General features: G+C 41.3%; 4 protein-coding genes across 6 annotated transcripts; 1 reads left to right on the top strand and 3 right to left on the bottom strand.

The window, feature by feature from the left end:
* Positions 1-1,703: 1,703 nt before the first annotated feature.
* On the bottom strand, positions 1,704-14,466 carry fem1c (fem-1 homolog c). Its single transcript, XM_080044642.1, has 6 exons — positions 13,126-14,466; positions 8,764-8,933; positions 6,533-6,721; positions 5,587-6,098; positions 4,714-4,890; positions 1,704-4,432 (listed from the first exon to the last, which is right to left on the bottom strand). Exons 1-6 carry the CDS (start codon positions 13,667-13,669, stop codon positions 4,168-4,170), a joined length of 1,857 nt encoding a protein of 618 aa, XP_079900768.1. The 5' UTR covers positions 13,670-14,466; the 3' UTR covers positions 1,704-4,167.
* A 419-nt stretch (positions 14,467-14,885) lies between these two features.
* On the bottom strand, positions 14,886-20,927 carry tmed7 (transmembrane p24 trafficking protein 7). The gene is made up of 4 exons (XM_080038847.1): positions 20,903-20,927; positions 20,395-20,598; positions 19,306-19,551; positions 14,886-16,737 (listed from the first exon to the last, which is right to left on the bottom strand). Exons 2-4 carry the CDS (start codon positions 20,551-20,553, stop codon positions 16,501-16,503), a joined length of 642 nt encoding a protein of 213 aa, XP_079894973.1. The 5' UTR covers positions 20,554-20,598; positions 20,903-20,927; the 3' UTR covers positions 14,886-16,500.
* A 1,523-nt stretch (positions 20,928-22,450) lies between these two features.
* Positions 22,451-33,212, top strand: LOC307262101 (RNA-binding protein MEX3B-like). Its single transcript, XM_080042855.1, has 5 exons — positions 22,451-23,205; positions 24,349-24,587; positions 25,917-25,962; positions 27,573-28,312; positions 28,944-33,212. The coding sequence occupies exons 1-5, from the start codon at positions 22,557-22,559 to the stop codon at positions 29,355-29,357; spliced, it is 2,088 nt and encodes a 695-aa protein (XP_079898981.1). The 5' UTR covers positions 22,451-22,556; the 3' UTR covers positions 29,358-33,212.
* Positions 33,213-37,235: 4,023 nt separating this feature from the next.
* LOC307268168 (mothers against decapentaplegic homolog 4-like) lies at positions 37,236-44,842 on the bottom strand. 3 transcript variants are annotated; one of them, XM_080050705.1, is made up of 11 exons: positions 44,601-44,842; positions 42,576-42,842; positions 41,633-41,807; positions 41,265-41,537; positions 40,237-40,344; positions 40,070-40,120; positions 39,767-39,950; positions 39,391-39,420; positions 39,252-39,351; positions 38,469-38,607; positions 37,236-38,218 (listed from the first exon to the last, which is right to left on the bottom strand). In XM_080050705.1, the coding sequence occupies exons 2-11, from the start codon at positions 42,813-42,815 to the stop codon at positions 38,007-38,009; spliced, it is 1,512 nt and encodes a 503-aa protein (XP_079906831.1). In that variant the 5' UTR covers positions 42,816-42,842; positions 44,601-44,842; the 3' UTR covers positions 37,236-38,006. The 3 variants fall into 3 exon arrangements, with proteins under 3 accessions (XP_079906831.1, XP_079906832.1, XP_079906830.1); XM_080050706.1 differs by having other exon boundaries at positions 39,252-39,420; XM_080050704.1 differs by having other exon boundaries at positions 39,252-39,420; positions 41,265-41,519.
* Between the last annotated feature and the right edge of the window lie 16,106 nt (positions 44,843-60,948).

The raw sequence follows: 60,948 nt of genomic DNA, 5'->3' as shown, positions 1-60,948 counted from the left end.
CAGTGGCACTGCCGGTAAACCACACAGACTTCAAATACATCTTGTCTGCACCTTGTGTCTCTGTTGCTTACTCATTCCAACTGGTTTTCTGAGGTTGGCTAAGTTCACAGTGAGCAGTAGTCCTGTTTACGCAAGACATAATATCTGCCCAAACCTGCTCTGTTCTACTTAAGCAGCCCAGTAGCCTACACACACATGTACCTAGGGTGACTCATTCATAAATTCCCACCCCCAGCTTTGCTAGAGATCCTGGCAGTGACTCATCAGAGAACACTGGGGATAGGTGTGCTATCTGGAGGAAACAGGTGGTGAGAGTGGAAGGGGGGTTGGGAACACACACCCCAAATTCATTTTGTTTCCATGATCAAGACATATTTCTGTTGTGACTTTTATCTTATGCAATGTGTCATTAAGAAGGTGATTGAATCCTTTATATAGCTACACCGTCAAGCTGCTAGATGGCAGTTATTTTGTTGTCATCCTCTCACACTCCAACTATTGAGAATGAACCAGGACAGACACAGTATTTCGAACACCGGAACAGATTTCTTCAAAACAAAACTACCATAATGACGAGACACTTTTGGATGGAGGTCTTTGGCAAGACTATGTTTGTATGTAGGATATCACCAACCTTACCATGAAACCATTTGATCTTTTAGCATTTGCGGTGAAAGATTTAACAAGAGCCCATTGACCATGTATCAGCTACTCTGCCAGATAGAAAGAGTTATTGTGATGTCTGGACTGAACAACTAAAAAGCTGTTTTTAATTTCTTGTACTATGGGCAAAGTCGAACATATTTGGTAAGTCGCCATGACTGTGTGGGTAAATAACGTCAGTCAAGTCTATCGAAAAAAGAAAAAAGCCATCTCTGCAGAGCTTCTCATCGGCCACTGTTGTTCCTTTTACCGCTTTGACCAACGAGCATGGAACAAACAAGCCCCCAACAACATGTTTATTTTATTTGGGACAGTTCTCGGAAAGTGACTGTTCACTCAACATGAGCAACCCCTCCTGTAGTGTCAAAAGGTTTCTCTGGAAACATTCCAATTCAGAGGGGTCGTCTCTATAGCCGCTCCCGGCTCAAGTATCAGGAATACTTGATTCTACCGCCCAGTGACTCTGCAGTTAAAATAGCAGGAGCATGGCCTTGGTCTGAAAGTCCAACTTATACCTACAGGAAAATCCAAATATATCTAACAAATTATTCCATAGTGCTTGACTGTATTTGCCATGCTCTTAAGTAACATGCAGGTATTTCTTTATTAGAATGAACCTTTCAAAGTACATGTTCTGTACATGTTGATCAAACTTTTAAGAACCTTTACATCAATTTTAGTCAGGCCTGAAATCAGCCCTTTTCCATATTAAATACCATATACCTGAAAGGAAGGATACAAGTAGTTTGAGAGGCACCTATTTGCAGACCCATGGGGAAAGTGGAGCTCCACCGGAAGCCACGCCCCGAACTCATTTCATTGGTCAGAATTGTAACCTACTCTGAATTTGTTTTCTTCTTTTTGTTTTACTGCCGTAATAATACACAGTTTCCACCGGTTATGGTGCTAGTACACAGTAAAATACGTCAGTTTGTTAAGGGTCCCAAGTGGCCAGGACGGTGGTAAAAAGTAGATGTTGAGGTAGAAGATGAATGAAGCAACGAAGCTTTGTGTACATCTTCCGAAATCCGTCTGTTTAATTCACAATTATCACGAGTAGGTCAATCACATACAAATATAAACTCTTGTAAATGAAACACAAAAAGTGCCACCACATTAAAATAAATAACTCATTTTAAAAAGTGCAAAAACTATCACAATTAGGTCTATTTCTAGTAGGCCTATCTGTCTAACAAACAATTAGGCATATCTGTGTAACAAATATATAATTATCCTGACTTCCAAAAGCTGCTTGTCTGAGTCATGGTCTGAGTGTGTGTCTTTTCCTGGCTGAGGACAGAAAGCCATTCTGATACTTGTACTTTACAGTACAATCATTGAATGAAGCTGTCAAATGTACCGGCACTTATAGCTGTCAAATTTACAAATCGTCTTCTAAACCAATGAAATTGAGAGTTCATGGTTTTCCACCAATGAAATGACGTTCGGGGAGGGACAACGCTTTTGACCAATGAACGAATGAACGAGTTTGGGGCGTACAATTCTGACCAATGAAATCAGTTCGGGGCGTGGCCCCATCCTATTTCCGGTGGAGCTCCGTTTTCAATGGTTTCCCCCATGGGTCTGCAAATAGGTACTCTTGGGTAGTTTGACTGCCTTTCCTTTTCTGTAAGGGTCATGGGAAATTGGCAACAATCAACCCTGAAATGTAAACCTAAACAAGGCTAGATGAACTCTAAACTCAACATTTGTTGAAATTCCCATCTGCTAAAGAGCATAAATAAAAGTCAATAAATTAAGACATTTGGACATGAAGAGTGCAACATGGATTTATTGTCAAACTGGTTATTAAGACATGAACTTGATTAATGCCATATCAAATCTTAAACTCCGCTGTAGTAAAGTGCAGATTCAAATCAAGTTGCCCTGGGAGTCCTCATACATTTTCTATGTCTGTTTTTTAACTGTCAGGTTTTACTAGTCTGCAATATGAAGTCCTACGGTTTATGAAAAGCCCTTTTTCTCAACCCTCACATCTAAAAGCTAATGTGCAAACAAGATAATTCACAAAGCTTCACTATTCCGTTTGTCATACCGTTCATTTGTATCTTCAGTTCTCATACAATTTGACAACAGTTGTAAAAAATTTAGCAGAACTGTCCCAGTCGTAGTCTAGTTTGGAGTTCTCATGAAAGGTTTCCTGCAGTGATTGGTTGATATGCTGCTGCTGCTGCACATGCACAATGGGCCAATGTTGGTAAACTACCCAGACTTTTCTTTTTGATCATGATTATTAAAGAACGATGGCATTTTAAAAAGGTCAGCCACGTATGAACGTTAAGAGGTCACTTCTGTGTAGAAGCCTGCACACACCAGCGGTTAATTTGGCCGCTGTGGTTTCCAGTGGCAGTCAATGTGCATATGGAATCTCCATGAGTGCCACTTTGTCAAACTCCTGCCCTCGAAAATGTGTAAGTAAAAAAAAACACACACTCTGCATACAAGAAACACACTATGTGGCACACACACTCATTCATTCTCTCTCTCACACACACACTCACACGCCTTACAACAATCAGAACAATGCTTTTGCATCCCCTCCTTCTCGGAGTGAAGTACGGGTAAGCTAAAAGAAACGGCAGCAATGAGGTAAACACAAAAACTCATGAGAGATAATGCACAGACAATTGCCGGCACAATACAACAGTCTCTTTCCAAACAGCATAGCCTGTGCATAGGAAGAATAAAGCACTTATGGTGTTCGCAGACATTAAACCCTTCTCGTAAAGCTTTGTTTAACACTAAAGTAGGAACAAGAAATGGGTCTAAAGATATCCAGAATTGCATGATAATGACTAAATGTATTGGAAAAGTAGAAAAAAAAATAGAAAAACTAATGATGACTGAGGAAGGGTCCATGACTGTTGGCAACAGTGATGGGACAAAAATGAGAAGAAAACAAAACCTGAAGTCCCAGCATATGTAGAAATGCCTCAACCCTTGCTTTGAGGAAGAGAGAAGCAGGCAAAGTTGAGGCTATGTTGGAGCCAGCATGGAGAAAAATCTCTCAAATTTCATTCAATAAATAGCATAGTGGAATATGCAAATAAAAATTGATTTTTTTTTTCTAATGCTAAAATGCGGAAACCCCCTAGCACAGTTCATTCAGAGATACAACTGTAGAACTGTGTCCATGTTGCATTCGATCAACTCCCAATATAATCCCCACAGATCCGAGATGAAAACTCCATGAAAGAGAAAACGAAGGAAGGAAATGGCCACTCATTCCTCCCTTAACTCCAATCATTGTTCAGTTTATATCCGTTGAAGAGGGACATTTTTGTTCACACAAATCTTCAAGTTTATACTAAATAGTTTGAATTTGCAAAACCTAGCCCTCAAATCTTTCAGCTCCTCAAACAGCCTTGTGGGACAGGCTTTCGAACTGTAGTCCTCCTCAGTCCACTCAATGTTAAAATCAAAAAACACACTCCGCTCTTTTTCATCCATTCATTCATTTCACTTTACTCCTTTTAAGGATCACTATCTGTGGAGCAAGACGAAGGCCTCTAGTTTCTCTGGGATGTTCCCCCGGTAGTGGAGACTGTGCTTGATGATGCTCCTGGCGGCTAGGCACTGCAGCGTGGTGTGGTTTATGGGCTGAATGACATTCCTGGACAGCTCCTTCTCGTCCAGGAGATCGCAGGCCGTCTGTTGGAAGGCGTTGGTGCTGTCAAAGTGAGTGCCGCATGAGATCAGCAGGTTCATGATGTCGGGGTGACCGTTGGATGCGGCTATGTGCAAGGGGCTGGAAAAAAAGACAACAGATCCGCTATGAGATTATACCACAGAACATGTTATCATTGGTCTGGTCAGACAGATGCTCATGAAAAGCTTTATAGGAAAATCTCTCAGTAAAATTCCTTTGCCTTAGCTTTGCCCTACCTCAGTTCACAGACAGAAGAAAGAAAAACAATTGTTCTGTTTATTAACATAATAACGGGTGAGCCTCAAAACCATGCAAGGGAAAGAACAGCACATTTTTGGAGCTGCAACTAGACAAGAAAAACTAAAAAACAAAAACCAGACCTGTTGTCATCTTCATCCCGACAGTTCATGTCCGCCCCACACTCGAGAAGGATGGAAGCGACTGTGAGGGAGGGGAACTTGCAGACGGGATAGCGTCCCACACAGGTGGTGTTGCGGTCCACTGCCAGGTGTAGTGGACTGTAGCCGTTCTTACCACACGGCTGGAGTTTCAGGAATCTGTGAAGATGTGGAAAGGTAAGGATGCACATGTTGGTTAAACGTTTAAATGTCTGCTGCCTCACTAGTCTGCACCAGAAATATTAACAAAAAAACTTTATAATGACACCCTTAAAATAACAATATCTGCCCATAAAAAAAGCTTTGACATGGATAACTTGACGGAGCGATAGATGTGTGTAAATCCATCCGGTAGGCCTACATGTGTGTGTTGATGGGCCATTATATTAATAAAAACAGCGCACTGCATATTACAATAGCATTCATATTACTAGCTTGGTAATTGTCTAGAAGAACGTTAAGGCTGAAGGGCTCCTAAAGCATTTAAAGTGTGCTTGGTTTTCTAATTATATTAAATAGACTGGTAGAAAATAAAAAGTTCTGTTAAATGTTGGGGAAATTAGTTGCAACGTGCATCCCAATGGAAAAGGTGTAAACTTTTCAGTCGAGGAATAGCAACAATGAACAATCATGGTGATATGTACAAGATAACTGACAATGAGGACTTCAGCACTGATTTAACTTTAGACAGAGATTTTTAATCTAATATAGGAACATCATTTATTGACACAATGTACCAAACAAACATGCATTTTGTGCCAAACTACAATCATGTCAACTCTCTTTTTACATCTGAATTTTACCAATTTCTCCAAGACCAAGACTTTACCAAAACTAGTAATAACAGAAACCCACCTATATATAGTTTCCTTCTTGAAGTGGTCCTGCTCTGCAGTACACTGCACTTTCTCTAAAAGACAAACTAGGTGCAGGATGATTGACAGGGCCTTGCTGAGCTGTGCAGGGTCGGGGGGCATCGGCCCAGTTTGTTTAACTGCCCGCTCAATTTCCAACACGCTTTTGGAAAGAATCCCCATTAAGTCCTCAAATGACACAGATGTCCCCAGGAGCCCCTTGGCCCTGTCCTGCAGCATGAAGGAGAAGAGCTCAGCGAAGGACAGCAGACTGGAGGCCGTCATAGGGCTGAGAGGGTCCAGGTTGCTCTGCTGCATGTCCAGCGCATACTTCCACAGATTAATGCAGCGCTCAAAGTTTCCAGAGTCGGCATAGACGGCACCTCGGTAACGGATGTAGTAAGAGGTGTCTGGATGCTGTGGGCCGAGGATCCTCTCACGAATGAGCAGTGCCTGCATGCGCATCTCGTCCGGGTCAGATATCAGCCCATCTAGCTCTTCTCCGTTTGTTACCTAGGGAAGGATTACAATGTCAGACAAGTGCAGGGCGGAGCATTTTTCGGGGCAGTTTAAAGGTTTCCAAGTGCATGCAATGAGGTAAGGCTTTTCTTTATAGAAGCAAATCCCCTGACACTCAGCTGGCTGCAGTGAGTCATGTGTTCTTTACAGAATTTGTATTATTTATGGTGGTTCTCTGGTTCAATTTGTTCCATTCTTTTAAAGCAAATGCAAAAGTGTGTAGCCATTGTCACCAATACTTGGACAAGTATGCAAATTTCCAAGGTTTTTCCATTAATTAAAATAAGCAGTCCTTGTGCTAATGCCCGTGGTGCTTTTCCCAAGCCCGACCACTTCAGCCAAAGTAACGCCTATTTCAAGAGCTTTCAACGCTCTGTGATATCAATCTTTCAACTAGGTGGAGAGACCGACTCAAAATAATAACTCACCTCCCGGGCGTAGTCGTATGCCATGATCAGCTGCTTGGGTTCTGGTTTGTGGACAACGTTGTTACTCTCCATGTATCGCAGGTCCATGGCTCTCTTCCAGTACTTCAAAGCTCCGAGCAGATCTCTCTTCTTGTCGACAAACGTGGCTCCCAAGAGCTCCAGGGCATCAATGCGATCCTTGTGGCTCGTCTGCAAAAGGAAAAGACCATAATTTTTTTTTTTCATTCTTTATTCCTCCAAGATAAATACACACATTGAATTAGAGATGCACCGACCCACTATTTTTCAGTACAATCCGATTCCGATATCTGGGTCTTGGATATCGGCTGATACCGATACTGTCCGATATCATAATTATTATTTTAAAAAAAAATAGTTGGTGGTGATGTTTCATGTAAGGTTAGGAAGGCTAAAGAAACACAGCAATTCTAATTTAAAGAGCAACAAATTTACACTGAATTGAAAAAATGTAATATACCTGCGTTTTATATCACATAGCTATGGTCTTAAAATTTAAATTTCTTTCAGTTGAAGGAGAAGCGATATTTTTTTGATAATATAAGTGTCAAATCTCTATATTCATACTGCAATCACTTAAACAGTATGTGCAGTTCATAATATGGGTCTCCCAGTCATTCAGCTTTGCAGTTCAAATTTTGAGTATCCCACTCGTTTTTATCCAATCGGGAGACAGACACTAAAAAGAGGCGGGTCTCTGTGCCCATGAACGATAAGTCGCTGCTCTCCATCGCGGGACTATTTGACGAAGAAGGCTGTGCGTTTGTGTGATGGTGACGTTGGGGTGAGGGAGGGGACTGCTAACTGACGTCACTGACAAGAGGTTAGCTAAAAAGGACCATATCACTCACTCCTCCTTTAAAATAATTTAGATTTCGGAGTCGTCCGCCCGATATTTCAGATACTTAGATTGCAGCCATATCGGACCCGATACCGGCCATACCTAACATTGATACACGCAGCGGGCAAACTTCTTGGTTGTCAGAGAGACAGGAACACTTTTTTATTTATTTATTATTTTATTAACCTTTATTTTTCCAGGAATATACTCATTGAGATTCAAAATCTCTTTTTCAAGAGAGTCCTGGCCAAGAAGGCAGCATAAAAACATAAAAGTGTCACATTAAAAAACAAAATTTCACACTTAAAACAAGACACAAAACACAATAAAAAGTAAATAAAAATAAAATAAAAAGTCACAAAGCATCAATCTCATTGGCAGTAAGTCAGTGTTCAGTAACCGGGCATGTACAGTTTGCGGTTAAATAGTCCTTAATCCTGCTTTTGTAATTGTTCATGGTGATAAGGGATTCAAGTTTAAGGTGTTCCTGTAGCTTACACCATGATGAGGGGGCAAAAGATTTAAAGGCACTTTCACCAAACGCAGTGCGAGTCCGAGGAACGTTATACATAATCAAACTGCTAGACCGAGTGATACGACCACTGTTTTTAGGAACCATTAGAGAACACAAATAAGGAGGCAGATCGTACAAAATTGCCTTATAAAGGAACATATACCAGTGTTCCATCCTACGGGTGTATAAGGAAGACAGACCAACTTTCTCATACAATTTACAATGGTGCGTTCGGAATCCAGAGTTTGAGACAAACCGTAATGCTGCATGGTACACAGAATCTAGCAATTTCAGAGATGATGAGTTTGCGTGCATATATAAAATATCACCGTAATCAATAACAGATAAAAAAATGGCTTGGACAATTTTCTTCCTGGCACAAAAAGAAAAACAACATTTATTTCTGTACAAGAAACCCAGTTTCATTCTTAGCTTTTTAGTAAGACACTCAATATGATGTTTGAAAGAGAGATTTTCTTCTAGAAAAAAGCCCAGGTATTTGTAAGTTGCGACTCTCTCGATCACTTTGTTGTTTAGAGTAACAATCTGGTTGTCATCCATATCAGATGTTTTCTTACTTCTTGTAAAGCAGATCATTTTGGTTTTGTCAATATTTAGTACAAGTCTTAATCCATGTAGGTTTTCCTGAACAACATTAAAAGCCGATTGGAGTCCTTAGTTGCACTTGCTAAGGATGAAGCAGAGCTATACATAATGGTGTCATCTGCGTAAAAATGGAATTTTGTATTTGTAACATTGCAACACAAATTATTAATATAAACTGTAAATAAAATAGGACCCAAAATGGATCCTTGCGGGACACCATAGTGTATATTCTTACAGCTAGACAACACTAACCTGCTGGTGTGCGGTCAGGTCATCGACGATGTTAGTGTGGCCTGTGACGCTGGCAGAGAGCAGGGGGGTCATGCCGTAGCCATCCTGCTCCATGGACGCTCCAAACTGCAGCAACATCCGCATGATCTCTAGACTGCCCGACTCTGCACAGTCATGGAGCGCTGTGTTGCCTGTAAAGAGAAGGGGGGACAGAGAGAGAGACAGTTATTTACATACATTGAGAAAGCAAAAAAAAAAGACATGTCTTCATACAGAAACTCAAGTTTGAAATTGTAGTCAAGATTTACTTGAAAAATTTATATCTAAGAATGCTTGGCAAATGACTGTTTGTGACTTTTCAGAATAGATTTTTATTTAATTTTTTTTTTAAGCTAGAAGATCTGCTGAAACATTTCATTGAAAATTGTAGCTCCATCCGGCAAGAAGAAGCTGTACTTTTTTTTTCTCTGCGACCCCCATTCAGAGCCACAACATTTTTGATAATGCAGAAATGGTTTTAGTGATACAGACTGGTTTGCACAACGGCGATTATCAACTTAAATGTTATCATAGCGTTAGTACAACACAAATAAACTTGACAAAATGTTTCACTAGTCATCACAGACAACCGTTTAACCTGCACACACTGTCCTCTCTCTACTGCAATGTACTGTATTCAAAATGGCTGCTGAGCATCCTATACCAGGATGATTGTTGAAGATGCCATCCAGCAATTTGTTACACCCATTCAGGTGCGATATGTCATGCTCACAGTGGCCCTCATTTATCAATCTTGCGTAGACCAGAAAAATGGGTGTACGTACATTTCCACGCAAATCTCGGCATTTATCAATATGGACGTGAGCGTAGGATACGCTCAAATCCCACGCCAGCTCTCAGCTCGTGTACGCAATTTTGTAAACAGCATGGACTCGCAGTGCAGGCTGTGCCGGGTAGCCGATGACTTTGTTGGACAATTATAAGAAGATAATACAAATGCAGTGTTTGCTCAGACCGAAATAAAGACATTAATCACTTAAAATTGTGCAGCTTATGGTGCGCAACTGAGTAGGAGCACTGATTCAATAGTGCACACACCGGCCACTTAGGAGCATGGGACTGCGGCAGTTATCTCCGTCTGGAGCAGCTGGGGGGACACTGAGGCACGGGGGCTGCATTCATTCAAAATGTTAGCCTAAGTATTAAATATGTAGTAGGCCTACACTGCTCTTTATGATACAAAAAATACACGGCACAACATTCAGCTTAACATTTTATTTATTTGACGCACTTTGTAGATGTTAGTTCCTCTTTTAATGTGTCATTGATGCTAAAGCGAGCGATTAATTTCCACCGTTAACCGGCACGTTGTTCCTATCTGCTGGTGGAGCAGGACGGTGGGCGCTCTCACAGCTGATCGCTGCCGGGTCGGCTTGTGCAGCTGACGGCCGGGCTGACCACTCGTGCCAAGCGCATGCTGTCATACAAACGCAAAATGTGTTATTTTTAGTTTTTAAAACCCTTTTGAATAGTGCTATCTAAAAGGGCCAATACATTCTAATCATTCAAATCTCTGCAGACGTGTATTTATTTTATGGGGACCATTATCGGACAGTTGGTGCGTCTTTTTCTCCTCCACCACTTATATTATGCCCGCAGCCCCGCACCCCCAGTTGGTTGCATTTCAGAACAGCAACACGCTTTTTTTAGTGGCGATTTTGAGTCAACACCAACGCTGTTGACCGCAGCAGTTATTTCCTTCCTAACTGCTGCCTTCTGTCGTTCTTTGATGCTGCTTGTAGGCTAATGCTCCGAAATGAAACTCTTTTTTTTCTACTTTCGCTGTTATTCTGTCAATTTCTACTTCAGGGAAGTGCCGTATTGCGCATATCCATGTCGTAAAACCTCTGGGCGAGGCCTCTAAACTGAGAAAATATAGGGGCGTGATACGCTAGTTTTCATCCGCCGCATTTATCAATAATGGCCTGGCGTACGCTGAGATTGGCGAGATACGCTTGTTTGATAAATCCCACGCGACACCTGGCGTAGGGAGGTATTTGCGCCAGAATCTGCACCAGTTTCCACGCAAAATTGATAAATGAGGGCCAGTGTGTGCATGTAATTCTAAACACCACTCAATCAGGATAGAAAATAGCAGGAAAATAGCAGGTTTTGCTTGCTTTTACTTTTTGGGTGTGTCATATCATAGGTTAAACTTGCCTATGCCTAGTGATACACTGTGGTATTCTTAATCAGCCAACAATATACATAATGGAGAACATTTTGAACTTAACCACATTGTTCACGTTCTAATAATTCCACACTGAGAACATGCAAAATGCAAATCCCAGTTTCTGTTAGTACAACGGGGACTGACACTAAACGCAAACCTTGTCTGAGTGGGAAAACTGACGTAACATTATTTTTTCTAGGGAGCTAAAAAAAACTGAATATTTGAATACAGCAACTCTTAACGCTAGATTCCTGTAGAAGGGTCTGTTTAATAGTGTACACGCGTTCCCCACTGACATCTTTAAGTGGCTCAAAGACTTACATAATTGCAAATGTGTGGCGGTAGAATACTTTTAAGGCTATGTACGTTCCGTCTACCCTTGTCCTGCAAACATTACTTTCAATTTCACTATTTGTCCTCAAGAAAAACTGTTAAAAAAGAAAAAAATATGTCTACAGCTGGTTCTTACTGGAGCTAAACATGGTTTGTCATTGTTCTGGGTGACCACTTATGAATGCTACAAAGTTGACACACACACACACACACACTCTAATGTGTCCCCTCGTTATACTCCATGATTGTGTACTTACCCGCCTATCGTTCCAATATTACTTTTTGTAATGATGCAAAATTACACCTTTCATATTTTTTTCCCCAACTTCTCTTGAGAACGAAATCACGGGGGTCAGCATCCATTTGGATGGCTAAATGCTGCACACTTCCCTCTAGTTAATTGGAGATGGATAACAGGCACCGGCCACTGAGCAGAATAGTTTAAAGGCCAGGACACACCAGCCCGATAATCGCCGTCGTCAAAAAAAAAGACGAATCTGTTTGGTGTGTGCCGTGACGTCGGCCGACGTAGAGGTCGTCGGGCTTGTTTTGAGCCTGTCGGCCGCCGATTGAACATGTTCAATCGGCGGCCGACCGTCTTTCATTTGGAGCAATTTGATTGGTGGAGGGCTAGCGAATCAGTGAAGCCCGGAAGTGAGGCGGGTAGCACAAACAGCTAGCAACAGCTAGCCATCGTTTTTAATGTGTTTGTTCGTTTCGTTTTGAGAGTACTCACATGCATCAACCCTTGTTGACTGCTCGACACCATGCTCGACACTCTCTGCTAAAAATTGTGCTCTTATGGTCCATAAATATAAATACGCATTTCTATCTATGTTTATGCTCTAGAGAGATGTCCAATCATTTCCGGCTTTCGTATTTTTTCGGGCCACAATACAGATTAGCGCCGCCTGCTGTTGTGGAGATATTACGTCCCGCGAGCGTACGGAAAATAAACAGTCGTCTCGGTGTGTTCTTTGGCCGCGACGGGAAGACTGGAGCTTCCTGAAACGGCCGACTCCATTTTTTGCGTAGTCGGAACATGTCGGACTGGTGTGTCCTGGCCTTAAACCTTACTTAACAGTCTGGTTTCTTAAACTTTCTCCAAGGAGCAAAAATCTGCCTTTAAACTTGAAAGCGTCATAATGATCAGATCATTTCACTCTGATGATATCTTTGGCCATATTGCCCAGGCTTAAATGTAATGATGAATTCAAGCCAAAACAAAACAAAACAAAACAAATGGAACAGCTGATTAACTCCATGAAGAAGGTATGATGCACATATTCCAGCCTTCTGACAAACATCTATAGTTGTCGAGAATTGAATATACAAGATCATTTAATGCAGGATGCGAGTTTAGTGATTTTCTTATCAAGCAGTCATGTCATAAGAGGCAAAACCATAAAAGAAACGATAGACAAGGGTTTTTTAAAATGGAGAAAGAAAAAAATATCTCTTAGACACACCCAGAGATTCAGTCATAGTTTTCCATTGTGAAACCAGACGTTCAATTTAATCTGTAGTCATTTTATTTGGAAACATGTAAATGCTTTAATAGAAACCAATTATCATAATCTCATATTGGTCTTTGATGTCTATCTATTTTACTTTGGTTTATTCTAACAACTTGATATTCAAAATACCTTTATCATTAGTATATCCAGTTATCATACATGCAAACGATAAAACACTCTGAAATGTACGAATCTGCTGTTATTTCGGTGTCAGAGATCATGTGAGATAAAAAGGAGGCCACCAACGATGGGAGTGTGCTACCCAACACCATGGACCTACAAAGAAAGCCCATCACTCACCTTTTACACTTTTCCTGTTGACATCTGCGCCCTTCTCCAGCAGGAACTGCGCTATGTCCTTATGTCCCTTGTAGCAGGAAATCATGAGACACGTGTGGCCGTGTCTGTTGGCCACCTCCAGGTCAGCTTTGTGCTCCACCAGGTATTTCACAATGTCCAGGTGGCCGTCGAAGCAGGCTGCCCTCAGCGGGGTTGAGTTGGTTAGGGTCGTGCTGTTGACAGAAGCTCCGTGTCCCAGCAGGGACTGGACCACCTTCAGGTGACCCGCCGCCGATGCAGCCCAGAGAGGGGGCGCTCCCTCGATAGTCTCCCCGTCAAAGTTCACCGACCCCCCGACCTCTACAGGAGCGCTGCAGCACTCTAGCAGATACTCTACCAGGTCCAGGTGGCCGTACCGGGAGGCCATAAGCAGCGGGGTGGCCCCGTTTGTCTTCTCGCCCATCATCTTGGTCACCTCGTGTCCATCTTTGTTCTCCAACAGTTTCTGAAGCAGACGAAGCTTACCGTCCCTGGCTGCGTTAAAAACAGCCGTCTTTAAATCCATTTCTGACCGTTGGTTTCACTGTTAAATAACAAGGCGATGTTTTCTGTCAAACAGTCGCTCGACGGTAACCGCAGGTGAAACGTTGCCTTGGATTGGCGGAGCTGGGGAACCCTTTGTTTACAACTAACTCCCACTGTCTAGCTAATGGGAAAGCACTTAGCTAGCGTTTTGGGTTTAAAGCCCCGCGGCAGTTCGTGACTTTTAAAATTTTAGCTTCAAATAAAAAAATGCAACGCCAGCCTGTTACGTGAAAGTATATTTATATTAATAAGTCGGGTGTTTGAGACGAGCCTTGGTCCAATGGTACATTTGTCGCCGAGTAAGCAAGGTGGATAGTCAACTTCCTTGACCTATTGAGCTAACAGACTAGCTTCGCCTAGCTGAAATACTTTTACACCTCTTTATGTATCAGTCGGCCGATACTCTGACATGTCTTCCCCTCCATTAGCTCCGCTTCCAAACGCGTGCCATTGTTCCTCGACATACTCCTCCCGAGTCCGAGACGTAATTTATGTTCGCTTTCGGAGGGCCGGGATATACCGAAATCCACCCCCACCCTTCACACCGTGCTGCTGCTAGCTTAGCCTGGGAAAACGAAACGTTCACGCTTAACTAGCGGGGGATATCCCCGGTACCCTAGCCGTTTTTCAGTCACACACACACGTCGAGACAAACGAGAGACGTTACCCCCTAAGTGGCGAATGATAATGGTCCATGTAGCCACTCAGCAAGATGGCACGACAATAATCTCAGGGTAGGGGAAGGTAAATAGGGAAGACTATCCACCCACGGCTCGACCGGATGATCACGACTCAGTTTCTGTCAAATAGCTAACCCAACGCAGTCTTTTCTCCGTTGGTGCAAATGATTGACGTGCGAACGGCCAATCACAGAGCAGGCGCACAGTTACATAGCCAATTAGCCTACAAAATAAATGAATTAAATAAGAAAACGCTGCTCTTTAACAAACGTCACGAAGAAATTAATTTAGTGGAAAGAAAAAATCAACGTCAAAAGAAAGCTTAAAATAGCTTTGTGTCTACCGGGTTAAGAAATATTTTAAAATATTGAGCAAAGCTGACTGTGATGGCCCGTGATGGCCTTGATTATACCACTCCCTGCAGGATAAAAGAGGCATAGCTTAACCAAGAGGCTGTACCCAGAAACTCTCTCAATGAAAACAGTTTAAGAATATAAAATAAAATCATACCCGACATTTTAACTGAAAGTTTTATTCAGCTATACCAATAACTTAATAAGTTCCCAAAGCACGACAGACAGAGCTGAATTTTTTTGGTTGTTTTCCACGTCTATGAAAACATGACAGTACAACAAGACCAAGCTATGAAGTCAAAAAAGCATTGAGTTTTCCTATCTCTCTCAGCAGGTTTAAGTGTAAAAGTGTATCATTAAATCTTAGTTATTTTTTAGACAAAAATCTCATGACAGTGATGTCTTCTAGCTTTGCCAGACTAGATCTGATACCAGTCATATTCGTTGATAAAAAATACTTCTATGTTTTAAGTTTCAGCTATGCCTGTGTCTAAAAGCTAAATTTGACATCAGAATTTGTTTCATCAGTATGAATCAGAGAATACTAAATAGTGAGTGAACAAATGACCCACTGACTTTTAGTTCCTGGCTTAACTTCACCTGCAACTACAACAGTAATTCTCCCTGCAGGCTCACATGTTAAGTGAATGCTAATTAAATCAGATAGAGAAAAAAACAAAACCAATCATATGAGAATTACATTTTTGAAATTGATTGAGAATAATTTGCCATTACAACTAGAACTCAAATTTACTAGAATTCTTATATTCAAGCAGTTATTTCGCAAAACATGAATTTTACAACAGTGCTGTATAAAACCACGAGGATAATAAGCCCAAAGATAAATAAGTTGTAACACCTCAATCAGCAGAGGCAGAATTAGGTGTAACATTGCAAGGGAACCATTGAAAGTAAAAGTTCAATATAACAAGTTGGTACACTTTAAATTGGTGGCATTTCCACTTTCCATTTAAAAAAACAAAAGGATAATATTCGTTTACACAAGGTATATTCGTGCAAATGGAATCTTAATTGCAAAAACCTATTTTGGAAGTTCTGCAGCCACCCAAGGGCGATCATCTCCTTTTTACATTCAATCCAAATACAAACTGCTTCAAATATTAGACTAAAGGATGGCTTAAATCTGCACAATATTCCCCCTTCTAATTCATCTAAAATGACAAAGTGGATAAAATCAAACACAATACCTAGTGAGATTTAATAAAGAAAAAATGCAACATTTTTCAAAACCAAATACAACCTTTGCATCGGGGTGGTTTTACCGACTCAATGTTCTGTAGAAAGGAGAGAAATCCTCAGCTCCCTCTATTACGAGAACATTTAGCCACAACTTCCGCCCTGTGGTTATTTCAGTGCACAGTTTGGGCTGAAAAATGGAAGAGATCAGGGAGCGAGGGATATGAGATGATGGGGGTAGAAAAGGACACAAATAAAATAAAATAAAATAAAAGCACATTTAGAAATTATTTCAAATATTTAAAGTATGTATGGGCTGCTACAACACAAGCAAGCCTTTCACAAGGTGTTTACCTTTTACCCCTCAAAAACATTTTAAAGACCTTTTTGCTCAAGAAAAATTTACATAAAGTTAGTAAGAATACCAGTTCTGAATGAGAATGACATGTCAGACTACACGATCTGGCTGTTTGATATGATCCAATTTCAGATCAGCACTGATATTCTAACGTACTCTATGCACACGAGCCCAGGTGCGGATAAACAAAGCGATGAATCAGAATCCGGGGGCTCAGAGACTGTTACGATCCGACACGTGTTGTAGTGGTCTTCTTGTCAGAGAAGAAGCTCCTCAGCAGGACCACCTGACTGATGCTGACCACCAGAAGGATAATGGCTTCTCCGATGGACCAGAATGCAACACGGGTGTTGAGGTCCTCTGCCCGACTCCGCCCCTGAGCCTCACGGAGGCGGAAGTGAGTTTGGTAGTCGATGACAGACTTCAGCGCCTCATGAATGGAAACGCAGGCTGATTCCATCTGAAAATGGTAGAATAAATGGAAGCAAAGACCAATATAAGATATTTAGACTGTGGCTGTACGATTGACTAAGGTGCTGTTTATACGAAAACACAAAACGGTGTTTTTGAGATCAACTCCCAGGGAGGAAATTTTGGAAAACACAACTGTTTTGGTTTCTTGTAAACACCGAAACCATTTTCCCTGGTAATGCTGACGTCACGGCTCTACCTCACACATGCGCATTGCGTTTGGAGATAAATACAAACAAAACATTTGCTGTCAAAATACCCACACGCAAGTTATAAAGTTAGAAGACAACATAACATGCACGGTGTCTCCGCTGCACCATCACTGTGATCAGCGAAGAGTGTCGTGCATGGCTCAAATATAACACTCGCCAATTTAGTGTAAGCGATTAGTAAGTTATTGAGACCACCTGCCACTTTGGCTGGGGAGAGATTTGTGCTCTGCCGGTTTTTCTAGCAAAATAAACGTGTGTCACCACCTGTAATGCCAGGGACACTGCTCTCTCTACATTAAAAAACACTATCTATAGATCAGCGTGGTAAGTTAAGTTACTAACAAAAGGAGCATTAAGGCTACGGCTTCACAGTAAAAGCATTTCACTGGATAAACGTGAGTTGACATATTTTGAAGTACGCCTAACAGGAAGGTAGCCGCTCACAAAGCCCCTTCACTATCAGCATGTCTTCTGTTTTCACGAGTTCCATGCGGTAGAATAAGAGGACAGGAAGCTTGTCATTTACAATACTTGTAACCCTAAGCTTACACCAACCGCTTTATGAACGTTAATGGCATTAATTTTCGGTTACAGTAAGGTTTTATGGATCAAATTGTACCGGAAGAGCTATCTACTAGGCTAAGTGTCACCGCTGACTATTGGCTTGGCATGCCTACTACAGCGATTTCGGTCCGTTTCCTCTGAAATCATGTGTACGAGTGAAGATTTAAAATAAATTGCGTCTGAACGGGTTAACTTTAGAAACCAAAAATGGGAAAACTGTCACGTTTTCACCGTGTTAAAGGGCCCCTAAAAAATGGCAATTTCAACTGCGTTACACAAACTGGAGCAAACTGCAATGTTAAAATATCCTCCAACTAGTCAAATTAAAAAGGCATACATTTATGTGGTCATCAGATTTTTTGACCTGAAGCTAGGTTATGGCTATAACATAGTAAGTTTACTGGTAAAGGTAGTTGCCTGTCCACAACTGGGTTTGATAGATACTGCAAAAGCCTGCAAAAATATGATAAAAAATTCAGTTTGGTTTGGTCACTCATTCTGCTAGCAAAAAACAAATTTCTGGATAAAAAACACCAAAATGGGCATACACTATTGTAGACTTTAACTGCATTACAATTTTCAACAACTGCAGGTAAGGAACTTTGACAGATGTGGACTCAACATGTGACTGCCAGTGCTAAATAAAAACATGTCCATCCTTGTTAAAACTCTACATCAGGGGTCCCCAAACTACGGCCCGTGGGCCAAATGCGGCCGGCGGCCCGCTTTTTATTGGGCCGCGGCCGATTTTAAAAAGATAATGTAATATGGCCCTTTGATTTTTTTTTTTTTTTTTTTTTGCATTTCTTAGTTAACCCACTGGTGCAGGGGTGTCAAACACTGATTGATTGGCCCGTGGCCCATTTTAAAAATATAATGTATGGCGCTTTTAATTTTTAAATAATTTAAATGCACTCATTATATTACAGAGAAATATGTCCCATAAAAGAAAATTAGCAACAAGCCCATCCCAGAGGACCCTGCATAATATTTTATTTTAAATTAATATTATTATGGAAAATCTATGCGTCCTTCTCCAATAGCTTCTAATTCATCTGACACAGTGTCTCCATTTTTTTTTCATATAAAATTCTTCAGATTTAGCCTCTTAATTTCCCTCTCAAAGTGCACCCGATTCATGCATTTCGCTTTAAAAACTTTAAAAAATCTCCCGGGGGGGCATACCCCCGGAACCCCTAGGAGGGTCGGGACCTCGGCTGGATACTATTTTCACCCTGCTGGACATTGGACGCAAAGGCAGAAAACACTGGGTGTATCAATGGCATATAAACAAGAGGGGAAATGTGTCTGTTTAATGTGCAAGGAAAGTGTTGCCGTGAAGAAGGATTACAATTTACGAAGACACTATGAAACTAAACATCAGAGCAGCTACATGTCCTGATAAATGTGTTATTTTTGCAAAGTGGCCCGGCCCTTCGTAGATTTTTCTGTATGTGGCTCTCAGTGAAAAAAGTTTGGGGACCCCTGCTCTACATGCTCTCATCAGTGACAGAGGTTCAGTAACTGCACACCCACACAGGTATTTCAGTCAATACGACAGTCTCTTTTCAGGTTATAACTGAGTGGAGCTCGGCTGGGAATTTTCAGAGGTCACAAACCTAGATATACTAATAGGAACTGCAAATGTGTTAGTTGTACCACCCTAAGCCCCTAGTTTCTTAGTCAGAGTTATACCAAGCAAAACACTGTATATTCACACACAAAACTTGTGTGTATATTTATAATACATAGGATTGTGAATCCCTAAACTAAAAGCTCACCTGTGTAAGGGCAGTGACTCTGTTCTCGTTGGGGAAGAGTGGAGGGTCATCGCCGACCTGGAAGTCAAAGTAAACCGTCTTGTGTGTGAAGGTTGAGAACTCGTTACTGAAGCAGAACTTGTAGGTGCCATTTTTGGTTGCAGTGAAGGTAAAGCTGTCATATTGCTTCTTCATCTCCTTGTAGAGTGTAGTGCCTTGCGGGTCCTCTAAACGACAGTCCACGTCATAATGGCCACCGGTCACCACCTGAAAAAGGGAAGGACAAAAAGAAGAAACGGATTTAGTTTTACTATGACACAATATTTTTCTTTATCGATTGTTTTCTTCTTCAAGTATTTCATATCTCACATTGACATGGTCTGCCCTGGTTTATAAAGTAATGAAAAAACAAAAGCTTACTAAAATAACCAAGAGATATAGAAAGTTTAGAAACAATCCTTGTGAGGACAAACCCTGTTTTTGAGCCGAAAGCACATCGTCTAATGAGCATCCATGCACCATTAAACAATGCTATGGAGAAAAAAAACTATTGTCTCAAACAAAAACATGTTTCTATTGTTTTAGAAAGTTTACATGAATTTACATGTATTCATCGGTAAGATTTCTACTGATATAAAGCTGCTCTGCTAGGACTCGCGTGTACACCCAGGTTTTGTAATGCCAGCTCAGAGAAATAAATTAAAGACCAATTTTACATTAACAATAATACAATAAGCAATTACTTTGGGTTGTGGACAGATTTGCAAATAGAGTTATTTGGTACAGTGAAAAATTAGAAGATCTACTTCAAATTTGAATGGTATGGGATTTTTATTTTGGTATTTGATTTTATAACATTCAAAACACACAACCAAAATGAATATACTCATAATAACAATAATAATTAAATGTCTATTGTCTGAGCATTTCAACGCTTTTGAAAGATTGATTTTTTACTGTAGATTAATTAATGAAATGCCTTATAAGACTGTTGAGTTCTGCAGGAACCCTGTGTTCATCTGAGAGATCACCTCTTGAATGATAAATTCCCACCAGGACTATTATTACGACTGGAGATCTGAGCTTTGGGCCGAAAGAAGGCTCACACACCTGAAACTCCAAAGTGCACTTGGTACCGCTGATGATGTCCTCGTAGAAACACTGCTTGGCGTTGTCTGGCAGCTCAAACGTCAGCTCGGAGCCCAGCACCCACCCACATAAAAGCTGGGCCCACAGCACCTGAAACAGCACCCGAAACGATCCGTACATCCTGACGACCGACAGCCAAGCTTCCAAGTAAAAACCTCAGTGGACCTGCCAAAATAAACACGAGCAGACATTAAACTTAGATCATTACCAAGGGTGGCAGAAAGACAATAAATGTGACAAAGCACACCCGGACATTGATATTAATCGACATGTTGTTAGCTTATAGCTAACTAGCTACTTGGCCTTTATATTTAAGAGACAGAATACCACGCACTTGGAATTAAAACAAAACCCCATTAAGTATGTATTCGTGTGTTATGTGCGCATTGTGGCCATTAAAGTTAAAGTAAATTCAAACATTAACATTTAGTCATTCAATATTCGGTATAAGTCAGCATTAGCTACTCACCGCAAAGTGCTCACCCGGATGCGAGTAATGCTAAGTAACGTATTACAAGCGTTACACGGCATTGGCTGACGTCTGTAAAAGCCCGCCCCCCGTGCCCTATCATTGGTCAAAAAATAATGAAGAGGAGGGGCGCCTGTAAGATCACGTGGGCCACGTCCTCATACTTGGAAAGTATCATCCTCTTTCAATGTACTCCAACGTGGCCGTCTGCTATAAAGTGCACTCTGGTTGGATATATAGATAATACTGCATAATTACGTACATTATTTTTAAAGAAGGTAACACAATACCAATATACTAGTCTACTTGAAAGGCTCGTAGCCGTATACTGAAAACAAATGTGAATCAACTAAAATCTACAAATGCACAACATGAAATCATTGTAGCCTAGTTGTGACATAAGAAAACGGTCCAGAAGCCTATCAATAATTGAATACTAACAATATAGGCTACTTAAATGGCCATGTGCACAACACAATTAGAGGAGCGGTAGTTGACAATGAAATAGCCAAGGCCTACTTCCCTTCATCATTGCAACGTAAAAATAAAAAAGAGGAACACACGTGAAAAGAGAATCAGGGATCTAAATAAAAAACATAAATAGCGCAAAGACACCTGTCTTTAAAATATTTCCTTTGAATGAGATAGAAAACATGAAGTGGACCTCCTTCAATTTTTTGTGAGTCAGGTTGCGTTGGACAACTGATAACAGTGCGTTCTCAGAGAGTTTTATACCATGCACCCCATGATAGAACTGCCTGTCGGATGTATTTCATCTTATTTCTGTTTGCACCTGAGGTAGGCTACATGTTTGCAGTAGACTTAGCCTATGTAGCCTATCAAGAGGGTCATGCCATAGAGTCAATGAATGAGCACCTGCAGAATAACTTCTCCCCAGTAGCCTAGAGGAAGTTTCTTCTGTGTTGTCAGACTTTTTCAGCCTGTATAGTTTAGTTGCACAACCAGTTATGTGCTACCAGTTAAGTTGCGATAGTTGTCCTCATACCAGCGGTTATATAGTCAGAAGAACAGAATCTTTAGATACTTTCCATAGCATAAGCATAGCCTACAGCCATGGTAAATGATATGTGTTCATATGTGTTTTGCCTACTATCTATGGTTCAAACACACATTGGTCTATTGGCTGATTCTGCATAGGCCATACTGTCCTAATCAGTCTTTAATACAACTTTATGTTTCTTCCAACTACAATGGCTATTTCTATTCTGATGCCTCGTTCAATTAATTCATCCATTCCACCAAATTAGTGTTCGACCCACATGTGTAATAATTCGATATATAAAACCATGTAGGCCTATGCTCATCACTGTATCCCATGGACCTATAACAAGACACCACTGCGTAATGCCATCATGGACATATAAAGAAAGAATGCCATGCGTAATGCGTGCTGAGCGCGTCTTCCTGACAGTAGTGAATACACGTCTGACCCATAAGCAAGTCTCGCGTGAACCCGCACCACGAGATTACAGTGTGGGCAGGGCTGCATGGAGAGCTGAAAAGACATAACAAAAGCCACACATTTCAACCAACAGGCGCTGGTCGCTTTTAATTTTTAGTACACAAAAACCAAATTTGATTCACTGTCCGTGTCGATTAATTTTACACGGTAAAATTATAAAAGTTTTGCAAAATGCCTAGTAGTACGTCTTTGCTGGAGGCCGACGAGGGAGAGTCCGAGGTCCCACCGCCGCTAATGCACGCTTTCGCCGGTATGGGCCTTGAGGAGCACCACGACACCCAGAGCCAGACCCACGAACAAGCAGACGAGAGCCTTTCATTTCACAACCACCACCTCCAGCAGCAGCTCCCATCGGTTTCTCATATTAACCACCTTGGTACGGTCCTAGACTTGAAGCCCCTTCCTCTGCATCGGCCGCCCTCGGGAGATGAAGTGCACATTAGGGCAGCGCCCGAGGACCAAGAGCCAGAAGTTGGAGCCGTGGACTACTCGGGATGCCCCGGTGGCTCGTTGCTTGGGCAGGCCCACCGCCACCAACACCTCCCATCGGGGACAAGTGTCTCCGTGATGCCGTCCGGGATGGAGCCGCCGCACCTCGAGACGGTCCTCTTGTACAACGGGGACGAGCTGGAGGATAACGGGCTCGGCGGCAGCGCCCTGCCACCGGCTAGCAGCATGGCGATGCTACCGCCCGGTGTGTACGGGGAGTCGGGCTATGAGGCCGAGTCTTCGCTGTTGTCTCGGCGAAAGAGCGTCAACACGACCGAGTGTGTGGCCGTGCCGAGCTCCGAGCATGTCGCGGAGATCGTGGGCAGGCAGGGTGAGTTTGCGTTTGTCTTTTGTTTGGATCCATTAACGTTTAGCAAACGTTACGGTGCTAATGGGAGTTTTGGCGAAGTTTATTGGTAAGATAGTTCAGGCAGCAGAAAAGTATGCAACAAAAGATAACCAGCGATAAAATGGCACAGTACATTTATTTGAGCAGTTAGATAATAATAACGTATATTAAAAAAAAAGTAAACGCAGACCTTTGATCAAATCTAGACTTTTGTTCTTTCGAGAGTGAGCTAACTCACTAGCATTGACGGACACGCGCTATTTTACATAAATGGTTAAAAAAGATTTAAAGTTATTATTTTTTAAATATGGGATATCTGACTGTGACTATATAGTTTATACATTGCACATATATATAACTAAACCAAACTGTCACCTGACCACAACTGTAGCTTTAAACCAGCTGAGCTAGCTTAGCACTTCTCATAACTGGGTCAACACCACCCTCGCCCAACACGCTCCATAAAAGTTTACATCAGAAGTTTTTATCTGTCCCCTGTGTGTCTTCTCGCTTTGACAGCTCGTCTGTTATTATGGGTTGTTTTTTCTTGAGCGGGTCCGTCCATAGCCGTGCTTTGTCGTGCTAAACCAGGTTCGTCTTTGTCTCGGAGGAGAGCATGAAGAACAGTGTGCTAGTCACCATTGCTTTGCCACATCAGCTGTAGGTTAATACTAAGCTCCACGACATAACCACCCCACCACTTCTGAGTTCCACTTAACTTAACTCAACTGGCTTTGCTTAAATAGCCAACGTCTTTTATCTGGTCTTTGTCTTTACATAAACTTTGCATCGCCTTTTGATAGGGTTGGGAGAATGTTATTGTCATAATTGAGTCCAGTTGGGGGATGGTACACATACTGCAGTGTTGACAACAACAGGAAATGGCTCTCGTAATGATGTTGGACTCTCAACCACAGCTGCTGGGAATATTTAATGTAATGTAAGCTATCCAACTTTTATATAGCATTAGTGACTGTAAACTGAAAAAATAAGTGCTGTTATCTTTTTATTTATTCAATTTGGAGACATGAAAGTTTTAAAATTGTGTATTTGGTAACTTACTTTTTTTTTTTTTTTACGGAATCGGAAAATAGTCCAATTTACCTGTTTCTCTTTACCTTGTAGGTTGTAAGATAAAGGCACTTCGAGCAAAGACCAATACCTACATTAAGACACCGGTGAGGGGAGAGCAGCCTGTCTTTGTTGTGACCGGGCGCAAAGAAGACGTGGCTATGGCTAAGAGGGAGATCATGTCTGCGGCTGAGCACTTTTCCCTCATCAGAGCCTCTCGAAACAAGACGGGCCCTCTGGCTGCTGTAACCTGCCCGGGGACCCCCTCTCTGCCTGGACAGACCACCATTCAGGTCAGCACCAAACTTGAATTCATGGGTCATTGTCCTTCAGTCTTTAAGATGTGAAACAGACATTATTTTGGAGTAGATCTCATTGTGCAGTAGTCCTATTATTACCAAGCAAGTAGTCTGGCATGACCACTTCCGCCAGCGTCTATTCGCTTGCGTCGAAAAGCTACGCAGCCCTGACGCAGCCCCCTCCTATTCCGGTTGCTGGCTTTCCCCTATTGTGATCCCCCTCAAATTCGGAAACAATTCGCTCAGTCAACCCGTGTGCTTATGTGCAGCGCTCTCTCTCTCTCTCTCACTCACACACACACACACACACACACACACAGGGTGTGAGAAGTCACATTACTGTAGACAGAAATAAAGTGTGGCGATACTTCGGGATAATAATATTGGCGGCGGCGGTCCGGGATGCATCCTAGCTTAGCCTAGCTGTCCAACTTCATTGTACAACTACCCCCGGGCAGAAATACCCTCATAAACTCTGGAAAATGAAGCGTGGGGGTTTGAATTGAGCACCGGACCTTATAACCAGCTAGATTAAGATCCGCCGTTCCCTTTCTTTGGTGAATTAGGGACTATGCAGCGGTGTTTTAGCGACGGGGAAAGATTCCAACGGCTTCCACTATCACCTAGCAACTCTTACGGCTACTTGCTGCAGTTGGTGTAGCGCTCACAACGTCAAAACCCTGTTCTGCCTGTAAACAGACGGACTACGGCTCTGACTACAGCGATAGGAGGTGGTGACATAAGTTCTCGAATGCTAAAAATTCTACTCGACCGCCGTAGCCGTCCTCTCAACCGCCGATGATAATGTTACCAGAGATAACACTACGTGGGTGGCTAGTTAACTCCGGTTAAGTTATCCCGTGAGCTCCTCGGGGGCTAAAGTGTATGGTGTCTTGACATGCTGGTTAGAAAGCAACACACTATGTATATTCCTTTTGTCTTTAATAGTTTTTGTGTGGCGTTTGCGGGTTTAGCCATTTCTCTGACAGTCTCTGGACGTGAAGACGTTCCATCAAAATAAGTCCCCCCCCGGCACTATTTTGCAGGACACCGCTGCTGCTTCCCGGGGTTAGCCCCGCCCTAGATGATTGTGATTGGTTTAAACAAATACAAACAGGCTAGCCCAGTTTCCCCCGGTTTCCCCACCCGAATAGACGGCTCTAAACAGAGTGCTTCCAGACCCTACTACTTGCTGTAGTTTGGTCTGGCTTTGCGAGACTACCAAGCAAGTAACACTAGAACTGTTCTGATAAACAAGGCTCTCTGTTTTTGGGTATGTTTGTCATTTTAAATGTATAAAATCACCTCTTTTCAACCTTACAGGTGCGGGTGCCATATCGTGTTGTAGGGCTGGTCGTGGGTCCCAAAGGTGGGTCTTTAATTAATCCTGATCTAAATTAGATCTAGATTAACGTTGTTTGCTCCGGTTGCTTGACTTTATGTTGGGAAGGGAGTTTAATTCAATAGTTTTTTTAGCACGGACGGAAAAACAAGAAACATGTACAATGCTGGCAAATGGAGATATGCACAATGTGTGCTACTGCCAACACACACCAGCAAAGCCAAAATGTTAATTATAGATGGATAGATAGATAGATAATTTTTATTACAGACTCTAAGTCCAGATACAAAAGAACATAAAACAATACAAACAGCGACGACAACAACAACAACAACAACAACATACATGGTTGTCTAGCAACCCACTGTGTGTTTCTTAAAAGCTGAACAAGTCTCATTTCTTGGTCAGACCGATTAAAGTGCATGAGAAATGGGGCCGTGTAAAGCTGTATTTGGAAGTTCTAACCTTTATTAATTTTACAGATTTAATTTACAAAGTGGCAAGAACATCACAGATATTCAAAACGAGGCAATATATTTTGTTTGTTCATGATCGCTGTGCTATGAAATCGCGGTGTGAGCTCTAGGAAAGGCCAACTTCCCAAAATGTATTGGAAATGTGTGTATTCAATTCTTACTATCAAAGTAATACTCTGTTTTGATTCTGACTAATAAATGAGTCAATTTGCTTTAATAGCCCATACATGGCATTGTGGATGTTCAAATGGATTACCTAATGTATCTTAAGTTGCTTATACCCTCTTAATATCCGTGGCTCCTCTCCAGAAGGTTACATTCAGCTCTTATCGAGTCTGTAACCCCTTGCCCCGTTGACATTACCACTCCAGTGTCAGGAAGCCCTGGGGTTGATTTGTAAATTGGACTGGAGAGGTTCTCAACCATGTGCCATTAGCCTGGAGAGGGTGATGTAATGCTGTCAAAATGACAGCCAAAAAGACTCAAGGAAAGCTGTGCCACTAACAAGGGAAACAAGAGGCAGTGTACAATATTAATATTTACAAGCATTGAGACCAGAAGTTTCCCGGCAATAATTACAGTTGAATTACTGTTACTGTTGGGTCATATGCCGAAATGAAATGCAAGGCATCCTCCTTGACATTTAAAAAGGTTCCTAGACTTAACCGAAACTGGTATTCCCTTAAGCGAGCAGATTAACCAGGACAGCCCACAGTTCAGTGCTTTAATTATTGCACTGTTCATCTCTTCCTATTGGATTGTACTCAGAATAAATAATCCTGTTAATGTGATTTAGCAGCCTGCTTTTATTATTTCTCTGCTTTGGTTAGTTTGTCAGATTTGCTATCAGGGCAAATTATAGACAAGTGTCACATATCTGTCTGCATGTATTTTTATTTATTTATTTTTATACAATTTTCTCTGGCTAATTTATTCAGCACTATTAATACTACCTCTTGACACTTTTCTCTTTTCTTCAACAAGCCATTTGTTCACCCTTTTTAATGTTAATTGATAAGGAATGGTCTCTCATCTTCTGTGAGAATCTAAACGTAATGGTGTACTCTTTGACATTCATGTAGCCTTATGACAAGAGCGGTTGACATTGTAATTGACAGTCGTTTAAAGGACAAGGACTCTTGGTCTGGTCATATCTTTCAGGGGCAACCATCAAACGCATTCAGCAACAGACCCACACCTACATTGTGACGCCGAGTCGCGACAAAGAGCCGGTGTTCGAGGTGACCGGGATGCCAGAGAACGTGGATCGGGCCAAGGACGAGATCGAGGCGCACATCGCCATCCGCACGGGAACCTGCGCCGGCATCGAGGCTCCTGGTGTGGACAACAACGACTTTCAGTTCAATGGGACAGACGTCAGCTTTGAGAACGCTGTCACCCTAGCTGGCCTGGCGGAGGCTGGCTGGCTTCCTGCCGGTGCTTCTTCAGCAGCATCGCCTGCTGCTGGTGGTGCTGGTGGTGGGGGCTTGCTGCCAATGAGCGTCAACGGTACTCAGCGAATCAGTAGCAATATCAACAGCGGCGTCAGGATGTCTTCCACCTACCGCAACGACAGCTCCAGCTCCCTGGGCAGCGGCTCCAGCTCGGCCGACTCTTTCTACGGCAGCGGGAACGGCAACCGCATGGCAGATTTCAGCCCCACCTGTCAGTTCAATGCCAACGCTAACAACAACAACAGTAATGGCGGAGGCGGTACGAGCTTCTGGTTTGGTGAAAGCCTTCTTCCCGGGGGGTCCGAGGAGCTCGTCAGCCTGGGAGGAATCGACCCGTTAACCATCTCCACCGCCCAAGCAGCCTCGCATCCCACCACACAGCCACAGGTCTGGAGCTCCTTTGTGGACCACCAACCCATCCAGGCCTTTGATGCTCGTCAGTCTCAGGTAGGTGAATTTTAACGGTTGCATCTTCGGGCCTCATGTATAGACATGAACCATCCCGCGTAAAAGTAACTCAAGTGTGAACTTTTTCTTTATTATTCTCTATTGTGTGTATTATGAAAATCCAAACTGTGATGACTATTGCAGTGACTAACTGATTCTCATATACAAACCATCTGTTATTTTAAATGTGTAATCTGAGAATCTGTGAAATAATTAGATTCAAATCTACACGATTGGCATTTGCATCGACGCCCTTTTCACTATTCAGTGACATGCCTGTCTGTGTTGCCATACATAAATCATGTGAGCTAGCTCATTAAACTGAGCCACAGTAAATTTGAACCCTGACCTAGCCCTCATGCACGGATTGGGTAGCTAGTAGCACTCTGCACATTTCAATGTTAGCAAAGATGTTTGTCTTGTTGCAGTTGCCATTGCTAACTTTGAGTCTTTTTGTGATAAATGGTCGCTGCAGTGACCCTTCAAAGCCCAGCAAATGTGTCATTAATCCATTATGTTGATTTTAAGAAATAGCAGAAATGTTTTCTTTTTATAGGGCGTTTTAAGAGGCTCCATCTTTTTTTAAATATGTGGATGGTCCACTAACGGCTGTTGTCATTGTTGTCTCCAGACCAGTCAGCCCGGGACACCCCGGCTCTCTCCAACCTTCTCTGGGACAGAAGCCTTGGAGCACCCTCAGGCCCAGCGCGTTCTCCGAGTGCCTTTTGGCTCGGCCAGCGGGACCCCGGAGGCCCACAGGTTCCCCTCTTACAGCTCGGCCTTCTCCTCCTCCAGTGAAAGCACCGCCTCCTCTTCCTCCCCTCCAGAATCCTCCCTCTCCTATCGACCGGGCCTGGTAACAGCGGGGAGGGGACAGGAGATATGCATCCACTGTATGGATAACCAGGTGATCGCGGCCCTGGTTCCTTGTGGCCATAACCTCTTCTGTCTAGATTGTGCCACCCACATTTGCCAGGGTCCAGATGCTGTTTGCCCCGTGTGCCTGTCTCAGGTCACACAGGCCATTCAGCTTCGCAACATGTAATATTTTTTTTAATTCACTTAACCTTGACGGCTGATGAGGGCTCAGCCTACCCAACACTTCCAACTCAACGTGTGTGGGCGAGGAATTACAAAAACTGACCCCAAATCAGTGTCTATGTGTGTTCACCTCGGTTTTTGTCCAAGCTGGTGTTTTGTTGACGAAGGTGAGGGAGAATTGGTGAATAAGTAATGATCTTTTTTTAAGGCATGTGTTAGGGTGTGCAGCCCGTTCATGTGCCTGTGATTGTGAAGTCTTCTTCCTTGATTGGTTGATCAATGGGAGGGTTGGAAACCCTCTGTAGCATATGGTGGGGTGGGAAATATATATATATATATATATATATATATATATTGCTCATCGTGATTTTTGATTTTTCTCGTTGAAACATCTAGTTATCAGTTTAGGCTACCTTTTTTTTTTTAATCCTTTTTATGTTTCTGAATTTTATTCGATACACGATGTTGGCTCTTTGGTCAAAATCTTGTTTTTAAAAAAAATCTACATCTCAAAAGTTTTATCCATTTTTTCTTTTTGTACATATTTTGCTGCTACAGTTGTTTTTATGTGCTGCAATATGGCCCAGCCCCTTTTGCCTCTCAATTATCATGCGCAGGGCAGGAAACTTTAAGGAAAAATAATAATTGGTGAGCATGTTTACATGAAGTGTGTCCCGCATATTAATATGTATAAATGAATGGTATTCCCCCTGGTTACAACGTAATTTGAATGCCTGCTGTAGTAAACTGGATATAATGTGCGCCTCACATCATCTTGGCAAATGCCAATCAACCCCAGAACATGTGCAGAAAATATAATCAGGCTAGCAAAGACTTGATGTGCTACTTTAAACAGGAAGTGTTGTTTACATGCTTCAGATCATCTCTCAGAAGTTTTGAGCATTGCTGATATTAACAGCATACAAACAAACACACCCACGCTGAGGGTAACACTTTAATGGCAACCTCATTTTCTTTCCTAGATTCAAACCAATAAGTGGTTAACTCCTTTCTATAGACCTGGATGTTGCTTTCTATTTCTACTTAAAGAACAAAAAACTGTTTACGTTAAACTTGTGCCTAATTCCGTTCTACGTAAACAAAAAGTAACGACCGGTTTAGCCGACACTGGGTTGCTTTGTCTTAAAATAAACTTGTGGCCTTTTTTTTTGGAAAGCCTGTAATTAACTGACAACACTATCTACAAAACCAGATTTGGGTTTGACAGAACACACACTGACAGACGGAGTTCTTAATGTATTTGTTCACGTTCAATCTCTTAAATGTGTGGCCGTGGAACAAAGGTTATATCACAGGGATGTTATCTTTTGCTTCCTATTTTTTAGACTTTCAAGTATTTACCAACTCCTGCTTTATCTTTTGTTTCCAACAAACACTCCCATTTCACTTTTCATATTTTTCCCCACCTTTTTTTTCTTATTCCCATCTCGGTGACATCCCTGTTTGGGAAAACCATGTGCTGGTTTTCAGTCAGAGATGTGCACAACTTTAGCTTTAACTTCAGCTTTAGGAACCCCCCCGCCCTCCTGTATTGCAGTCATGTTACTGGATTATGTAAGTAGTGGCTTATTAATACTTCCCCCTCACCTATATTATGAAACTCTTCTATGAAGATGGCTGTAATCTAGAACAAATCCCCATACTGTACAGGCGGCCTGCTGAAGTGATCTCAATAGTATCCCATTTCTCTCACTTGAATGTTCTTGCACTGAAAGTGCGCCACCCTGTGGCCGACTGGTGGCAGCCATTTTGTAACCTTGTTGGGAAGCAGCTATACAGTCGACGGATGGATGAATTGGGATGCAAAATTGAGACAAAGCCTCTAATGGTTACTTTTTTTTACTGCCATGCATAGTTTACCAGGCCTTTGATTTATCATTTAGGCCACTTTCATTGGGTTCCTAAATCAGATTTTGCAAAGTGACTTTAAGTCCAAACAGTCGTATCGGTATTCATGCAACTTTTATATCACTCTAAAAACAAAATTGGTCCCATTCCTGCACTGGCTCGCTGCAGAATAAAAATATTTAAGACGGCTGCGATGGAGTAAGTGAAGGGACAGTAATGTGTTAGAAAAAGAAGCCATTGCTACACAAAAAAAGCCATAATTAAGAATGTGGCTCTCTTTCACCTCAACATCTGCTAACGAGTTTGCTGACATCCACTGCACATCAGCTAATAAATCAAAGTTTCAATGATTTGCTGACTTGAGTGGCCTCGGTGTACAACAGCGACCTTCATGGGACGACTTGTTTTTATTCGTTTTGAGCAATAAGGCTCCTACTGCACTTCAGTTGGGGCAAATCTTCATTATCTACTTCATGCCTTGAAGAGTGTCAATGGTACACACTCGGCTTTAGATCAGCTCATTTGCTGTTGTCCTGTGCCCTACTAAGCACAGCCTTCTACATATCTTATCACATTATTTGACTAGTTGGGACTCAAGAAACACAAAAAAAAACATGTTTCACCACTTCGACGTGCCCATCTGTCCGGTGCTCTGCCTGAGAAGTGAACAAAATACAAATTGGTGGAAATCTCAAATCTTAGCTTTAAACACCAGTGTCTCCAGACTTGTTTTACAGGAGTTAGTGAGTTGACGGGATTTTTGGACATTAGGAAGGGACTGTCAATACTCTTGCTTAACTGTGAGGACGTTGGACCTCAGTCCCTCTAGCATTCCCGCTGTGAACTGAATATTCCATCGCTTGGCTCAGTTTTCTAAATAGCGTTTCTTAAATGTCTTTATTGAGTAAATGGAACCAAACGAGTCAAAAAAAAAAAAAAGTGCAACTCCCCTCCCCCCAAAAAATCTGCCCTTGCACCCTCTTTTTTTCTCTCCGTCCTTTAAAAAAATGTATTTACCTTCTCAGTTCTACAAAGGGTCGACCTCTCTCTTTGCTCTCTTTCTCTCTCTCTGAGGGAATGCAATACACTGTCGGCCCACAGATTAATGACATGAATCTATTCACATTTTTGTGTATGTATTATATAATATTACTGTTAATGACTGAACATACAGAACTTATTTTTATTTTGTTACATTTCATATATATACATAAATATATCTATATTACAATGTTTACAATAAGATTTTTAATTTTTTTTTTTTTTTTTTTAACTTTTCTCTGAGTGATTAAGTAAATGAAGAGTTGGAAAACCCAGAAATGTCGCAGGACAGTGTCAGTGCTTTCTGCTTGTAGTCTAGTTATTAGTTTACAGTATTGATGACAATAGTATTGATAGCTGCCGTTAAAACTAGTGGAAAATGGAATGTGCATCACAAGCATGTCTTCATAATGTACCGCCAATGTAAAATGTCAACACTGCAACTGTAAAAAGGCCAAGGATTCAAGCTGCCTGTCATGTCTGTACGCCACCAAATTAAGAACAGTATACTGTAAAATGTATCTTAGATTATCTATATATAAATACATATATTGTTAAGCTGTACCAACAGTTTCAAAGTATTTGCTAATTTTACTACGGTTTTTGTTATGTATATGTAGGGGGAGTCTTATGGCATATAAATTCTTCAAATTGAGTCAGGAGTTTAAAAGCAGACTATATTTTATAATGGCCTTTTAAGTTATTGCGGCCAAAGCACTGATATTATATATTTGCTGTAAAGAGAATTTAAGAGTTTTATTTTTCTGATATTAAAGTTACTTAATAAAGACGGTTTCATTTAAAGCCATTTCAGACTACTGTGATTCATTAAGTAAACTGGTATTTGCTTTTCAGGATTTTTGGAACTTGAAATGCATTTCATTAAACTTGTGACTGTTAATGTGTAATGGAGGGTTTGATAAAGAGTTTATAATTTTTTTCATGCACATCGTGATATACTGTAAGTTGATAGTGGTGAAACTCCTTTAACGGGAATATATCGTTTGGATTGATCGTGACTATCCTAAGGATTGACTGGAAAAAGCTGTTTTATCTTGCTACTCCTACTGTACAGGTACATATATTCAATTCCTGATTTCGTTTGAAATTTTCATCTAGGTGTAACTGCATCTTTCCAGTCATTCCAAAATCCTAAACCTGTGAACATGGCTGAAGGCTTGGCTTGTCCTGTATCCTGCATAAAGTAAATTTTTATAAAAAAAAATCACATAAAATGTAAGGTGAAGTGATTACATTTTGTTTAAGAGTATTTTTTTTATATATATTTTGATAATTAACTGGATAATATCATCAATTGACATTTACTGTCAGTGCCAGTAAAAAGATGGAAGCAAAGATAGTGCCAGGAATAACCCCCAACGCTAAGACAACGTTTTCAGATTCAAAGGCTTTATCAGTCCATTCTGTGTAGTTAGTGAAGACAAAACATCATTCATAAACCATGCAAAGGAAGGCCTAGAACATTTCCACCTACTGGATATGATATTTACCTATGATAATGATCATATATTAATCAAATCAGAAAAGGATGAATTTATACTATCCATATACAAGAGGATATGTGATAAGTCAAAGATTTGGATATCATCAATCTTGAGTGAAAGCCAATTATGTCAATCAGACCAGAAGATTTTATACATTTTCAAATGAGTCTCTTTGACCTAAGGAGAAATGGGCCATTTGATACATTTGAAATGTGGTTTATCTATGGGCATGGCATCCACATTTGGACCTTGTACACATAATCCTCTGTTAAAAATCAAATAATATTCCAGATTTCTAAATTTACAGCAATACATTTTTTATTACATTTTCTATCATAAGTAATACTGATTAATTACTAAATTTGGTAAGGATTGTTCTAGAATACAACAGTGTTTTGAATTAGCTGTATTAATGGTATCGCTTTAGAAATCTTATTATATTCCCTATGAGTACAGTTTAGATTATATTTGTTCAAAAAGGCTAAATGTTTATAAAATTATCTATTATTGATAAATGTTTTATGTAGGATTGTGGGCAGAGGCAACATTGTGATGACTTTGTATCTTTTAACATCTTCAAGTCTGTTTTTTTGCCCTTTCACTCGAGACATTTCACACACATCCGCAGGGTTTCTTTATCATCTATCATGGGGGCGGGACCTGATAAGCCTTTGGGTTCTTCCGTCACCCTTCGGACAACACAAAGTAGATGTATGAATATGTGAAAGAGAAAATTGTGTATTGTGTAGAATTGTCCGAAAGAATAATAAATAAATAAATATCATTCACAAACACATGGCCCCTTTTATTAGCCTGGCTCTGCCCGCCCACCTACTTCCGCCCACATTTCATTTCCCCTTCAGTAGTCTTCTGTACTAATGAAATGAAGTATGATGGTCTGGTAGCGCCAGGCTACCCTTTCATACCATTCATTCAAAAACACTGACTTTCTATTAACAGTAATGACCCTGTTATTCCACAGGGTAGAGCCATTGGGAGGACAATTGTGGGTAAATACCATGGGCATTTCCAATATGTTGTAAAATCCATTAAAGATGTTCAACTCTGGCTTTTTCCAACTTTATAATGCGCTATACCCACGACAGGGAATTACTGTATTATGTTAGTGTAATTGGTCTAACAGTGTTTATAGGAGGCCTACGATGTATGTAAGTCAGAGGACCTGCTTAAGGTGGTGTGGGAAAATGAGTTTTGACACCATAAAAGCTTTTGAAAAGTTAAAGTAATTTCCGTTAACAGAATATTGAAGCGGGGAACATAGGGCTCAAGGACCACAATCACCCACGCAGGTGATTTAAATTTAGTGCCTGATTAGACCTATTGAAAACACCTGTGTGGGTAATGGGTATGCCTGCCTTTTAAAGTTACAATGTCTTCCATTAAACACAAGTTCTTGTTCCTTGTACACATGCTAGCTTGGTGAGAAAATAAACAGGTCACCACTTTGAGAATATCAGGCCATGTTTAATTACAGACTCTCATAAGAAATACAGGTAAAATTTATATTGGCAATCTGTCATATTTGTCGACGTAGAAACATTTGAGCTGTGTCTTTAGTCTTGTAAAATAACTGCAAGAAATATAAAAAACATCTGTCCACCTTAAAACTTTAATACAACAGATCTCAGCAACAGTTCTTGCAGTAACATAATCAGAAACAAATCCCGTTTCCTGCCATTCCATCAGTCATTTACATGATTATGTAAATAAATCCTTAAATTTGACTTTTTTATATCCCTGATGTAAGTTTTTTTTTTAACAATGCTAAAGTATATAAAAATAATCAAAGATGGGACAGAGAGGGGGCAAAGCAGTTAGTTCCCCTTCCAGCTGTTACCCACCAAGATGAGCAATGTTAAAAACAACTCATGTTTAGGGATAGAAAAATGTCATATAGTTGTCTGACAAGAAATAAATATGTATGGCAGATTGGTGTGAAAAAATAAATGGCATGAATAGATGTCTTGAGTAAATTAAATATGTATTCCTCATCAATATGTGTGTAATCTCATAACTAATGCCCTTAGGAACAGAGAAACATAATGTATCACATGTAGCGCAGGGCAGAGGAGGGGAAGGATTTAAAGAATCATATCATTTATTTGCCCGCCAGAGGAAAAACATCATGCTTGTACTAAAAGTGAGGTGGCACACTAATAACTGATGATTTACTGTATTTATCCACAATTGGGTCCGAGTTATTTTGAAACTTTGCTGCTAAAAGTAATAATCAGTTATGACTTGTGTCACTGATGGTGTGTAGTAATGCTGCTCACATAAACCAGCAACACACCACTAGACAGCAGGTTTCTACTCTCCCCATCAGATAGTCCAGTTTTCCTGTGTGATGCAGGGCAAATTAATTTCTCAATTTGAACAATGGGTAGTGATAAAGGGCCATTCAAATTCATGCAAACATTAACATGCATTTCAAAAACAAAAAGTTATTTACATGGATTATAAAACAAAAGGAATAAAAACGGCAATCAAAAAGACTGAAACCCAGAACAGCCAAAAGAAACCCTGCGGATGTGAGTGAAATGCCTATGGAGTGAAGGGGCAAAAAAAAAAAAAAAACAGACTTGAAGATGTTAAAAGATACCAAGGCACAATGTTGCCTCTGCCCACAATCCTACATAAAACATTTATCAACCTAATCACTCCTGTATTCATATCTCAGAACCTCCTAAAAAAAAGGGTTATTGAATTAAGTGCTACAAATATTATACAAATCAATTAATAAAAATAACAAAATAAAACCACGAAAATATATCATTACCGCTGGGAAACCGTCTTAAATTCTCTTATCTTCAGTCCGTAAACCATACACGAGAGACCTGGATCAAGTAGTATATAATAGATTGGGCTGCAAGTCATAGGATATTATATATATAGGACATTTAAATGAATACAAGTAAACATAACTACCTTTATCCTCCAAATCAAGGTTTCTGGGACAAACACCAGCAGCTGATTGCTCGTCGCTCTCAGGTTCATACTTGATTTCCAATACATTTCTGAGCAATTAGTTTGCCAAAACATTGATAGACCTGTTCCTTTATACTGTGAATCAATCTCGCCTAACATCAAACTGTCTGCCTCTTCTCTGCTTTCACAGTCATATTAAACCAGAAGCAAGACCCGCTTTATTGTTTTGCTTTCAGCATTAAAGTGAGAAAAGACAAGTATCCTTAGTGGCAGCATAAAAAAGAGGGAGTTTTCCAGAAAAGTAACCATACCTGATCTAGATGGGAGTCGACCGAGGTGAAATGTGACCAATGATGAACGGTCACTTTAATGCACCACCACGTATGGTCATTTGTGAGTGGATAAATTACATAAATCACAGTAAGTCAGTAAAAACCATCATATTGTATCATCATTTCAAAAGGATAATTGAACTTTGTTTGTCATGTCATAAAAAACTCAACAAAAAAACAAACAGCCAGCGACTCTGTATTTACTTGACAATCTTGATTTAGTTGAGAAGAAAAATAATGTGTCACCCACAGCCAGTTTTTTAAGGTCTGAAGCCGTAGCTCGACAACAACTGACGAGAAGAGTCCAAAGAGTCAAATTTCGGGCATGGTGCAGATCATTTCATTGTCTGTGATGCTTATGGGTGGTCCCGGGCCCTGTCCATTGCCTGAGAGGCAGCAAGTCAGCATCACGTCGAGTAGACAAAACCGACACCACAGAATCTGGTGCAATAATGCTGGATATGAGAGCCTCTGTGATGTTCTGGTATTGTTCAGTCAATCTAATGCCTGTCAGTAGTTGGTGTTTGTGGACTCTAGGGACAGTCTGTGAGTACATTCCAGTTTAATGGGATCTACAGGTCATCTATGTGCATGTTGTGGTGCTTTATAACCGTGGTTATCTATGATGTAATTTTTTTTTTAACTACAGTTCACCATTCCAGTCATCACAAGTCAAAGCCATCTATCAAAAATAATAAATAAAGATATCTTTAATATATGGCTTTGGCTCATGCAAGTGTCACTCTTGCTTAAAAAGCCACAGTGTGGGTCACAGTGCACAGAGGTGCCTCAAACACACCAGACATTATATATATATATTGTTTTTTTTTTCAAATGTGGGACAGCTTCAGTGTCACAGCTGCTTCACTGGCTTCTCCACACAGAACAGTTCACTGAGGAAGACTTTCCATTGCCACTGTACGTTGCAGTGTGACTCTGCAGCTATGAAACTCTCCCTCAGTCCAGAGGCTGTGGGTCTGCTATGGGCATAGTGTGCAGCACCTCGTCCAGTAACTGCAGGGCTCTGTGCAGGTGGATCTCGATCCAGCAGGGGGTCTCCTTGATGCTCTGGCGGGGATAGTCGGGCCCCCAGCCCTTCACAAAACTCATCCTGAGGATGCACAGCCTGCGCAGGTCGTCTACCCCTATACCAGCTGCTGCTGACAGGCCTGGGAGGAAGGCAAGAGAGAGAGAGAGTCACAAGCAGCTCAGTGTGGGGGCTACGATAAAACTCAACAAAATGTAATTCATTGAAACTGGGAAGGAATATTAAAGTCAATTATATAAACACAAAAATTCAAAAACTAATTGTGTGGGATTTTTTAGAGATATTTTATTAACTATTGCTGAGCCAAATAGATGATTATTTGATTAGTCATGCAAAATTAACCAGCAACAATCCTTTGTTGATTTACTTACTTATTGCTGGAGCTATCCCTCCCACAGATCCAGGTCCAGGTATATTTCCAGCCACAGCGGCTGCTTGGGCTGCGGCGGCTGCTTGGGCCGTAGCAGCCTGCTGTTGCATCTGTCTGTGGCACTGACGGAGGTCAAACACCTGGCAGGAGAGAAGAGACTTTAAACACTGTGCATTCACCAGCACTTCAGCCCACCGCACACTGGATACAGGCTGCCAATCCCTGTGTGAACATATGATAGCCCCTATCCATGTGAGTGGAAATAATGGGAAATTGCGGCAGGTTGGGGAATTTCTTTGAATTACATGTAGAAATGTATAAAATGTCAAAGGGGGGGGTGCGCCTTTAGCTCAGTTGGTAGGGTGTGTCCCCCGGGCCGGGCCCAGCAGCAGACCCGGGTTCGATTCCCGCCCGCGGTCGTTCTCTGCCCCATTTCACCTCTATCTCTCTGCACTATCAATAAAAGCATAGAAATACCCAAACAATATAAAAAAAGGGGCCGAAAGGTCCTTAGAAACCTGCTAAGTAGAGTACGCCATGTTAGTTTTTTAGTTTATTTTGACTTTTGTTTGTGTGTTCACTTTTTCAATTGTGTTTTTGTGTCCTTTAAAAAAATATATATCCAAAAATAAAGTATTTAAAAAACAAAGGGGGCAGAAAGGATATTGCATGAACATGTTTGCAGCTTGCACTTCCCCTGAGAGGAAGAAGAAGATTTTATGAAATGTCAACCATTGACAAATGTCCTCTGTTTTTTTTACAGTCCAATGGGCCATGTCCCTACCTTGATGTAAGCGCTGGGGTAGATTTTGTGAACAGCGTCTCCAGGGGCTCGGCCCGCCTCTCTGTCCAGGTAGTAACTCTGGACAAACACAGCGTGGTCACTGAGGCAGCGCACCCACACGTCTCCCTCTCCCTTACACTCCAGCTGAACCCCTTTGCCAATGTGAAGCCTGGGAGAGAGAGAGGAGACAGAGGATGGTATTGAATAAAAGACTGACTGCAAAGGACAAATATTAGTGCGTGGTCGTCTTTAGAAACAATCCCCAGTCAAGTTAACGTTCATAGATTCTAACATCAACACATTGTCCGCATTGCTAAGGCCAGGCAAAAATATGGTCCATTTTTATTCACATCACAGCTTCCCAATAGTTTTTCCACATCATCCATGTCTCGGATGTGTAGATTTAAATTACAAAATGTAAAAGAGCTCTATGATTTTTTCACAAATTAATTTTTTTTAGGGTTATTTCAGAATGCATGAGACGTAAGTTTTTTTTTTTTTTTACAGTCACCCACCTTGCTCTCTCGATAGCCTCAGTGCGATGTACGTTGCTGAGCTGGCCCAAGCAGAAGCGGTCTCCTCCTGAGGGGTCAACATAGCCGTCCACTGTCACAATGGGGCAAGAGGAGGGCACCTTAAACGTCTCCCCCACCTGAACGTCCATCTCAAAATAGGCAATGGAGCACCAGTAGTCCGGAGCTGGAACAAAAGAGGGGAGAGCCTGATGTCACTGCCACTTGCTCAACACAAAGGCAATATCAAACTTCTCCTGTGACTTCAAGTCATAGTCATAAAAATAAATAAATCTGTGTTCTCACCTGGGTGATTGGATATAGGAGGCTGAAAGGCGAGCTCATTATGCACCGGCCCTGAAGTGAAGAAAAAATAATTGAGAGAACGATCAATCGCTCAATTGGCCCCAAAAAAAGAATGATTGGGTCAGTGAATTGAACTTACTGCTATAGGAACAACAGTGTTTACTTACAGTAGTGTGTAGGATGAGGCATAGGAGGGTGATGCTGTAGATGACCGTTGGTGTGGTGGGGGATGTTGGGGGTGAAGCTGCTGTTCCTGGACCAGGTTGAACTGGCACCTGAGGAGAAAGGGGAAAAAGTCAGAGATCAACAGACCAGCCGATAAAGACGACAAACTCACACTTGTACCACTGGGGGCCTTCAAAGCAACAATTCACACAACAGAAGCAGGAGGGAATACCTTGTATATTCAAAGTGGCTACGAGGAACTTTCAGTGTGTGTTCATTCTAGTGGCCACTTCGGACATAAGCGGTAGTGTTTTTACCACGCCAGCTGTTGTTGTTACTGGGGGTGCGTACCAATGACAAAGGCATTAAGAAAAACTATATAAAAATTGCATTATTTTCACTGATGGTCTGGTTTGTTGTTACATGTAAATTATGATCAGCAGAGGAAAAATCTGACTGTTTAAGAAATATTTAAAAGTTCCTTGTTTTTCACTTTAGAAGGTGAAGTAAGCGGTTTATTTATGTTAACATAAATGTTAAATCGCTCTTTATTCATACAGTGATCACTTACATAATGTGCGCGTTTCATAAAGCCGATCTCTCAGTCAGCTGCTCTGCATGTAATCGGCAAATAAAATTATTGGAGGATCCCGAAATGTATATCCAATCACAAGAGAGAACGCTACAAACCGACACCCGTCCCACTGCCGGTGCACGCCAGAGCGACAGATGGGTGAATGTTTATGCAGGAGCAGGTAAAAATCCTTCCCAATGTCTGTTTTGATGGTTTTTATCATGTTTTATCACACTTATGGATCTGAGATGATGCTAGATAACTCGCTGCTTGAAGACCGCAGTGCATTAATGTGGTGACGTAGGGACGAGCGAGGGGACTGCTAACTGCAGTAACTGACAGGAAGTTAGCTAAAAGAACCATTCCGCTTACAGCACCTTTAAGCATCATAATGTAGGTACATACAAAGACATGGGGACATCAGACGCATGGACATATTTTATAACTGTATCTTACTGCCTGATCCAGCAGCAATGGCAGGAAAGGACGACGTGGAGGCGGACGTGGAGGCCTCTGAAGGTTGGAGCAGGTTTGGGGGGGCAAAGGCCTCTGAGGGGGGTGGGCGGCTGCCAGACGGAGGGTGTTGGATGGTCTGAAGGGAGTGTCCTCCATCAATGGAGGGCAGACTTTGAGGCCCATCAAAATCGTACTCATCCTTAACCATCAGTCCTGTACTGGGTCCAGAACTAGTCAGTGTCAGTCCTGATAAGTCTGTGGACCAGGGAAAAGCTTTTGATTTCAGTTCACTCCAGTTCTCGACAAAAAAGGACAACTTGAGTTCTATTAAACCCCAAAATTACTGAAAAAACCTCCCTGTTACTCACCTATGCCAGGGGAAACCACTCTCTCATAGTGATAGGGGTTGACACACACATTGTCACACTTGAGATCAAAGGCAAACTGGCAGTATTTGACATGCTTCAGTTCGTTCTTATGCAGGTCGGGCCACCGCCACAGCCGGGCATAGATTACATGAGGGAACCCTTTACGTCCAGCCACCTGGGGAAAACAGATTTCATTAATTTCTAACTGTCCTTCCAGCACAGGTCAAACATATTGCCAAATCAAATATTCTTTTCAGTATGGATGGACGGATGAACACTTCTCATTCTCACAATGCGCGTTTAAAAAAATAAAACATTGATGCATTTTGATCCTTCTGTGAATATAATATATTATTTTGTAAGGTCAAAAATATTCAAAAAGCAAGTTACAACATCGATTAGGGCAGAGCTATACCTTAAATGATCAATATTTATGATGTAGACAGTTTTTTTTAAACAAATCAGCTATGTGGCAAGGCCTCTTATATTCTTGTGAGTGTTAATGATGAACTCTTTTAACCACACACACACACACACACCTACAAACGCTACAATGGGAAATACTAAGGAGCTTAGCAAGGATCTGAACAGGCGGATCATGGATTTAAACATGTCAGGAAAGTCACTTATGCATATTTTAAGAGGCAAGGCACCAAGATCAACTGGGACAACATATTGAGAAGACCCCTAATACACTATTATTATTATTATGGTACCAAACTTGTTGTCATGGGTATGTTTTAATTCACAAAACTTTTTTGTTTGTTTAAAATGTAGCCTAATTGAAAAGCAGTTGACTAAATCATTTTAATGTAGTTGGAAAAAAAGAAAAAAATCACTAACAGATGCATTTTTCAACAAAACAAATCAATACCATAGTTAATAGGAGAAAGCGCGCCTGTGTGTACTAAATTTATGAATTGACATAAACGTATCATCCAACCTGCAGCCTTCCATCGAGTGTCCTCTGTATGGTCACACACTTGCTGGGATGGGCCCCGTTGGTGGTGATGGCGGTGATAAGTGAGTCCAGCTCGTCTTTTTTCTCCTTGAGCTTTTTCACCAGGCTCTCGATGGCGCGCTTGGCAAAGGTCTCGCTCTCACCGCCCTGTCTGTGACACATCAGGCTGTGCACAATGCTCAGGCAGGCATCGTTGCTGGTGGGGGTGTTGGTGATGGACATCTTGATTTGACCGTCTGACTGCACTTTCTAATATAATAAGGAGAAGAAAAATTGTAAGTGCTGTTTAGTGTTTACACAGATTCACATAATCGGGAAGCCGGAGATGAGACAATCTTCACAGGGTAGATAATTGGTAACACAGCTGTGGTTGAGGCCGATCTCTGCGGAAGAACATCCCACCACAGGGAGGAAAGGTGACAGGATGTAAACAATGTTGGTTTAACTTTAGGGTCATTTCAGACTAGTCTGTAGTTTGTAGTGCTGCCAAGTAGTATTTTTAATTATGTCCACTAGAATAAAGATAAATATTAGGAACACCTATTTCAACATAAGACAACTTAAACACAACAACAATACAACCTCCACAATGATTACAAAGATAAATCAACATCAAACAGTATAAACAAAAAACTGAAATGTAGAATCTACATGACAGATTGCACGTGATTGATTTTTTCCAGGACTGTAGATGATGCATCTGAATGTAGAACTGACCAAGAATAAATAGGCTGCATACTATTTTTCTTCCTTTATTTTATATTTTGAGTAGCGGCTGTTACTGTTACTATTGTGTCGTAATGTGCAACAAAGCCTGGTGACATATTGTTTTTCCAGTGAAAACAGATATACACACAGAATGTTTCTGTTTGGCAGGAGGCATGAACCAGAAACTATTATGCCCCAGCTATCTATATAAAGAAGTAGTTAGTGTATAATGATATCACTAGCTCACCATCGACCTAATGTCAAGACGAAGCAGGTATTTTTTTTACACTTTAAACTGAGTTTAGAAAAACACTGAACTGTCTGTTAGAGGCAAGTAGTAGCTGGCCTCTTCCTAGCTAGTTAGCGGCGCCACTGTGGCTGCCATTGGTCCAGGAAGCTGCAAGAAATCACAGCAGAAAAGAGCACTTCTTGTTTTTAAAATAAAAGTAACAATTTTTCTATTAAACGAGGACAAAACCCTCACAATATGAAACCCCACCGCTGACAAATTGACACAATTAAAAGACATCTAACGTCATGATTTCCACAGCTTAAGGCACATTCAACTGAATACTTTTTAACGCCACAAAAAAAGTAACAATAATTTAAAGTTTTAAATATAACGAATAATATAATCCCAGTCCTACTATCCGCATCTTTAACAATTGTAAGTATCGTTTAAAGATTGATTAAAGTAATTTGAAAGCCAATGAAGGGCTACTTTTTAAATAAATTCAGGATAAAACAGTACACTTTTAAGTAACAGGATTCGCGCTACGAACAAACTATTAAAACCCTTTAATTTGGGCTATTGCAGCCATTGCATTATTTTCCACAGTGACTCTTCTTTGACACCAAATAACATGTGAAGATGTTCACCAACTTCTGAAGTCACTGTAGTCTGAGATAATTACATGTGTAGAGTACCTATTGTTAACAAAAACATGTAATGCTTATCAGTCGTTGTAAACTGACATGTGAGTTACTGCTCAATTTATTTTATTTTGAAGAGCCTCGTCGGAAACGCTCGTGTCTATTTACGTCTACTTGACGTCAATCTGCTGCCTGCTGCCTACCAAAAACATCAGCTAGCACGATGATTGTTGATAGCTTCGCCAGCTAACGTAGCATGCTAGGTTAGCAGGCGTGTTTGTTTGTTTTGGCCAAATCTACAACAAAAACATGTGGCAAAAAGGCAAAAAGAAAATAAATGTATACAAATTTGCAAACACACTGGCTGGAAAATGGTCGCTATGTACTTTGGAAATGCTGACCAATGAATGCTAATGAAATAGCTACCTGGAGTTAGCTGGTGCGGCAGCCCTGCCTCTAGAAGTCACCGTGCCGACGGGGCCAGCGGTGGGGCTGTGTAGATCCTGTGTGCCTCCTGGATTATCTGCATGAATTTCACAAACTGTTTACAGAAACGTGCTCAATAAGAATTTGCGTCCGCGAGCTGTAGCTTTACATCATCACATCGATAGCGCAGATCAAATCAGAGTCAAATCTCTGGTTTCGTGTCGACGACTTCACTTGCTCTCACACGGTCTCCCTCAATGACGCGGTGCGCATGCGTGAAACAAGAGAGTGGTCAAGTGTTTACAGTTCATAATTACTAGATAGGCTACTTAAAAGACCACTAGTCTAGGGCTATTCCAGCTACTAAATGATGATACATTACCATTATGACTGCTGGTGCTGCAATTAATACTGCAACTAAATGTATTTATGTTTTAATAATGTAGGCTAACAACAAATACAGTTGAGTTGTTGGCAGTGGAATTCTTCAATCTCCGGCTTTTTCCAACAATGCAACATACAAAAAAAGAACACACAATATAAGACATGGTTCAAATGTATTTAATCTACTCTTGCTAATATTTCATTTCACAGACAACATTTTACTTTTAAATTCACTACATTCACATTGGTTTTAACAACGTTTGATCTCATATGTGTCTTTTTTTCCTTCATGATGACCAAACCAGAACAATAAAAGTCCAACTGTATGACTTTCTTTGTTACTACAACTTTAGTGAGTGTCTTTTCTGCGTATCTCCGAGTGAGGGGTGCATGAACCTCTGCGACCATTTCTGAGAAGGATCATTTTCTTCAGAGACAAAGATTTCTTAGTTTTTGCAAATATTTTATTTCTGTTATTTTACCTTGTGAATTTCTTTCAGCTTGTTTTTCCAATGTACAAAATACAAGTTAGTGTCATAATTTTTGATTAAAACAGATCAGGTTTGATTGCCAATGTTTGTACATCCCTTGTACACCAAAAATGGAGTCCCATGGAGTTTGCGCTACAAGTTTATGAATTAATACATAGATCTGATTATGGACAGAAATGTTTCACATGATTTGGAGAGCAGCAGTTTACAGCTTTCTCGTAACTTACACACAAACACACGCATGCACGCACACACACACACACACACACACACACACACACACACACACACACACACACACACACACACACACACACACACACACACTTACATACTTTAAACGCCCCACTGGTTACCATTTTGTCCCTATATAGATTTGAATAGTATCAATCACAAGGATGATTCATTATCATCTTTGGTAGCTAATGGGCCTGGCATGCTCCCATAATTTGACTTTAATTGTTTGTCATCGCTCTCCCTCTACATGCTCTTGGTTCTGTTTGTTTGTTTCCAATAAATCACCATCATTGAGTTAGGTTAAACTTATAAATTTCTCTTTATCTCTGTGACATTCAGCTGAGAGAGCAACAAAGATATAACTGATAGATGCAACATGATAATCTTGACTTGTCATAAATCTGCTATCCTTGAAGTGCATGTTCCTACACTGACCAGTAGAGTGCAGTATCCACCAGCCTTAATGATCATAGTAAAAATCTGTCTTCCTCTGGGACTCTATCAATCTGTCTGCATATTTCCAGCATTACATTTCCCTAAACCTCAATTTTTAAGGCAATGTAATAAAATATGGCAACACAACATGGCCTCCAAAACAAAATAAGACAGGTAGTCCTATGTTCTTTAAAGACCAACTGTTTGGAAATACGTTAAGGCCGTCACACAACATAAATGGCATGTTGATATTCAGTCATTCTTAGCAACAACTGCAGAGGCTGACAATGTTTTTGCAGTTTTTACTTACTTCCATATGCCATACTTCAAGTCAATGTTTTAACCTTGAGACAGTGTAACAATCCATGTAAAACTGGAAATAATGGCTGTACTCTCTGGTAACAGCCCTGCTAATTCAATTCAACTCATTGCAGCGCCCGGACAAGAATAAGAGTCATAGGAACGACCATGACACGTTCACATTTTGGACAAAATCAAAGTCACAGCAAAGCAAGCAAGGCATTTGGAGGGAACCGATCATGAAGCAAAATGCTTGTATTGTCCTCATTATGACTGTCATTCATTTGGGCATCAGATGTAGTTGGTGTACATTTTGCAGATGTTTGCCAAACAGGGAATCACACTTTAAATGTGAAGTTCCTCTTATCTCCCACACGGCTGACGGTAAATACTATGTAAAAGCTGTTGCCAGCTGATGTTGACACTTTCAGTGCATTTCATTTTCACAGTTAAAGTGCAGTTTAATGATTGCAGAGCAGCTTGCGGCTAATTGATCATGACTTGCCCACAACTGCAAATATTTAGAAACGTACAGGACAAGGATTTTTTTAATAGCCTGATGACACAGAGAGAGTGAGACGTTTTGATTGGTCGAAGCTGATTTTCTTCGGGGTCTCTCCACAGTGATGATGCTGAGTTTCAAGCCGACTATTACGCACCACCTTGACAACCTTCCCTCAGAGGCATGACACATGACTGCTCGGTGCATGTATCAACGGAGTCACAAACGTAAATACAAACGGACAAGCAAGACAGGAGCGTGAGTGATGTGATGTGACTATCTCTCTGTCAGACTCTGCTGAGGGGGAAGAAAACAAACACAGGATAAAGTGACAGCCTCTTTCCAACTTAACACATCGGGTCACTCATAGGTTCTAACCTCCTCACTGCTCCTTCACTTCTGCCTTTTTCTATTTCCCTCCGATTCTTTACTATTGTGCCGCAGATTTGCCAACACTCAAAATTATTTACCGAATTTGATTACAGACTGAGGTAGACAAAAGCAGGTTTCTTATTTCGAGCTGGCTACCATTGATTTTGCTGATGGAAATGATTGACTGTCAGCTGCATCTGGAAGGAGTATGTATGGTGAGTGTCTAAATAGAAAGTTTTAAATCATTAATTTTGTCGCCACAACTTAATTATTTTTATTTTCAGTGCTGCCAAAACCTGCCAGGACCCCTAGGAAATATTTTTGTTTGGAAGCATGGGATGCAGTGATGCCACACAAACACACACACACACACACAACGACGCACGCACACATGCACGCATGCACGCACGCACGCACGCACACACACACACACACACACGCCTCCAATTATAGTAGCGGGATGTTAGCATGATACCAAACGAGACTGTGTTTTAAGAGCAGACTCACTGTGCAGCTAGCATGGCTGTCGGCTCAATAGTCTTGTCAAACGATAGGCCTATATGTTTAATTTTTCGAGTTACCAGAGGAAAAATGCTATTTGGATAAAGACTGATGTGTTTGGGTAACGTAAATATACCTCAGGTCAAGTTTCCATCCTTTTTCTCCTCTCCTTCTTTGAACCCTATCACCCTCATCCTCTGAATCCTGGTTACATTGCATGCGTGGGGGGATGTATTAAATCTGAAATCTTTCCACTTCGGTGGGATTCAGGAAATTGTCTACCCCGCGGGAAGTGAATGCAGATGGAGGGACGGATAGAGAGAGACAGATGGATTTTGGGTAAGGGAGGGTTAGATGGAGAGAGAGGGAGGGTATTTTTAAAGACGGATGGATTGGTGTTGAGCATCGCAGAGACAGGTCGTGAGTGGAGGGATGGATGGAAAAAGGAGAGAGACGGAGGTGTGCGAGAGGAGATTGCTGAGCTGTCTGTTTGAAGATAAATCAGAGAGGCAGTGTACTGAGGAGGTCTACAGTATATCCATAAACACGCACTCACACAAACAGATGTGTGTGTGCGCACTTACGCTTGCGCTCGCACCCATGCAAACCCATGCAAACACACACACACAAACACACACACACACACACACACACACACACACACACACACACACACACACACACACACACACACACACACACACACACAAACACAAACACAAACACAAATACACTCACTTACTCAGCTCGTGCACACACTTCCCCCGTGGCGAGGTGGTAAAAGGCCATGGCTGATTGGGTGCTGCAGGCTGATTTTGCCGCCGAGTGGCAGAGTTGTGCATGTTGGGATGTTTAGAAATGCAGTCATCCATGTAGGCAGGAGGTAGGTCACCCTTCATCTCTCTCTCTCTCTCTCTCTCTCTCTCTCTCTCTCTCTCTGTCCCATTCCTCCCTTTTTAACATCTCCTTCTTACTCTTTCCTTCCATGCATATTTTTTTCTCCTGCTCTATTGTTTTTTTCCCCCAATCCTGGCTTTATATATCTTCTGTATACTGTATGTCCCCACAGGGCTTTTCGCTGATACACCCCCAAATATGCCCTTTCGCTCTGTACCTATCAATCCATCTTTCGTACAGAAAGTGTATTTTCCTTGGGTATTAACAGTTGCTCTCCGTCCTCATCTCTCTTTTTTCTGTCTCGATTCATTTCCATCTATCTTCCATCTCTCTCTTTATCTTTTTCTAGCATTACTCTCCCTCAATCTTTTCCTGCCTGCAGCCCTCTTTACTAACACTCACTCACTCACACACACACACACACACACACACACACACACACACACACACACACACACACACACACACACACACACACACACACACACACACACACACACACACACACACACACACACACACACACACACACACACACACACACACACACACACACACACACACACACACACACACACATTGTATCCCTCCATCCCTGCAGTGTAGTGTGCTAACGGAATAATTAGTCGAGCTTGATGTCTCTGACAGTTCTAATCCTTCTAAATGGCCACCACATGCCTCCCCTAGTCAGCCCAGGGCTACAGCACACGCACACAAACAACCCACACACACGCATCTCACACACGCTAATGCATGCACATGCAAACACACACTCACCAACCCATACCACATGGAAATAGGCATACTTACAAATGAGATGCTTCCATCTGTGGTCAGAGTAGTTTTAAGAGTGTTGAGAGATATATTGTTAAAATAAAATCCCAAATTAGAAAATAACTTCGTATTACAATTTACAATTGGATCGGTGTGCCAAATCAATGGGAAAATGCTCCGCAAATTGGAGTTTGCATTTCCCATTTCAGAAAAAGACTTTTAAGCCAATATATTAAGTAATTGACCAACGCCCAAATCTCCCCCAATTGTAAGTTTTAATATGGATACAAATATTATTTAAAAATAGGAGTTGGTAAGATGGTCAAATAGCAAGTGAAACCCTCAAACTCCATTTCAAAATACAATCACAGATATTATGAGATTCTCATGATTATTTCCAGCACTTCCAGCCCATACGACTTTGGTTGTGCACATCCTCAGAAATGATTACCCCACAAGACAAAATTCAGCTCATGACCAATGGGGGCAGCATATCAGACTTTGAACAAACAACAGAAAAACGAATCTACGATGGCATGGCACTGCTACTACTTTGTCTGCTACAATCTCCACAATAACAACAGTAAACTCCTTGGGCATTTGCCATTTTTAATAATGTTACTGTTGTGCAACAATTTGAGGTTTGAAGGTATCCTGTACATTTTCCAATCCTCCGGGTGCACACAAAGTACGCATACGAGTTCATGAACCCTGCTTATTGTGTCCCAACTGTTTGTCATTGCATCCGCATTGGTAAAAAGCAGGCATTAGATGAGCCGTTTACTGATACATTTTAACCAGGTCAGTCTAATTTTTCTACAAAAATGCCATCATCAGACTCATTTGAAAGATGTTATTGTCACATTAAATTACTATAAGTGTCTCACGCAAAATCTATGCGTGAACTTCTGTCTTTTACTAACTTAGAGAGAACATCCTTGTTGAGTGGAAACCAGTGGTCCACTGGATTTAATTCAGGACTGTAAGAACTGTGAGGGCTTTGTGCCACATACCGTATCTATTTTGTTTTCTGGGGGTATATGTTTTGATACATTCGTGTGTGTATTCTTTTTTACTCTGTGAAATCCTCTGACTGTGTTTGTGTGGGTGAGTAAGCAAATTTTCCCTGGCGGATCATGACAAGCATCATTAAAATGTTGCCCAGAGACAACATGGAATAACATTCAAGATGCATTATCTTTGTTTCACTCCATTTCACATACACACACATGATGTAAGCCCTTGATACAATGAGTGTTTGTGTGTGTATGTGTTTGTGTTATTACATATTCTCATGACTGTGTCCTCTGTGTGCACTCTCGCTCTCTCTTTTTCTGTTCGGTGAATCTTGTAAGGACGTGATAGGAAACAGAGACAGAGTCACAGGGGAATTTACAGCTTTGTACTGCTCCTGTGGGAGATTTCCCTGGAGAAAAGACTATCAGCACAAGAGAAAACACTATAAGAAGTGGAGACGGAAAGAGAGACAGAGTGAGAAATATCTCAGGAGAGAGAGAGAAAGAGAGACAGAAAGAAAGGCAAGGAAAGAAAAGGCTAAAAGAAAGGGCATGATGGTAGAAGTAAATGAGAAAAAAAAAGCATGAGGAAGGTCATCAAATGAGGGCGAATGAACTTAAATGAATGAAGAAAAGAAAGGGTAATGGGATGAGGGCGTCTAAAACAAAATACAGAATGTTCAAAAAACATTTAGTGATGTAAAGATTAGGTGACAGAGGGAGAGAGCAAAAGAGATCCTAAAAGAATAAACAGTTTGGGAATCGCTCCCCTTATTTGCTTTTCTTTTAGAAAGTTAAATGAAAAGCCAACACAATAATGACACAAACTCCTCCCAGAAACTTCAAGTTGTTGGTTTTACATGTACAAATAAATGTATGCAGATATATTCTATCATTCTGCAGGTACCCACTTTGTGCAGGTCAACACTACTTCCAGTTTTTATGGTCGGCTCTGGCTCTAACATGTCTGTGTTGTGTCTCCATACTTCACACTAAGTGTTAACTGTCTAAAATCCTCTTCTGTGAAAGCAAAGTTTCCCTGTCGTGATTTTTGCACTAAAACTATCTTTCAGATGCATTCATTTTTGCACTTGCTTATAACAGTTCACAGGCTTAAAAAACGCTGTCATTTTGGAATGTTCCATTTTTTTCTCATTGCTTGTTGTCTATTGTTTGTCTTCTGGGTTTGATTCACAGTCAACTCCCAACTGCACCACAATGCACAAAATCAGATCAATCTGTGCTTTCACTAAGTGTACTGCCATGCAATGATTATGAAAAAAACAATATTGAGCGTGAAGAGATAGATTTTGTAGTGGTATGAAATTAAGGAAAGAACACAACGGGCTAAAACAGTCAATGCATGTCTCTATGTTATTAATTCAACTGCAGGCTTATGTCCCTGGATAGTTGTATAGTAGCCTACTTTGCTACTTTGCTCAAGGAAAATAATTTACTCGGATTGCTCTGCCTTTGTGTGTGTGTGTGTGTGTGTGTGTGTAAGAGAGAGAGAGAGAGAGAGAGAGAGAGAGAGAGAGAGAGAGAGAGAGAGAGAGAGAGAGAGAGAGAGCGTAAGCATTAACCTCACACACACACCGTGAGCCCCTCTGTGACTCAGAGAGCTTGCCGAGATCAAACGCTAGTACCGTCATATGGTCTGAATTAGGGTCAGTCTTCATGTTCCATCATAAAACTTCAATAAAGCAACACACACACACACACACACACACACACACACACACACACACACACACACACACACACACACACACACACACAGTACACACACACACACACACACACACACACACACACACACACACACACACGGTGTTTGGTTTGTGTGAGCAATGTTGTCTTTTTTCAGTATGTGTGTGTATGTGTCTGTATATAGTTTGGCATGATGGTGTGGTTATGTGTGTTGTGGTTAGTCAGTGTGTGAGAGTGCGAGTTCGGATTTTTTTTTTTCTAAACCACTGACCCACACGCTCTGAGAGGTTTTGGGCTAATGGGCCCACCCACAATCAGGAAACCTATACACATACATGTAACCGCACATGCAACACACACACACACACACACACACACACACACACACACACACACACACACACACACACACACACACACACACACACACACACACACACACACACACACACACACACACACACACACACACATGCAACACACACACACACACACACACAAACACACACACACACATTTGATGATGAACTCATCAAAGGATGTTTTACAATGATATTATGCATGTCCTTTGCTGTAGTGTTTAATAGGATATACAGTATTTGAACAATCTGATGTTGAGTAGAATCAAATAAGTGGTTAACGACAAGAAGATTGATTAATTTTTTATTATGAATGATAATTTTTTAAATTTTATGTTTTTAACAACTGGATAATCCCCATATTATCAAAAGCTAATTTTACACCATTCTGCTGTGGGTCTGTTTTCACTCTTCAGCTGCCCGTTGGCCTTGAATTTTCTGTCTTCACAACATGAAAGTTTTGCCAGTTAGGATGTCAAAACATTGATTCTCAATACACCAGCATCTGGTACCTTATAATTTTAAGCTCACAATTTGTCAGCGTTTGGGATAGTACTTTCTGTCATACTTGGACATTCAATTGTCTGAGCACCGACTTTCTTCCTGGAACATTTTTGGTTGTGGAAAAGCAATTTCCCCGATGTGGGGTTTAAACTCCGCACCGCTGGTGTCACATGCATCATTGCTAACCGCTCGACCATCCAACCCCTAGTGCTTTCAGCTACAGTATCAGACTGTGGGGCTGAGGATTTTTTGTGTTACCCCTTACAATTTGAGCGCTTCTATTCATTTACCTTTTTATTTAATTTTATTAAAAAAAAAAAGTTTCCTATTTCTCTTCTGTGCAGTGCATGTATGCGAGTTCACGACAGAAGAAAGGAATCAGAATTTTAAGGGGAAAAGGAGCCATTAGCACGTTGTCACACTACCTCACAGTCTGCCTGACTTTCATAAGGCACAAATCCCCCCGAGAGTGTTTAACCCACAGACTCAAACAAACACAGACCCCCCCCCCACACACACACACACAGACACACACACACACACACACACACACACACACACACACACACACAGACACACACAGACACACACACACACACACACACACACACACACACACACACACACACACACACACACACACACACACACTTAATGCGTCAGCAGTGTTTGCTGCTGCTCTCTCTGCCACTGTACTCGTTTGTTCTCAACATGGAAAATCTCCTCAAGTGCTGCGGTCTCACACACACACACACACACACACACACACACACACACACACACACACACACACACACACACACACAGGCTTACCACAGTACAGCTCCTGCCCCAGCTGCTGCGTCAGAGGATGATTAGGCAGGAGCAGGGCTCATAAAACAATATATGAATGATATGAACATATGCTACCTGCATGCACATCATTCTTATGAAACTCAATTTGCTTGTCTGACCAACAAAGGCCTCTCCCTTAAGACAGTTAGAACTAACTGTAACCATCACACTTCCTCAACACTTGAACACTTTCCCCTAAACTCTCTAAACAGTAATATGAGAGACTTTCACCCAAACAACCTTATTTAAACCTTTGGTGAACTTTCAAGCACTTTTCAACAGTTTCTTGTTGTCATTATACATTTGGAGCATAGTGCTCCATACCATAATGGTAATATATAATATAATTGCTTCTTTTTTGTTTTATTTTTCTCTATGTTTTGATGAATAAACCCTGCTTTGTACTTTTTAGTTAAGAACTAAAACTGGGGGCCGAATCAAACCGTTTTGACACACCACTTAACGGCTGTACTTTGCCTCCAGGGACCGAGAACAATGGTGGTGTTTGTCGGTGGGAGCATCTGATGCTTTTTCCACCTCCACGACCTTGGAAATTGATTCAGTGTATTACTGGCAGCAGAAAATACCAAGTCATCACTAACTGATCAGTCACAGCAGACATAACAGGACACTTTGTGTTGTAATGTCATGCTGATAACACGGCGTGAACAATCAGTTGGGCATTCATAATAATCTTTTTCCACTTTCTACGAATCCTTTCCTCATTTTTTTCCATCGAATAAAATGTACACATTGATGTATGATTAAGCCAGTCGCATTGGCAGCCATTAATGTTACATTTCATCAGATATCAAATATGTTTGAAAGATTAAAATGAATGTCACTTATTATGAAAGTGCTATTATCAATAGACTTTCTCATGTTGTTTTGTTTAGCAGCTTCCATGTTTCAGGGGCTGTAGCTTAATATCCCCCACCCCCAACCAGGCCTACTCAACGTCCCTCGTCAACAGTGTCCTTTCTGTATCCCTCGGCCATACTTAACGATTTTTCACAGACTGATTTGACCGTTTCATTCTGTCGATTAAATTATGCAGTGTGTGAAAGAGCTCAAGTTTGACAAATTCGCCCTTGATGCTTTCACGCTCTCCTTGAGCACGACGGACGGTGTGCTCGGAGTTGAACATGGAAAGTTATACATTACATTCATTCGACTCGCAATTTTTCCACAAGCACATATAGATTGAGATGCTTGTCCCTTGACCATAGATGGTGTATCTTCACATGTTGTGGAAATCAAGGGATAACCAAAGTCATTGGGTTTCATCCTCTGGTAACCATGAATGTATACGTAGGAATATGTATTGTGGCACCAATTCATCCAGTAGATGTCGGGATATTTTTTCTGGATAAAGTGAAACCTTTGGCCTGCTGGTGGCGCTAAAGGGATCAACAAAGTTATAATTCATCCATCTTTCCAACATTTCATGCCAGGCAATCCATCAAATATTTTAGTTACCTCTAAAGAGCGAATAAAAGCACAGTTAATCAAAACCTTCATATTAGTGAAATTGACTGGACACATGGTAATATAAATCAATAATAAATGGAATGGAATTGTTCGAGGATGCTACACCCCTATTATATTATTACTTTTTACATTTTAAGAGTCAATGGTAATGACGCATGCGGCTTGGTGACCACCTTCGGGTGATGGATTAACTCACCAAAATACTTCCAGTCTGTGTACAGGAAGTGTAAACTTGTAAGAAACCACCTTCCTCTCCCAACTCCCCCTGTGGCTGTTAGTATAAATACAAACCTGCTGTCTGTGAACTGCTAAGGTCAAGGGGAAAAGGGCTGAACATTTGGACTGTGGCCTTTTCGTTCACAACCACAAAACTGCTTAATTCTCCCCTTCATTTCTTCCCTTCTTCTTTCGTCTCTTCTTCTCTGCCCATTGCTCGTTTCTTCCACATTAAAGGCATGCTGCTAAATAAGCTTTTACGTCTTACTTATACAGTGGCTCAATATCAATTAGCTAATAAATGGTGGCCAGAGATGAACGTGTCCAGAGAGAGTGAGTGAAAGTTAAAACAACCCTTCTCACTCACTGGTCTTATTTACTTTTTTTAATGTGACCAAGCGTGTGTCACCTTTGACCCACATGTCATGTTAATCATAGACATAATATTATGTCTATGATGTTAACTGTCCACTCCTCCCCCTGCTTTTGTCTTGTGACCTTCCCCGGGCCTCATAATTGGCTCACCTGCAAAGCCCTTGTTAAAGCTCACTTGGTTTTATAACGGCTTTTAGCACTGGCCACTAATGCCAATATTGCCATTAGCACCAGTCTGTATTTACACCTGAGATCCCAACAGATACAGGGCTAGCCATCACACTCTGCCTTGATGCTAATCTGCTCTAATAGATTTAGCATTGATCTGTGAGGCTGTAAAGCGGTTAGCAAGGTTCATAAAAGGTCAAAGGGAAGAGCTTCAGGTGTGGTTAGCTGAGGCCACTGTATTGCTGAACATTACCTCAGATGCTCTGTGGATACCACCAGTGGCATTATGTGCTTTCATTAGAACAGACCGGGGTTTTATTGTTCATCACCTTTACTGTCCTTGGTGTAATGTCACTGTGTGTTTGCTATTTAATCCGTTCTCTTCTGCTCTTGTTTCATGGTGCTGAATGGACAACGAAAGTGAAATTATACCGTATATTATCTTACACACACACACACACTCGCACGCACCCCTGCACACACACACACACACACACACTATTGGTGAGTCTTGGTGTGTCTGTGTGTGGGTGGGGTGAAGCTGTAATCATTAGCCTCTTTAACATTTGAGTTAAATAACTCAGTTACAGTAAATCTCCTTAGTCTGCTCTCTCCATCTCTCTCCATCAGTTGGTCGTTTTGTCTCTCACTCTCTGACGTCCCTCCTCTATCTCTTCACTCTATCTCTTCACTACCCGTCACCCATCCTTGTCTGCCTCAGCCCCTGGTATAACTAATGTGGTGGCAATGACCTAAGCATAATATCTCTTCAAACTACATTTAATGATAAAAATAGTGTAGTATTTTCTCAATCCTGCTGGAGAAAAAGCCTGCGTCTTAACATATAGTCTGCTTCATAATTACTATTCCTTCAATATGTGCTAATAGATATCCAGCCCTGACGTAACTTTTCCCGGGATTCCGTGTCTTGCTCATGAACATATAAGCAGGCTGGATGCCTGTGTCATGAGGGCTTCAATCCTCTTTGTTAATTCAGCACCACCTGATTGGCGTTAAAGTACACATGTTCAAAACAAACTCAGCTACAACTGAAAGGGATGATTTGCCAAATATGCAAGAGCTTGATTAGAGCCAGGTCCATTTGTATGTGCATGTCTCTCTCTCTCTGTTTGTGTGTGTGTGTGTGTGTGTTTGTGTGTATGTATATGAGAGAGGGAGAGCGCACATGCTGAAGCGTCTTCTATCTTTATCTCTTAGTGTGTAAGTGCTCAGCTGTGGTTTAACAGTATTACTTAAAGGGTCGCATGAGTCTCAGTGTCTAAGCCTGTCTCTTGGATTAGCGCGAAAGCCAAGGAGAGCCCCCCCCCCTCTCTCTCGTGCACGGCACACAAAGACACACATACATGCGTAAGCACACACACACACACACACACACGCACACACGCACACACACACACACACACACACACACACACACACACACACACACACACACACACACACACACACACACACACACACACACACACACACACACACACACGTCTATTTGCATTTCTTTGCACACACACACAGACACTTGTATTTGCATTCCCATGACCATAACAAGCCTTTGATTATCACTCGTGGTGGGTATTTCCCCCCAAGCCTGTTTGCATGGCTGTTAAACAAACTGGCTGCTGGTGTATCTAGAGAGGCATCTTTGTTCCTATTTTATTACACAAAGGGCAAGCTATGAATAGCTTACATCCACGCGTACATTTTTGATAGCGCTCGGTAGGGAAACGCACACCTGATGACCATGAATACACTCCTAATGCCTCCTTCCTGCCACACCTACACACAGGCGGCCTTGCTTAATCTGAACACACAAATGCAAAGGGCACACACCAACGGCAACTGGCATAATAAAATCAATGTGCAAGTGCATGTTGCATACACACACAATACAACAAAGGGAATGATGCATTTAAAAATGCAATATTGTCTGAAAATTCAGAGGCTGCTGAAGGAGATCCACTTCATCTTGCATTCCACACTCTACATTAAAGCCTCCATGTTTTTGTGTCTGAGCGACTTGGCAGCTTCAATTCTGCTTTCTGTTCAATCCTTGTTAAAGTGAGGAGGACGCTAGAAGAGAGCGCTTCAAAAAGAATAGACAGATCAAACACGCAGATCTAGAAAGGCAGATCAGAATACCCCAGTGGTATAAAGTTTGACTCTTTGCTTTGGACTTTGAACATTCCTCTGCTGCTGCAAAATCATGAGATACCAAATGGAATAACATTAAGCGAACAGATATGTGTAAGGCCAGATATTAAGCAGCTGGTGAACAGATCCAAGACAAAGGGAGAATCACAGTTTTTGATCTCACATGTTCTCAAAATCTTACACGACGTGGGGTACTTTGTGGAGGACTTCATCTGAAGCACTTAACACGACAATGAATGAACACATCTTAATCATTGAGCAGTTCCATGTGTAACTTAAAAGTCTTTAAGGTGCTGTAAGCGGAATGGTTATTTAGCTAACTTCCTGTCAGTTACTGCAGTTAGCAGTCCCCTCGCTCGTCCCTACGTCACCACATTAATGCACTGCGGTCTTCAAGCAGCGAGTTATCTAGCATCATCTCAGATCCATAAGTGTGATAAAACATGATAAAAACCATCAAAACAAACATTGGGAAGGATTTGTACCTGCTCCGCCATTGTAGTCGCATAAACATTCACCCATATGTCGCTCTGGCGTGCACCGGCAGTGAGACCATGTGTGAGACGGGTGTCGGTTTGTAGCGTTCTCTATGGACCCCCGAAAAGTTTATTTGCCGATTACATGCAGAGCAGCTGACTGAGAGATCGGCTTTATGAAACGTGCATACAATGTAAGTGATCACTGTATGAATAAAGAGCGATTTAACACTTACGGTATATTAACATAAATAAATCACTTACTTCACCTTTAATTATGAGCTATACGGGCTGCACTTTGGCCGCAAGATGAGTTATTTCGAATTTTCCACCGTTATAGAAATGCGCAAACCATGGCAGATGAGCATGTCAGTAGGTCAACGGCATTTGATTCTGAAATTACATAAAGTGCAGAGAATATAGAGTGCCACATACTGTAGTAATAAACAAGTCCCTACAAGCACACAGGAACGTTAAGTGATGTTGTAAAGTATATCTTCTGGCTGTCTGCGGAAGCGTAGGCTGATACTTGCCATTGACTACCATGCATTTGTGATTGTGATTAAGCTAACTAGCGACAATGAGCAGCCTTTGCCAATTTCTTCTTCAAAAATGCATGCACACTTAAAGGGATGTTTTTTGTTGCCTTGTCTTGAACCCGAGAGTGAGGCATCAAGATAAACATAAAACAAATTTAAATATTCCTTCAAGTTCTAAAATATGCGAAAGTTTTTAACTTGCTTAGATCATTCACCATCAAGTTTAATTTTTCTTTTCCAGAACTGTAAAACTTTCTTTGCAGCATTGATAAAAAGAGAACATCATACGCTACGGTTCTCAGCAGCTTTCGGGTGCACTCAGGGACTAGAAAATTCTGGTGAAAATTGGTTCAAAGCCAATATGCTCCTTGTGTTATTCAGTAAAAATGTGTAAAGACCTAAAGCTACTAGTCTTAAGGACCATTCAGCTTAGTATAACACGCTAATCTGTCTCACAGACCACTGGAATTCACTGGTTACACACACAGAAATATACGGTGGCGCTGAGCATTCACCAAATAAAAAAAAGTTTCAGAGCAGGATCTCGTAATTACGAGATAATATCTCGTAATTACGAGATAAGGATCTCGTAATTACGAGATAATTATCTCGTAATTACGAGATAAGTATCTCGTAATTACGAGATAAGTATCTCGTAATTACGAGATAAGGATCTCGTAATTACGAGATAAGGATCACCCTCTCATTCATCAATAACGATGTGTGTGTGTGTGTGTGTGTGTGTGTGTGTGTGTGTGTGTGTGTGTGTTTGTGTGCAGACGAGGTGAACCTAGCCATAGGAAAACGTAGGCAATAGCCTTGGTTTCCGGACTACAATGGGCCCCATAATCAATACAATTATTTGTTTACTGTTCATTCATTAATCAGCGATCGCATTGGGAAATGAGGGACACACTTTCACTTTGTATGCAGTTTGTTCATTATGAGCCACCGGAGCCACCGTACTGTGTTGCCTCATCCAATCAGAATGCCCGGTGGGCTAGTTCACTTTTACCTCCTGTTTGTTACTGTATCGGAACGCAGTTTTATTGAATGCTTTGATTAAATGCAGTCGTTAAACTCGGTGTAATCCATGACTCATACAAACACATAAGAACTTTCTACAAGGAGGGCATGACAATGATAGCCATGTCAACTTTGTGCAGATATGCAGTCACTGGGACTATTCAGGAGAAAAGCCCAGTCGGACCTCAGCAGCTGATCACGGGCGTAAAGCCGAAAGTGTGTCCCTCAGTAGCCTACCCGATGCGATCGCTGATTAATGAATGAACAGTAGCCTAAACAAATATTTAAAATAAGTTTATTGATTATGGGGCCCATTGTAGTCCGGAAACCAAGGCTATTGCCTACGTTTTCCTATGGCTAGGTTCACCTCGTCTGCACACAAATACACACACACAGACATCGTTATTGATGAATGAGAGGGCGATCCTTATCTCGTAATTACGAGATCCTTATCTCGTAATTACGAGATCCTTATCTCGTAATTACGAGATAATTATCTCGTAATTACGAGATAATTATCTCGTAATTACGAGATAATTATCTCGTAATTACGAGATATTATCTCGTAA

This window comes from Ammodytes marinus (genome assembly GCF_949987685.1).
Source record: "Ammodytes marinus genome assembly, chromosome: 2".
NCBI lineage: Eukaryota > Metazoa > Chordata > Actinopteri > Uranoscopiformes > Ammodytidae > Ammodytes > Ammodytes marinus.
Note: the sequence above shows the minus strand (reverse complement) of the source record. Positions and strands in the feature narration are given on the sequence as shown.

Coding starts and splice junctions, on each gene's coding strand:
- tmed7 (XM_080038847.1), bottom strand. CDS start 20,553: ATGTACGGATCGTTTCGGGTGCTGTTTCAGGTGCTGTGGGCCCAGCTT. Junction 19,552..20,394: donor AGTGCACTTTGGAGTTTCAG/GTGTGTGAGCCT, acceptor TCCCTTTTTCAG/GTGGTGACCGGTGGCCATTA. Junction 16,738..19,305: donor GAGTCACTGCCCTTACACAG/GTGAGCTTTTAG, acceptor TACCATTTTCAG/ATGGAATCAGCCTGCGTTTC.
- LOC307262101 (XM_080042855.1), top strand. CDS start 22,557: ATGCCTAGTAGTACGTCTTTGCTGGAGGCCGACGAGGGAGAGTCCGAG. Junction 23,206..24,348: donor GGAGATCGTGGGCAGGCAGG/GTGAGTTTGCGT, acceptor TTTACCTTGTAG/GTTGTAAGATAAAGGCACTT. Junction 24,588..25,916: donor CTGGACAGACCACCATTCAG/GTCAGCACCAAA, acceptor TCAACCTTACAG/GTGCGGGTGCCATATCGTGT.
- fem1c (XM_080044642.1), bottom strand. CDS start 13,669: ATGGATTTAAAGACGGCTGTTTTTAACGCAGCCAGGGACGGTAAGCTT. Junction 8,934..13,125: donor CAACAGGAAAAGTGTAAAAG/GTGAGTGATGGG, acceptor TTCTCTTTACAG/GCAACACAGCGCTCCATGAC. Junction 6,099..6,532: donor CATACGACTACGCCCGGGAG/GTGAGTTATTAT, acceptor ATCCTTCCCTAG/GTAACAAACGGAGAAGAGCT.
- LOC307268168 (XM_080050706.1), bottom strand. CDS start 42,815: ATGTCCATCACCAACACCCCCACCAGCAACGATGCCTGCCTGAGCATT. Junction 41,808..42,575: donor CACTCGATGGAAGGCTGCAG/GTTGGATGATAC, acceptor TGTTTTCCCCAG/GTGGCTGGACGTAAAGGGTT. Junction 39,421..39,766: donor GAGGCTATCGAGAGAGCAAG/GTGGGTGACTGT, acceptor TCTCTCTCCCAG/GCTTCACATTGGCAAAGGGG.